A 72,089-nucleotide genomic window follows, 5' to 3' on the forward strand; every position below is an offset into this window, starting at 1 on the left:
TGGCATGTCGATCTATAACGATAAATTCGACGATCTTTTGAAAGTCTCCTGCCATGACGGCAAGCTCGATTGATCCAAGGGAGTAATTAATAAGCTCTTGTTTGAGGAGAGCCTTGGTGAAACCCATTCTTTTGAAGGCGTAATTGAAGAGGACGTCAATGGAGCTTCCGATGTCGGTCATTACTCGAGAGAGTTTGCATCCCCCGACGTCGAGTCGTATGATCAGGGCATCGTCGTGTGGTTTATCGAGATCGACAGTTTCATTTTCGTGAAAGGTTATTTCATGGTCGGGACCGGAGATGGGTTCTCGAATTACGATATTATTTTTGACTTTTCTCTAGTAAGCCTTGATTGAGTTGACTAAGTTGTAGAATTTTAATTCTACATAGATGAAGTTGATTCATTTTTTGGGCTGGTTGTGCCTCTTCATTTCTGGGTGGAAACTATTTCTTCACTGGTGTGTAGTGCTCTTGCCCCCAAGACAGGTCGTGGTTGTATGAGTTCAAGCTGTCGTTTGGTTGATTTTTTTTCTCTAAAATATCGGCTTCTCTAAGAGTCCTCTGACTCTTTAGGATTTTTCGTGTTCTTCTTCTTTGGTGGCCAGGTCGAAGCGCTCTGCTGCTGCTGAACTATTAGAATGGGAAATTGAGGCCGGTTATACGTTGATGTTCTGGTTTGGGTCCCCGACGTTTTGGAATGCTACTGTTATGATGACACAAGTTGTTTGGTCATTTTGAAGCTCGGTTGTGGGCTCGTTGTGGCTCCGCTCGTTATTGGTTTCTCTGTTGGATATGTTTCCCAAGAGGATCATGTCAGCTCTCTTTTGAGGCACTGGAGGAGGCGAGCTCGGTGATTCTTCTTCGGTTTCCCGACCTCTCTTGTTAGAGGCTGGCTTAGATTTCGTGTTGCCTTTTGGGGTTATTGGGGCTTCTTCCTTTTTGGAGTCTTCACCGTTTTCTTCTTCTTCGTTTTTTTGTCTAGGTACAACTCGACACTCTTCGGTGGAGTGCCCTTTTTGTTTATGGAAGGTGCATAATTTGCTAGGCTTGAAGGCGGACATCCAATTTTATGTCGAGTTGTTGATTGCGAAGGAATGTTGACCTTGGGTGGATGGTTCCTTGATGCTTGGCTGTCTTTTGTTAACGCTAACATTGTTTTTGTTAGCGTTATACTACTCTTTTACGGCTGCAACATCTTCTTTGTGTGATGCAAAGTATGAGGCTCGATGAATTGCATCTTCAAGCGAGGTGGGAGCCCAGACTGCCATCTCTTCTTTGAATTTGGATGAGAACCAAACAACGTTCTTTAATGCTGCAAGAGTGACTCTTTCGTTCAAATGTGAGATCATGGCTTTGATGTCTCTGAATTTGTTGATGTATGTCCTCAGAGGTTCAAATGGCACTTGTCTTAGATTCCACATATCGGTCTCGGTTGCACTTGTTTCTATTAAAGCTGAGTACTGTTTTCGGAAGGCCGACACGAGTTGGGTGAAGTTGTCAATAGAGTTCCCCTCGAGACCTGCAAATCATTATAGGGCAGGTCCGGAAGGTTTTTTGCGAAAAAGGCAATAACCGGCTTCTTTTTCGTCGTCGTTGACGTGTTCCCTGGATATGGCGAGCAGGAAAGCTCAAACGTGGGCTTCTGGGTTGGTGTTCCCAGAATATTCTGGGAACTTGATCTTTTCCACTCGTGTAGCATTATGCTAGCTATTCTGTTGGTAAAGAGAGTTCTCCGCGTCTCATCTATTACTCTATCGATATCAGGGGCCGAGCTCGTTGCTATATGCATGATGGTATGTATACTTCTGAGCTTGGCATTATTTATTTCTATATAATTCTAGAAGGCTTTGAAATCAACGAAGTTCCTCGAGTCTCCACTTTGTGATTTAAGTTGACGGAGTCATAAGGAATGTCTTCCTATGCTTGCGGTCCGTTATTTGTCATGTCGGTGGCTTGAGCGCGGTACACATTTTGGGCCGCTAGGGAGACATTTTTAGATTCCGAAGGTACGTGGGAGGCTCTCGAGATTGTGCCTGGCCTGGCCTCTCAGATGAGTTGTTCTGTGAAAGATTCTGGTGTTCTCCGCTTCTAGTTTGCATGTCCTCGAGGCCGCTGTAGCTTAAGATCCGATGGACCGTTCAGGATTACGTTGTCGGTCTCGAGCTTTGCCCTTCAAATCGAGCAGATTGGGAGTTGGGGAATTCCGGTGTTCCAAATGCTTCTTGAGTTTTTTTTTTAGAGATGGGAGTTCTGTTCGCCAGATCTGGTTGATTTCTTGATCTCTTGACAGCTTCGGCTCGATGTGCGGTGAGCTCCCTTTAAGCTTGCTCTAGTCGGATGGCCATGATTCGGTATGCGATCTTCTGGCTCTGGGATTTGTAAATGAACGTTGATACTATGCTTAGAGTTTGGCTATATCCTCTCGGGTCTGAGCCAAATGCAGAGGGGAGATTAGTCGTGTTGATTTTCGAGTGGCCATGTTGTCGGTGGTTTGTTTTTTGCCAGATCGGTTCCAGACCCGTGGGTTTTTTCGTTCTGACCGAGGGTCCCGTCTTACAAGCAGGCGAAGGTGTTCGTTGTGCTTGAGTCCCTTCGGTTTTCGCGGTCTGGTTAGTCTGTTCTGCCCCAGCTATTGATGTTTTGTTTCTCGTGTCAGATCTGGGGAGACGTCTGTTATTCTTGGATCGCTGGAACCGGACGGGAATTGAGTGGGATCCATGATCGTGCTTAGGAACCTTAGATCGAATGCTTAGCAAGGATGTTTTTCGTTTCCTTTCCCCACAGAAGGCCCTAAAATGTGGATCCCAAAACCTACACTAGATATTTGGCAATGATTGTTTGTAAAAGACTAAGGAAAAAAATAAGGTTGACAACGATATCCTTAGAACACAACGATGTTATCAGATTACGATTGACAAAAGTGGACTTTATTAATAGAGATTGACTGAGTACAAAGATTACAATGAGATGAGATTACAAATGACTAAGACTAAGAACTAAGATCGAAGTATTGAGGGAATCAAAGGTCAAGGTCGAGGTCGAGGTCGAGTGTGATTTGTAATGTCTAAGGTTAAAAATGTCCCTTCTCTTTCTCTCTTTCTCCTTTATGTAGCCCCGATCATCTAACTGTTTTCAAAGATCGTGAAAGATCTTTCTTGATTAAGTCCAACCGGTTCTTAATTTGAGATTGGGCCCGTTCTTCTACACTAGTGGGTCTGACATTTACTTCCACGGTTGTGTTTAGCTCGGTCTCTATCTTTATTGATTTGCTTCCGCAATCTTCTCTTTGTTAATTTCTCTGATATCTTTAGCTGCATTAGTCAGAATATTCCTCTGAGTCGATCTTTTCATTCTTGTGCGGGCTCCTGGTCTTGTTTCTATCTTGCAACCTCGCAACCGTCCTCTGATCGCTATACGTGAACTCGGTGTTGGTAATAGCGAGCTAAGCCTTTATCTTAACAGTTCATCTTGTCGAGATTTGGGCTGAACTCGGTGTAGGTAATAGTGAGCTAAGTCTTTATTATGTCATTTAGCATTTATTTTTGCAATAAGTTGTAGATTATTATGTTAACAATATGTATTAATTGTAAATTTGTTGTATCCACTGCGTTTGCTCTATGTATATTTGTATGTTTGTAAATAATTGCATTTAAATACTTAGTATATTTTCGAATAAAATATAATAAAAAATATACTATACTATATTTATTATACAAATAGTATAGAACAATTGATTATGGTTGTTGTTAATTGAGGTTGAAAAAAACTGGTGGAAGAGACGAAGAAACAATAGATGAGTAATAGTGGTGCAGAAAATGACGATAGGAATTATGAAACAACAGTAGTATTACTGGTAGGATAACAGCAAACACAATATGACAAATCTTTTCTATAGATCTAAAGTAGAATAGAATAAAAACCTTAACTTGTTCAACTTTTCAATAATGTTTAATAAACGACGACAATAGAAAAAAATGCATCAGACGAAAGTGATGGAGGAGGAAAAATGGATATGAAGCAATACACAGTGATGATGGATATTATAGTTTAAGTGATCGAGGAGGAAAAAAAGACAGAATAAAGAATGTAAAAGAGAACGATAAAAAAAGGTGGAAGGGAAGAAAACGAGCATGATGAAAAAAGAAGACTAGGATAAGACAGTGAAAAATGGGAGGAGCAAACCCCAAAAAGAAGAAGAGGAAAAGAAAAAAAGAGTAAAAATAGCAAAAAATAAGAATCGCATTACACTATACTATTTTAGTAAATAGAATAGTATTCAATAGTATTAGCAAAAAGTTTCTTTGAATATACGTTTAATTAGGTGTACTATTATACTTTAATATGATTATAGTATTATAACTTTCATCCGACATTGTTTAAAAAAATCTGTTTTAAAATTTTTAAGTTATGACATATGTAGAAATATATTTATATTTTATCAATATAATTATTTGGTCTAATTTTATTTTATCCGAAATATATATATCAAATAAAATTGGGAAGGAGAGAAAAGAAAGGAAAACAAGATAAAAAAAAACAATTGAAAAAATTAGATGAATGGTTGAGGTTGCTCAAGGGGTAAGAAAAATAATATTACATAAAATATACATAATCTCTGGCCTAATTATAGCTAATGGATATGCACTAAATTTTTTCCGTTATGTATATGTGCTCAAATTTTCTTTTTAAAGCATAATAAAAATTCAAAACCGAATTGATGGTTGGTTTCGTTCCTCTTAAAAAAAAAATTAGGCTTGTGTATAGACACCTTCCTTAAAGAAAACTCAATTTTGTTTTATTGGTTGTCTTATTCCGGTCTGGATACATAGACCATCTTAAGTTGAATAATATAATATCAGTTTGTTGTTAAAAAAAAAATCAATAGATATTAGAATTTTTGTTGCTTTTTTTTATATTAGAATATTTCTTTTAGTGCTATTGGATTTGAACTGAAACCTAAAATAATATCAAATTTGTAGATCTAAAAATATTTGAGCCAGACATCAAACTCGATCACTGAACTTTTACGACACCAAAAACCTCCTCCGATTAATAACCCCGTCAGTTTATCTTACAAATACATTAAAAAAAAAAAGGAACACGTCATTGGATTATTTATTTTTCTTGTTTTCTCGATTAAAGAAAAGAAAAAAAAAAAACTTTGACCTATTCTTATTCTTGACTTGTTCTCTTTCTTGCACAATACGTATACGAAAGATACGAACTAGACTTTTCAAAGATCAGTTGAAAGAGTTTGGGGTTCTGTTCGGACGCACACGGCATGACACTCATGCCACAGAAAAACATTACTTTCCAAATATTTTTTTTTCTCTTTTCAATAAATCAAGTAAATATGCAATAAATTTTTCTCCACAAACTTTGGGTCTCAGCCTCTCAGGTCTTTCGAAAAAAAAAGTCTTTACTAAATTTGAGATCGGTTTGTAGATCTTTCACATAATGTTTTTCTGAAATTAGAGGTACGCATTTAGGTGTCTGTTCAGATTCGGTTCGAAGTTTTTGATTTTTGGGGCTAAAAATTTAAACATCATTCGGATATTTGTAAATTTTGATTCAGGTTCGGTTGAGAACTTTGCGGATTCAGATATCTCTTTATATTACGTTAACAAATTAATTGTTTTACTATACCTTATAATCCTTAAAATTTAAAAATAAAAATAATATAAAATATAAAAATTTGAGTATTGTATGCTAAATATATAGATAATGTATGCTAAATAGGGAATAGTGTATTTCTAGTGTTTTCAGTATTTTTCTTACAAATAGAGAATACACTAAGAATAATGTATTTCTAGTGTTTGAGTAGTTTTTGGATAATTTCAGATATTTACCTTTAATTATTTGAATATTTAAATATTTTGGACAATTATGAGAATCGTGACTATTTTCATAATTTTGGATGTTAGATCTAAATATAATTAATAGATTTAATTTTATAATTTATTTTTATTTTCGCCTACCCGTAATATTCAGTTAGGCTCGGGTTTGGATCTATTTCTTAGATACCACAATTTTGAAGTCATTTGGATACCTACTAATTTCGGTTTGGTTTCGATATAATTTTTTTAGAATCAGGTTTGGTTTGGTTATTTATATTTTCTCGGCCCTATCATACCTGTAGGAAAATCACAATATTTTCTCTAAAATTTTTAATTAACCTTTACTTTTTCACGCTTAATTTTTCCTTACACCAAAAAGTTATTGATGTTTTTAACATAAACTTCTAAAACATTATATAGGCAAAACCATATACACAATGACCCAAAGAAATTTTGGTAACATATACACCTATATCAAAACGATAAGTATTTTGTATATATTATCTAATATTATGATTTATATCCTTAATAATCGTAAGAATCAATCCTTTTTCATGTTCATTTCCTCGTTTTTTATTATTATCTCATTTCGTTTGATCTATGCTTTTTATACCAATATAATTAAGTCAAACAATTAACATATGAATATTTAAGAGATTCCAGTTAATGGACATAAGTTTCTCATTCTGGTTACCCGGACCAACTCAAGCTTGAGTAATAGAATGGTCGTTTGACGTCAAAAAAAAAAGAGGTTCCTCAGACAATCTATATTTCTTCCTTAACAATAATGCCTAGTTGTATTTTATATTAAATTTATATAATAACAAATATCTATAAGGCAGATTTAGAGAATTACCTATAGATAAGACTTACATTAGAGACTTGTCCTCTGATTGATAGCTGAGATAGAAGTCACACAATAGAGTCCGAGAATGGACGAAAATGCCCTTCACCATCTGACACACCCATTACAGAGTATACTGACACCAGATTTTTTTTTTCCTTTTCTTTCCTTTACGCTCTCTCTTTTGATTCACACTCTTTTTACACTTTTTTTTTCCTATTTTCTTTTTTCTTTCTTCTTATACTCACTTTTCTCTTACTTCTCTTCGCTTTCCTTCAACACTATTTCTTCTGCATACACGAATCCTATACAGAAATTCATTATTATTATTTCTTTCGTATATCATTAGGTTCACAAATTCATAAACCATGTATCAACTCATTTCTCATCTAACAAACCAAGCATCATATCATGTACAAGCTAACAACCCATTAATCAAACAATTTTATCAGCTAACCCATAGGTTCTTGCGTGGGTATTCACCTACATCAAGTTAAATGTTTTATGCAATAAACAAATTAATACATAATAACAGTCTTTATAATTCAGTATTAGATATCAATCTAAAATATTAGTTATCATGTAACAGATAAGTTAGTTGTTAAAATTTTAGTTAACGAATAAAAACACATGTATCAGAAAATAATTGTTATTATAGATTGTTAACAATTGATGTATCATTTAAAAAATATAGTAGCTGTCAACATAGGTACTAGTTGTAACTTCTAATGTAACAAATATAATAAACATAGATTTAAGATCTTGTATCAGACAATAATCGTTATTAGTTGTTAATTCTAATATTATCTTTCATTAGAACATAAAGCATATTTGGATGTAGTGATTTGTTACAGGTTATCTAAGAATATCACATAAAAATTTAATATACAAGTCTAACAATTTTAATGACGATGATTTTACTATTATATATATATATAACTAGGGGTGTGCACGCGCTACGCGCGGAAGGTCGTGAATTTGTTTTATTCCTTATATGTTATATTTTTTATTTCATGCCACTGTTTTATTTTACTGATTTTGTAAAATTTGTTGAGGTTAATTGGTGCTTAGATAGTTATCTGATATATATAGATATGTTTTTATATGTATATTTGGTGGTTAAATAGTAATTAAATACATAAACACAATGTATTTGGATGAAGATGATGGAGGCCCATGGTTAGAGTAAGGGTTAGTTGAGTATTTGTGTTTTTACATTTTGGAACTAATTTTATGTTATGCATTGCAAACGTTTAATTTTTTTCTTGCCCTTATTAAAATTTGTGTATGTCAAAGAAAGTTTTATTATCAAGGAGGGTCTTTTCTTTGAAGTTGTCTATGTTTAAAAATATTGGGCTCATGTGACGATATCTAAAGTATATATATTTTCCATTCTTTGCTTGCATGAGTGTGTGTATTTAAAGACCTTCCTGTTTATGAAAGATTTTCTTGGAGCTTAGTTAGTGCTTACATAGTTATCTAAGATTTCTTCTTCCCCATTTAAGTGTTTTGGTATATTTGGAGCTTGTGAAAGTCAAATATATTAGAGAGACACCTGTATGTACGTAGCTTGTAACTCGACGGTCTGCTCCTATGGTAGTATTTATGTTCATTTGGCTTTTTTTTTTCTAGGGCAGTTGTTATAGATAGCTTTGATTTTTTTTTGTTTATGGTGAACATTAAAGTGTTTTATTTTTGGCCTTAACGTATCCGGACTCGAATCATTGATAACGGTTTTATAGTTAACGACGTATAATGACATTAGTCTGGCAGAAGAACAGTTAAGTGGAGGAATATTAACTGTGTCCATGGAGAATTATATGATCGATTGATTAAGTCTGCTTTCAGAGCTCTGTACCTAGGTGTTCTACAATTGCATGGTAGCTAGTTTGTGCTGATGTTTTTTTGGTTTTGGTTGATAATACGTAGAAGCTACTTATGCATTCCTTTCAAATTGCCAATTATCATTTTCAAATAATGTAAAATGTTCTGTTTTTATCAGCCATAGAATTTGAGTCATATGGTCAATGCTTTTAAGGTGTGGTTGTGGTTTTAAATATCTTATAAATATAGGTTAAACCCGACATTAGATATTTGCGTGGGATGACGTAACCTCAATTATATTGTTGCACTTAGGATATATAATCACATCGAGTTTAAAAAAACAAATTGCATAATATGTTTTAAGCAGGAATAATTATAGATTCCATGTGTATCATGTTTTCAATACGTTTGCATATTTGGTAATTATCCAATTCAGTGTAAGAACATTGTAAATTTTTTTGGGCAATTTAAATTGCCTCTTTTTTGGTTTTTTATTTATTATTTAAAAACATAAAACAGAAAGCTTTGAGTCTAAACTCATCATAACTGGAAAATATTAAAAACTAGTGGAATTGATCCCTTCTCCAAAAGGGAGACAATGACCCACTTATTAACTTAAATGGTTCTTAGTTACCCTCAGCCAAATGCCTCCACACATGCTTCCACAACTTTAGAGGGTTACCAATCTCGTAGTAGGTCAAGAGAAGCACGAACAGTCGACGTAATTGTTTTCCAGTTGCCCAATATGATGCCTCATCTACAGCTTCATCCCACTCTTTATCATCGTCTAGTAACCCTCTAGCGTAACATACATTCCGAAACTCTTCGAACATCACATCACCAACAGTATGGAGGGCATCAAAATTTGATGGACCTCGTATAAGATTAACCAAAATCCTCAAGTAATAGAGATCACCAGCAGATGGGTGGATGTAAGTTATACTTCCTATAGCAGTGACCTTTTGTCTTGGTGTCCAAATTATTTCATCACTGTGGTATGTAAACCTACTCGGAAATTCAAAAAAGGTTAGCTCTTGGGCCTCTTCATAAGTCTCATTTGCGACCATCCATGCTGTGAACATAGTCCTATCTATATATGGTCTTCTTACAGTCTCATGCTGTAAATTGGCTGATTTCTCATACAGTCTACAGGCAGACTTCCCACTTGTGGAGTCATTGTCGGGTTTGGAAAACAACCTATAAGTGGTATATTATCAGATAATGGATAAACTCATGTATAAACATCGTCTTTAAAAGAGTGAGAGATAAGATAAATACTCCTCAAATAGACGTTGGCTTGCTGCCACCTCATTGTCAAAATAAAAATGAGTCCCAAAGGTAGCATTGAGATAAAGTCGACCTGCATATCATATAAAGTTTTAGACATAGAAAGGTGAATATCTCTAACTATAATACGAAACTACAAACCTCCTACAAACTTAGGGTTGATGTTGGTAGCTACCATCACTTTAGGTTGGACAACACCATGTTCCAGCCTCTTGTGGAGTAGTTCAGCTACACTGTAAAAAACACTAACGCACACAGTTGCGTCGCTGCCAAGGAAAAAAAATGGTTTACTATCAACTCCTCTTACAAATGTACATATCTTTAAAAACAAAAATTGGGCAGAGAAATTACTTATCTACTCTGATATTCACCATCACTCGTTGAGTTGTCTGAGTGTGATCATTGTATGTGGTCCTGATATCGGAAACCTCACCAATGATGTCTGTAACAAAGAGGATAATACCGTATAAGATGTATGAATACATACGTTAACTTATAACGGATGGAGTACAGATGAATACATACCTGGAAGCTCAACATTAGTATTAGCTAACGACATGAGTTGCTCAACAGATCGGAACCTGAACATCTCAGTAGGGATATGATTAGCAACTGCAGGCACCTCAACCATCTTTGTAAACTCGTTTAGCCAGATAGCCACAACAGAATCACAAAGCTTGAAATTATTGTTGCTTCTACTCACATCGAACCCACTAAGGTCATACATAGCTCCTTCACGAAGAAGTTCTCGGAATGTGTTCAGCCGATGGACGGGTACAGATGCTTGGATGAGAGAAGACTGCAAAATAAGGATAAATGTAATCAGAAGCTAGAATCCAAGGTCATAAGTGGTTAAAAAAATACCTGATCATCCAAGAGAAGCATATCGACACCCATTAGTTCGCCGTCCTTCTTAGCATTCCTAGCTTCCCAAAATCGGAGCAGGCGTGTAACAACGATCCGTGCACAACGTCCTGGCCTCAACTCGGAAAGGGAGAACTGGGGAGCAGCCATTGTTCTCCCCGGTATGTGTTTGAGTTCTGAGTCTTAAAAATCAATGATTCTATGATAACCATGAAGCAAGGAACGCCTATTTATAGGATTCAAATCCTGAGGAATCCATAGAGATCGAAGGTTATGGTGAAATAAGAAGTAGTTGGGGGAAGAAATTACTGAGATTAATGCTGAGTTTATGGCTTGAACATAGATTGTGATTCCGTTACTCAGTTTTTTGATACGGCGATGAAGATGATAGCTTAGGGTTTACATTCCTGCGGCGTGGAAGAAGGAAAGGAGGGTGGTTGCAATAGGCCAAAATTAAAGTAAACCCAACAAAAGTAAGCAAAACCCAAGCATAAATCAACCAAGCCCAATTGTCAAAGCCCATATCAATCCATAAACGACATTTTAAAAACGGGTGAGACGGTGCTGACGTGGCGATTCCTCATTCCTCTGCGGTGCTGACGTGACAGCGTGTGAAGAGAATCCTTTCTCCTTTATATATATAGATTTAGTTGATATCAAACTCAAATAACTTAAAAAAACCTCAAATAACTAAGTTGGTTCATTTGTCTAATGTTACGATCTTTGAAAATAATTAATCTTAAAACACTAAATTGATGCAAACACACTCTTAGGTAAATAAAATAATTAATAAGTAAAGTTCATATCACTCCTCGGACAAGGAATTTTGCTGCATGAAACTGTAAAGCAGCAGTAGGATTCAGGGAATCTGACACAGGCATTGGCATGTTGGCTTGCATGAGATAGAGGTAAAATCGACATAAGAATATTACTGTCAACTCAGGTGCATGGACCTAATTAAGGCATCCGTTTTGGGCATAGAAGCCAATTTTCTCTTATAACTCTTTATAGAAAGGTGGTGAATCGTGTATTTTTAAAGTGAAACGGTGGTTTATCAACACATTTCAAATTTATAGAAAAATATATGTGCAGTTTAATTGTTAAAACATGCAATCAAATAAAACGATTTCACATACTACAATAAATGGTTACCAAATGTGAAATATAAAATTTTATATTCGTTGTAGCTCAACCGGAGTTCAGCTGTCCAACTGCTACATATATAATCTTATGAGAAATGTTCTACATAGCCATTGAAATAGAATAGTACTAGATTTTGACCTACACGGCTGTCCAGATATTTTTTCATTTTATAAATGTATTTGATATTATTACAAATGTTTTAAATATATAATTTCTGTTTTCTGTGTTATTTATTGTGTAACTCTATAATATTATTGTTTAAATTTCTTATTCGACATTATTATTATATAATAATTTTTTAATACATTTATTTTGTTATTATTTTTATTACTTACGAATATATTTTCGAGTTAGGTACAATAAAATAACAATCTAAAATAATCAAATAGAGAACCTCCTCCAATATGTTTTTTCTTTAATTATTCATTTGTCATATAATACATTTAAAAAAAAATTATTTATATCATAGAAAATATATATGTTGTGCATGTTAACATGTTGTGTTTAAAAAATAAACTTTAAAATATGACATTTTAGCATTTTGCGGAATTTATAAGTAAAAACACTGTATTGTTTAAATAATATAATCATGTTATTTTAGTATATTTTACACATAATAGCATATATTGTATTATTTTAATAAATTTTATCAATATATGATAACTACCTGGGAGTTGGAACTGTCAGAGTTATGCCCGATTGTTATGATATTAAGTTTTCATTTTGTTTATTAAGATTTCCAAATTTAGATTATTTTAATTTTTATAACATATATAGTTTGTTTTTTTGTGGTGCATTTCAAAACGTTATTCTTTATCATCTATGATTTTATCTTTTGTAAAATATAAAATATTATTATTTTGAGTTTGAATATTGATTTTCAAAATTGTATATTTTGTCAAGAAGACTTTGGAAAATTACACAACTATTTTTGAGTTTGGAAATTTCAAATTTTTTTTTGTTACTACATTAATACATTATTTTATAAAAAATAGTTGAACTTTTGGTAATGTTTTCTAGATTTTTCTCAACAGATTTTGTTATAATTAAAAAAAACTATAATTAAAATTTGATTTGTCACTAATATTTTAAATAAATTATTGAAATTTCATAGCTTTCTAATAGCATGTTTTTAAATAGTATATGTACTAAAGGTTATTATATACCATTATATTTTTCTATATAAACATTTTTAAACAATATATTGTTGAGAGTTTCAAAATAAATAAAAAAGATAACATATAGTTGTAAATATATAAGGTTAACTTATGCTAGTAAATTTATTTTTTCATAAAATATTATATATTTTATTAATTTTAACCCATTTTAATGATGAGTGATAATTTATTTAAATGAAATTTGTTTAAAAATATATTTTAATTTACCTATTTAATATATTTTTATCATATTTAATCCATAAATCACTTCTATTTTTAGATAATACAGAATATGATTTAAAACTTTATAAAAAAGTAATATATAACTTTTATTTTATTGTTTTAGACATAAATTTTAATTAACATTTATTTATAATAATTTTATATTACAAATTACTAAATTAATTAATGTGTTATTTTATAAAAATATTTAAATTTTTAGTAAGATTTTGTTTGATTCAAATTTTTAGTTGGTTTATTATTAATGTAAATAATCTAATATGTCATATTAACTAATTCTTTAAATGGTCCGTCTAAATTAATAGACTAGATTTGGTCAAAAGTATTGTGTTTAATGGAATCGTGTGGATGAATGTATCACGCGCAGAGAAGCGTTTATGTGAAATTATCACATGTTATATGCAAATTATTATATGAGTATTTTGGTGAATATTTTCTTCCACTATATATGTATATGTATCTCACTAATTTACCCAACAAAAAAATACATGCATACATATGCCAAATTTTTTGTTTTGTTTAATTTTTAATTTCCATACTTCAAAGTTTTTGTCTTCAATTTTACTAGATTAAGGGTATGACTGGTTTTCCCGCTACCACCCGCAAACGCAGCTTTTGCGGTTGGTAGCGGTTGTTGGCGTTTTGTAACAATCGCTCGAACCGCTCCAAACCGCTCCAAATCGCTCTAAACTTCATAAATTCAAAAGCTGGTTCCAGCTAGCGTTTGCGGTTGCGGGCGGTTGCGGGAGGATACATTTTTTTTTTTTCTAAAACAATTTAAATACAAAAATAAAAATATTCAATAAAAATTTTAAATTAGAATTATAAAAATACTAAAATATATCTATTATATTTTAATTAATATTATAAAACTTTAAAATGAAAATATTTTCTATAATTTTTAAAAAATTTAAACTATAACTTTCTAAATATAAATTTTATATTTATTATAATATTATTATTTTTAATATTTTATAATGATATAAAATGTAAATATTGTTAATTTATTATTTAACCGCTGTTGCGTTTGGTAGTTAACCAGTCATAAGTATCCCGCAAACGCACCAATTTCTAACCGTAGAACCAGTCGTATAAATCTCTTAAAACCGCTAGAAACTGCAACCACCCGCATCCGCAAACTCCCGCAGCCGCAACCGCAACCGCTGCGGTTGAACAGTCAGGCCTTAAAACAAGTATCTGAGCCGTTCGCGGGAAAATGTTAAATAACTTATATGTTAGATTTACAAATTGAATGAAATGTATTTTTTATTTTGTCAACCTAAAATCACCGCACAAGTTACATAATGCATGAAATAGTTATATTTACATTGAAAAACAAATATTAAGTAGAAAAGGTGAAATGGTTTTTAATATTGCTTGGAAATTGTTTTGGTTGCTTACCTTTTCCCCACTCCATTCACCAAAACCTTAGAACACAAGTAACTAAATTTTCAGGTGTAGAAGACCAATATTCATTTAACTTCACTGCTTGATTTCTATATCTGACACATATTGTTCCCAAAGGCATAGATCCTACTATGATCTTATCGTTAAACTAAACAGCACAAATTCAAATTTTTGGTGGAGCTCAAAGTAAAACAGCAGAAGCTTACACTCTATTACATGGGATGAGATTCCCTCCCCCCCCCCACCCCAATGATACGGAGGACTTGGTTTTTGAAATTTACATGACTTTGGTATAATGCTTCTTGCAAAATGATTGTGGATACTAATTCAGTTTCCGTTGTCGTTATTGGCCCGTGTTCTTGAGTCTCCCTTGGAAGATTGGAGAATGTACTCACCATCATTTGGATAAAACCTTTGGATCCGGTCGTGATACGAGGGTTCGGAGTGAGCCTCAGGTCCATATTCAGTTGCTGGACCACCTAAAGCTGCCGACCACATTGTTTACAGATTGCCCCAAGTCCTTGTTAATTCTTTTGTTAGAAATGATACCAAGGAGTGTGATCTTTTTCTTTAGAGAATTTATCCACCCTGAGTATATATCTTTGATACTTGGGTTGAAATATTCTTGCTTGGTATCATTGGATGGATATGTTTGGAACTACACAAAATTGGGAGTATATTCAGTTAAATCTGGATACGAGGTACTTAGATCGACGAAATTGCAACTCATACAAGACCATGTTTTGGAACCAGTTATCACATGCCTACAGAGCCATGTGTGAGAAATAAAAGCTCAAAGCAAGATGAAACACTTTCTTTGCCAGTCTCTCTGGATGCAAGGAGACTGCACAAAGGCTCACTGGTACACATTTGGTTACCAATAAGAGCTGTTAGATGTGGTGGCCCGATGGAATCGATTAACCATAAATGCCCCCAACTTTGTAGGTTTTGGCTTATCGGACTATTCGTCCCTTCCGGATTACTTCTCGAGTACATCTGTATACCAAAACATGAATTTTCTGTTTTGGAAGAAAAAAAAAGAAGGCTTCACTCAAATCACAATTGGAGACCTTCCCATTAGAGATAGAAAATGGACTTTGATACCACAGACCTGTCCCTAAAAGGCTTGTTGCAGGGAGGTATTAAGCCGGTCATTTCCAGACCCAAAAAATAGCGGGCAAGCAGAAAGGCTTGTGTGGTATTGGGCTTCCATGACTTCTTCGGTAAAATATAAGCCACATCGAGCTTGTCAAATATGATCATTATCATTTTGAGTGAAACAGAATCCCCATGACCCTCGATGCAGCTTCCTCATCTGAACTGATGTCTGTTTCGTTATTTTGATATGGCCCTGCAGTTACCTTGTTCCACAATGCATGTCCAGACTCTGAAAACAGCCGATTTTTTGCTCGGCAAGTTTGAAGGATCTTGCTTCTTTCTCCATTAATAAGAAAACAAAAGTATGAAGTGCATCCTCCAATATTAATTTTATTTGCGTTCCTAAAATTTAACTTAGCTCTTGAGCAGACACCCTATCCAAGTCAAGTCAAATTGCTGAGTTGTGGGCACATGAACACATGCAAATTAGGTTGAGCTTGAGCTTGAGGAAGTGTTGATGGTGTGGCTAAGGTAACAGAAACAAAAGCTTGAGCCTAGAGAGCTTGCAGAATCAAATTAAGAGTTCTTCTTATCGTAGCCATCTTTTCCTTGAAGTTAGCCTTCAATGCAATGAGATCGGCTTTTTAAATAAGTTTAATATCTTACAAAATCCCATACTGGAAAACTGCAATTTTTTATATAGAAATCTTTTGTTTTTGTTTTATATATTATTAAACTAATTTTCAAAACATAAGAGATATTAAACTTACACATAAACAATCTACATTATAATAGGGCAGTTGCATCACTCCTGATGCGACACGTCAGCGATATGTGGGTCCCACTTTTAAAAACAGATTGGTTCTTTGAGTTTCATGAATCAGTTTTTCTTCTTTAGTCTCTACATCTCCCAATCTTTAATAAATTCATCATCGGTTCTTTTATTTTGCCTGATAAATCATGATTGTGTGGTTTTAATTTTCTTTGGTCATCCTTAGCTTGCACCCTTTGATCTAACCAAGAAGAAGAAGAAGACATTTGTCGTTCAGGATGCCACGAGGACTCAGCTGATTCACACGGGAGACATACTATCTGTTGCCTGATTGTTCAAGAAGAGTTTATGTGCTGTGAAACATATTTGTTTCTTTTCATCAGTTACTTTGTTTAATCTTTTTTCCTGCAAATATGATGGCTTTGACAGTTCATTCACGGGAGCCAAGAAGTAAAAGAAGAAGAAGCCAGTGAGTGTGACATTTTCTGTCTTCCTGAGTTTTTTTTTCCATTCATTAAACTTGGATTTTGAAGATTATGTGCCTCACATTCTTTTTATTTTGATGGTTGTTAGGTTGAATGAAGATCATTGAATAAAGAAAATGTCGATGCTCCTGAAGATTTGGAGGGTACTTTATATTTTTTTCTCTGATAATTCTAACGACATAAATTTGAACCTTACAGAAGGTATATTGCAGAACATCCTAATGATGAGGAAGAGGTGGAGGGAATTGATCTGCACCAGCAACGTTACCCGTGGGAGGGAAGTGACATAGATTACTTATACGACGAGGTAAGCATATCATTAGATGGTTTGCGGTCCATCTTTGAGAGCCGTCGATTGTAAGTGTCTATCGTTTTGAAGTTGTATGACACTAAGATGTAAAGAATTACTAATCACGATTACCTTACTAACAGAGTTCTTTTGCACAGCTATTGTCAATGGAATTAACACTGGAAATTGATGGTGCTATATTTCATGTTCCAAATTCTAACGCAAGCTCCAATGTTGATTCTCAGTTTTAACATGCGAAAATCACAATGCAGTGGGTGTTGTAAGATAATTCAGTAGGCACAAATGTTCAGTTGAATGTTCAGTTGAAAAAAATTCTAAACTGTATTTATGGATCAAACTTATCATCCGTAACATAATAATATGTTTTTTCTGTGCTAGGAACCGTTTGTAAATATATGTCTCGGATGTATATGACTGCTTAGTTTGTTGCTTTTGACAGTGAAATCACTAAGCTTGCAATGTGTCAGGACAGCAAAAGCATCTCAGCTGATGGTTAGCTTTACAATTTCGTTGGTTTCTTTTTCCTATTATGTTGGATGGATTATTTTAGCTAACAAATATCGCAACAGAGCGCTGTCAATAACTCTAATAGATTTATATATACATGTAGAATTGGAAGTTTGGTGAAAACAGGAACAAGTACTTATGTCACGCTATTGGACAGTTATACGCCATTTCAAGAGAATTGATTTCTTATATTTTCCATAATCAGTAAAATTTTAACTGTTTTGTCTACTTTGCATTCATACCTCATTCTCCATCTAACTTCTCGGTGCTACTATATAATGATCAAATCATTTTTTGCACAAATAGACAAGTTGGGATGAAAAGAATACGAAGCAGATGATGAAAAATGATTAGAGCAAATTAGTGGCAACACAGAGCTAAGCGAGATAAAAATATCAATCAATAAAGAATGAAAGAAGAATGAGCACGGTTAAGTTATTACACAAGCCAAATCTAAGACAAATCAAACGACAGAACGTGAAAACAAATGTAAACAAGACAAGAGGAGATGGTGAAGATAAAATGCATTGAATAACTGAATGCTAGATTAGTAAACAAGAGACAAAAATAGATTAGAATGCAAAAATCCCGTGCTTTGGCGCGGATAACGATTCCTTGTAGTCATAAAAAGAAAGATTCGTTTTGACCCAAAAAAGCTTTGTATGTCGACAGAAAAATTATTAGAAATTTATATCCCGACAATGAACATAACTTCTCAATAAGAATATGTATATGTCAAACAATGAAAAAGAAACTATACGAGTGTTTTTAAGGAATTTGAACAGCAAGACATAAAAGTAGTTTTTAATGAAGAAATAAATAGGCCCACAAACAAGAACTGACCCAAGAAAAAAGAAACGAAGAAAATGGTGTGGCAACACGAGACAGAAGCCATCTAGAAAAAGTATGTGGTTACTCTCATGTGAGCAGATTTTTTGTTTGCTGTTAAATGGGATCACAAAGTTACAATATACGACTCAAAGATACACATTTGTGATCCCATTTAAGGAGGCAAGGAGGTATGCCTTAGTACCAATGTTGGATACAATCATCAAAAAAATTTCGGACTGGTTTAATGAACATCGGAAGGACGCTGTGTCTGGATCGATGGATACCAAACTGGTTCCTCTTGTCGAGATTCACTTTCTTAACCTATGGGGCAAAGCTGAGAAAACACCAGTGCGTGAGCTAAATAGTTATGAGCCTGAGTACGAAGTAACTGACACTGATGATGGGAAGAATTATGCTGTGAACAAGACCATTTATTCTGTGCCGAACAAGTCTGATTGGAATGTACCAGATCACATCAAAGAGCTTCAGATCATACCTCCGGATCGCCTCAAAAGAAAGGGAAGGAAAAAGGATAAGAGGATTCCATTTGTTGGAGAACGGCGTAAAAGAACACAAAACATACGGAGACCAAGACAAAATTTTGGTTTCAATTGGCTGTTGTTTGGAGACCATCATTTCGAGTATGTTTCAATTTTATCGGTTTTGTATTTTGTAAAACATTGGAATACTACGTCTTTCTAGTATAACTATGTATTGGTATTTTTTGCTGACAAGTATGTTTGAAAGTAAATTAGTATTCAATTTTTGATAGAACACATATTCCTAATTTTTGATAGAAGACATATTCCTACTGAAAATACATTAGTGAAAATAACATATATTTAAAATAAGATGTAGTAAAAAGCTCATAGTTTCACATTTTCTCTTGTACATTTCATTGTCTTTCCAAGAACACTTTCTTAGTAAGATCAACTTATAAAAGAGTATTCTACAAAAATCGTGATTTCAAACATATTATTTCACTAATCACAAATGCTTACATGGTAATGCAAAAAACTGAAAAGTAAAACTTTGATCAGAAATTAAAAATATACGTAAAACTAAAAAAAATAGAAATCTCAAAATATAAAACTATGAAGAACATTGGTAAAACTAGAAACTTCTGTATAACTAAAAGCAAATATTTTTATGGGGAAAATAAAAATTATTTTCGCACTTATACGTAAAAACCCCAAAAATTCAACTTTTTGGGTCAAAAAGTTGATTCTCTAGCTCAGTTGTCCAGTCGTATCTCTCATTTTCCCAAGAACTCTCTCTCTACTCTATCTTCTATTTATCTTCTTTTCCTTTCACTCTCACCCATTCATTCACATATCTCTTTCTCTTTCCTCTTTCTCTCTTTCACTCTTTTCGGCGCTCTTTCCCTTCCCCGAACAGAGACATTCCCTTTGCATCATGACTCATCCGCATGAGGAGATGATGGCGATGGAGGAGTTGAAGAACCACTACGACATGCTAGGGTTCATTGCCGATGCCCATGGGTTTTCGGTGTTGAGGATGAGTAAAACTGTGTAACACTGGGTTTTCCGTGTAGGACGATGGGACGCACTTTCGTCAGCCATGGGTTTTCGGTGTTGAGGAAGAAGTTCGGAGCTTAAGGAGGGAGGTGGATGATATGGCTGCAGAGATTTCAAAGCTTAAGAGGCTAATTACCCGTCCATGAGATTCTCGATTCTCAGTTCTTGGTTTTATATGAGTTTGTGTTACAAACTTTGTCTTTGTTATCTTGATTTCAGAAAATACAAGTCTTTGTTTGTTAAGATTTGTATGGGTTTATGTGTTAAAACTTATGTTATCTTATCGATCACTTATGATATGTGTTATGTTGAACTTATGTTATATTAAAGCTTTCTTTGTTAAGATTGTGCTTGGATTCTTTTATCTTGTAGTTCTTGCACCTACTTTTGACTTAGTTCACAAAACAAAATAACATAATAGATTAATCATAACCAAGTTCTAAATACACAAATAACAAAAAACAAAACACCACCAAACATAGAGATTGTTTGCTTCCGAAAACACAAAAACACCATCCAAGACACTTAATCTGTCTACTTCAGAAAAGAAAACACACCTAGATGCACAAAAAAAAAGAAACTAGTTCTTCACTTCTTTCTCTGTTTCCGTTTCTCTACGTCCTTCACAAAAGCCTCAAGCGGGAGCAATATCTCATCCAATTGGCCAACCTTCTTGTCAACTCTCTTGATCAGTCTCAGCATCGTTTTCAGCATCTTCATACCCTCCCCCTGTTCAATCGACTGCACAGCTAAATGTACTCCATCCCCTGCTGCATCTTCTATCTCTTCTGCCTGTTTTTCTCGTGCGGCCACACCTTCATCAAACATGTCTTTAAAAAAGATTGACAATCCTTCATCCAGACGCTTTTCCCAACTGTCCACAGCTATATCAGGCTTATCAACATCGTTTTCATCTTCCAAATTGTCATCCAAGAGAGTTCTTTCTTGTGGAGTTTTGGTGGGAATGATGCTGTCAATACCCTGTCACAAAACAAAATAACTCAGTTCTACCTTAGTTTTACATAACTACCTTAGTTCTACCCTTGTTCTACCTTAGTTTTACATAACTACCTTAGTTCTACCATTGTTCTACCTTAGTTCTCGGTTACACTTTAACACCAAATAATTCAAAAACAAAAGGAAACTTACGGTTTCTTCACCCAGTGCCTTATTTATCTCAGAAACTGATACTCCTTTCATTCCATTTCGTTTGAATGATGTCTGGCACATCCTCGGACAATAGACATCAGCTCCTTCAACAGGTACTCTAAACTCCTTTCCCAGCTTAGGAATTGTCTCGAATGCAAGAAGCTGCAAAACACCACATTATGTAATATCTTTAGCGGTCAACAATAGTGATCATGTCATTTACGAAATTTTATATACCTCTAGTGGAACACCGAAACCTGGAAGAGGCCACAATATATTCTCTTTCACCGACCCTCCAAAATGATCCATTGTATGAGAGATCTCCTTTAACATGTAACCAAATGAGTATCTCGCCCATGGAAAGGTCCGCCAGAAGTCAAGATCATCCACTTCTCTTTGGAAAAGTTCCAAGACATCATTAGCTCCGTTTCCAACCTTCGTTTGTGCACAAATAACACTTCCTAAGAAGAATTGAACCGCCATATTCAGTCTGTCTCTATGGGGTCCAATGTTCACCAGATTTGCTTTCACATCCTCCAACCTTCTAAATTCTCCTTCCTTGAAATGTCGATCCACAAACTTTGTCCCGCCACACTCCTTGTAACCGAGAGGATAGTTGTGACAATTTAACCCTGATATCAAAGCGTGTTCCCTCAGACCGTACCGGATGGGAATGCCATTGACAATGAACCGCACTTCTCTTCTCTTATTGCTACAAGTAGTCCGCAGCAACAACATCCACATTTCCTGAACCCTGTGGTTCTCTCTTTTCATGTGGAAAATGTGTCTGAATTGAGGATGCTCCGCAAACCAGCTCCACTCCGCGTTAGACAGCTTCGGTTTCAGCTTGCTTAACGTCGTAATTGCATCCACTATCAAACACCTTGTTCCTAGATTTATCTTTTTCTTGTACTCTGATGGCTTAAAGAACATTCCCATTGGTTTGATTGCCTCCGTTCCATCAGATTCCTGCAAGTAATTAAGTTTTAATCATGTTATAGCACTAGTTCTAATCAAGTTCTAATGAAATGTACAAAGTGTTACTGATTATTCCAAAGTGTTACCTCTTCCGCTGGCCTTCCGCCCTCTTCGTTCGCAGTCTCTTGTCTTACTTCTCCCACACCACCGTCACCTTGACCAGCAGAGTCATCACCAGATTCCTCTACATTGTTTGCTAATCCCTTCTCTCCCACTTCTTCCTCTCATTCTTCTCCTTCGACGTCTTCATCAGAGACATCTGACTTTTCTTCTCCTTCGACGTCTTCATCAGAGGCAGCTGACTTCTCTTCTCCTTCGTCAACTTTGTTGTCTTCGTCAGAGGCAGCCGACTTCTCTCCTCCCACGTTCGCTTCATCATCCTCCAATTCTCCACTCCGACTCACCGGAGCAGCAGGACGAGCCTCATGAAGATCAGATTTGCCCAATTCAGAGCCATCTCTTGCATCAACAGTTGCCACAACATCCATGAGAACATTTATCGGTGCCGATACATCGCTCGTCTTCTCCACAGCCGTCGTCTCCTCAAGAGCCCTCGTTTCTGACTTCTCTGTCGTCTTTTTCTCCATCGCTCCGGTCTTTGCTTTCTTTGCGGATTTTTCTTTCTTCTCTGATCCCAGTGGATTCTCCTTCTTCCTCTTGCCCCGCCTCGTTTCCACCATTCTGTTTCTCCAAGAGTCCGTTTTCTTTTGTCGTTGATTAGCTGAGAGAGAATTGAGAGGAGAGTTGAAAGAAAGAGTAATCGATTTGGGATTTCTTTGGGGACAAGGGTTGGGTTTTGTTTGAGTTAAACAAATAGGTTTGATTTTGAGGGAGTGGTTTAACTGGTTTACTGGTTAGACGGTTTGATGATTTCGGTTTACATGATTTCCAATCAAATGCAGGTCGGGTCGGGTCAGGTCGGGTGGATAAAATCCAGGTACAAATTGTAATTTTTATAACTTCTAAAGGGTTTCATGTCTTTATCTTATTAAAAAAATTAAAAATAATTTGTTTTTCTTTCTGTTTTATATATGGTCCTTTAGAGATTGGCTTTTGACATTTGGGGGCAATAGAGGAGATGGCTCAGTAGATAAAGAGAACCGGTACATGTTGAATGTTATAGTTTAAGGTTACATAATATATGATAGTGAAATAACAAAAATAAAATAAAAGTTGTTAATGCTATATAAATAAATAAATAAAAAGACTGAGGAAGGTTAATTCACATTGAAAACTGTTTAAAAGATCAAATTTTGGTCATCTAATTTTATAAGAAAGAGAAGAAAAATTGTTTTGTAGAATAAACGCTTAGTCTAGCTGGTTTTTCCGTTACTGTCTGCAGTTTTTGCGGTTGTTGGCATTTTGCAACAAAAAAAAAACTTTATAAATCACTTCAAAGTACTCCGAACCTTTTAAAATTAAAAATTGTTTCCCACTAACATTTGCGGTTGCAGGTGGACCAATAAATATAAAATTTTTTCTAACAATATTTTAAAATTTTAAACTAAAATTTTAAAATTGAAATATTGTAAATTAAAAAAAACATATGTACACTTTATATTTTAATTTAAATTCAAAAACAGTATCATGATTTATTTTATAAATACTTTAAACTAAGAATATTTGCTATAATTTTGAAACCTAAATATATATATATATATATATACATATGTAAAGATTACATGTATAAATAAAACAAAAATATTCTCTTAAAAGGTTTAATATAAATCTTGAAAACAAATTTTATTGAAATTATAACTTTCATCTAAATTAAATAAATAAACATAATAATATTGATTATATTATATTAATAAATATTGTATTTTATCACAATAGTATGTTTTGATATTTTATAATGTTATAATATGAATATATTATTTAAACGCTACAATATCTCATAATCAACATGTTACAAATATTCCGCTACGCACCAACTTTTAGTTGTTGTACCAGTTGTACAAATTGTTAATAACGCTAGAAACCGTAACAATCAACATCTGCAAAATCACTCAACCGCATCTGCAATCGCTGCGTTTCAAGACCTTTAATTTTTTGATGTTTCAATTAATTTTGCAATGTAAACATGATATTTATTAATTGTAATTTTTTAAACAGAGGCATTTTACTTTAAACCGCTTTTGTTAGTCATGCATACTGGCATGGCTCTGTCTACATGGATGGAGACCGGAGCTAGAACCATCTTGCTAGAATGTAGAATGTAGAATGGATGGACGGGTAGATGGCTATCAAAAGGAGGAAAATGAGTTTTAATCAAATCTATCTTGCTAGCTCTTCTCACATATGTTATATGAGAATTTCGCAAGTGCCATTGCACAATTTTGGTGGAGCTCCAATCCTCCAAAGAGGGAAATTCACTGGGAAAAATGGAAAGAGCTTTTTTTACAAAGAAAAGAGGGCGGGATTGGCTTTCGTCTGATTCATGAGTTCAACTTGGAGTTACTAGCAAAAAAACTATGGCGATTAGTTCAGTACCTTGATTCGTTAATGGTTCAAGTTTTGAGAGAAATATACAATAAAATGTGTTCGCCTTTGCGAATAAGTTCTGTAAACAGTGTATCATCCTATGTGTTGACTAGTATTTCAGCGGCACGAAAATTATTGCTATTGGGAATTAGACAGAAAATTCATTACCGTTATGAGGTAAAGGTGTGGGAGGACCCTTGGATCCCTACTACTCCAGCTAGGCCGACTCGGCCATCTGCCCATGTATTGCACCCAAATATGAGAGTCTGTGATCTTATTAATGGATCTTCAAGGGAATGTGATGTTGGATTTCTAGAGAATTATGTTGCCCCTAATGATATATCTCTAATAAGAAGTTTGGCAATAAGCTCAACTCATTGTTGTGATAAATTATGCTGGAATTACACTAAAAACGGACAGTTCACGATTAAATCTGGATGCTGGGTAGCTCCAAATTTAATGAGGAATGAAGAAGAGATGGAGGTCATGGAGCCCGGTATAACCAAACTTCAAGTCTTTGCTTCGAAAGTAAAAGCACCTCAGAAGATATGTCATCTTATGTGGCAACTGATAACATGACATGTAGTTGTAAAGAGAAATCTGACGCGCTGTAATATGAGATGCAATAATTATAGCCCACGATGTGGGGAATAGAAATAAACTGTTACTCATGTCATATTTGAATGTCCTTCGGCCTTGTGATATATGGTATTTGTGGCACTATTGTACATATGTTTTCTAACTTGTTTTCAATATTTTATCGAGTTAGTCCAGTCATTTGAGTCATTTCAGGTCTGGAGTAGGTTAAAGAGTTGAAGGAACAAGCATGAAGAAAGGAGCATGAATTGGAGCCTTTCCCCGCGGAACAGTCATGCAGAGCAGTCTGACGGTTGATCCCACTAGGAGCAGCCAGGCGATTGTTCCAGACATTTATGGAAGTTTCCATATCTTTCAAAGATTTGCCGTAATCACTTACTCCCTCCTCTAAAGTCAATGGCGCCTCCATATAAAAAGCCATCCCTATCTTTATTTTCTTTTTACGCTAGTTTTGCAAGAAGACTAAGACTCATTATTTGGATTTTGTTATTGTAAGGGAGACGGCTCTTCTTCTCGCCAAGAAGATCATCCTGAACCCTATTGATTTCTCTTTGGAATTATATGCAGTATCATTAGTTATTATGTCTTGTTCATCTTGTTTAATGGCTGAGTAGTCGGCTAGCTTGTCTAGGGTTCTAGGGTGTTGATCGTAAAAGCTAAACATAAATAAGCGACCATATTGTGTCTTTTTCATCTATGCTCTTAATGCTAGCTTTAACATGATCACTTACTGCTAGACCTTAGGTTTAATCTGCACATTAACCGTGTAGTCGATAGCTTGATATTGAGTGAATGAGCCGAGCATCCTTAGTCAGCGAAAGTAGATATTAGGGTGCTCGGTGAACCTATCGGACTTGATCTCTATTGCTTGTAGTCCATCCTTGATCCAAACGAGAGTTTAGGTGTCAAGGTTGAACCGCAAAGGGAGCACTACCACGACAGTGGGCTGCTCTACTTGAGTGAGTTGTGTTATAGATTGTGCTGCATTGCGCTTGAATAAATGTTTGGTTTAGCATCAACACTCGATGAGAAACCTAGACTGGCTTCTCTTTAATTTTAATTTACTCTTTGCAATCATTTACTTTACTTACATGTCACTACTTAAATCAAAACTCCACTATTAGTTTTAGCTAAGTTGAAAACTCATAAGAATAAAGTGTAGACTTGTCTCTGGATTGAATCTCAAATACCACAATTACCACTGTTAACTTGACAGTGAGAAATGTTCAGTTTTATTGTATCAATTTTTGGCGCCGTTGCGACGGGACAAGATATTTACCTTTATTTTTTAGTTCTATATTTAGTCTAAGACATCTAACTTGCTTTCCTCTCTTTGTTCTAGCCAATGATCAAGGTGCATGACCAGTAGACATACTCGGAGCAACGCACAAGGACCATTATTCACGCTAAGCAACGAAGAACTCCCAAGATTAGAAAGACAGAACCATCAACAACTGCGGCCTACTAACACCACAATGGGTGATAATGGAGGCCAGGATGATCTCACTTCTGCAATGGTGCTCATGCAACAACAGATGCAGCAGATGCAACAAACCATTAATACACAAGAAGCTGCTCGCCAAGCAGCGGCTGAACTTGCTGCACAACAAGCTGAGAAACAAGGCGCTCCCATCGGAGAGCGGAACCTCCCGTGGAACTTCCCCACCACTCGCTCCGCTATCAACCCCCCCCTCATTGCACTCGACAAGATTATGGAATCAAGCCTGCTTTGATCGGCCTGGTGCAGAAAAAGATTTTCAACGGCCTCGTAGCTGAAATTCTGTTGGACCACATTGAGAACTTTGAGAGAGACTGCAACTTCTCTCGCGCCAATGGAGTGCCACCGGACTACATCAAATGCACCTTTTTCTCATTCTCTCTTGATGGGAAAGCAGCTCGCTGGCTAGTCTCTCTTCCAACTGGTACCCTCACCACAGGGGAAAAGGTCCGAGCAGCGTTCTTAAGTCACTTCTACACGAAGTCCAAAACTGCGGCTCTAAGGCATAAGATCTCCAATTTTAAGCAAAAGACTGATGAGCCTTTCTATGATGTTTGGGAGCGTTACAAGGAGTACCGAAGGGAATGCCCTCACCATGGTTTGAGGACGACTACATACTGGAAGTGTTCTATGACGGAGTGAGCTATGAGTTTCGTAATGCTCTAGATTCCTCGAGTAATGGAAATTTCATGACTCAAACAACACCAGGTGCATTCGCATTGATCGAGAATATGGCGTCAAGCTCACTCAACAAGAACAAAGAGAACGATCGATCCAAGAGCGTAAACAGCATAGACGATCTAGCAAAGGTTGACCAGCTGATAAACGGCAATCAGAGCCAAGTGTTCGTCATGGAGGAAGCCGCAAGCCGCATCAGAGAACAATGCTTCTGATGTCCCACCTGAAGCGGACAACACCATGGACGATCAGCAAGAAGTAAGCTACGTCAATGGATAAGGATGGCAGTACAAGAATTACCACCCGAACCCTAACGTGAGGAACAACGCTCACCTCTGTGCGTACCCTAAGCTAGATAAACCGGTTGACAACGCGCAGAACAGTCAAGGACAAAACACGGTGTTGGAAAAAAATACCCAGGTATTGAATTTTTCCAGACCCCAGGCTGGACACCGGCCTCTGGGTCCCCGCTAGGAGGCACCCCTGTTCCCCGCTACGAAGTATTCCGGGTCCGGTCCCAGAGACCGCCCCCTTCCCCTAGGAAAAGGAGAACTTCCGATAATGAGAACCTTCCATATTTCCTAATATGGAAGAGTTTAACCTACTCCAACCGACTAAGGCCCGCCTTGAGAAGCCTATATAAAGGGAACCTAAACCCTAAAGCAAGGGATCGACACTTCAAGACTTAGAGATTAGAGTTAGACGGCTAGAACTAGGGTTTATCCACCAATCATTGTAGTTCTGGCTTCTTTACTCAATAAAACATCTCTTTAAGTCTATTTCTCTAAAAATATATATGAAATCTATACAAAGATCAGTCTTGTCCATCGTTCCATGGTACTCACAAAGATCCTACACAAAAATCCCCTAACAATTTGGCACTAGAAGGAGGGGAGTAATCTAAACTACGTGATAATGGCGGTGGACGAGCAGAATGAGCTACCCGAAGCTACCCAAAGAGAAGCCGAACTCCAAAGGCAAATCGATGGTCTGTAAAGTCAAGTAACCGAGTTGCATAAGACTCGGGAGGAGGCTAATATCGAACTCTCCTCGGGATTCCAGAGCCTGAAGGAGAAGCTCAATGAACACTCCAAGCAACAGGAGCAGAGCGCCGAGAAGATCATCCAGCTCGAATCGGAGAATCTTAACCTCCGAGAAGATAATCAAGCCCTCAACACGGCGAGTAACAAGAAGCGTCGATCCCGGGCTCAGGTCCGCCCCATGCCGACTCTGGAGACACCCAACTCTGGAACAGGTGTGAATCTTCCACCTACGGCGTCGGGAGGAGACACATCAACGCGCGAAAAGGCTAAAGATGCTCAAACCTACGATGTGGAAGAAAGCAAATCTGAGCCGGAACCCGATAACGAAGCACCTAAGGGAGCAACGAAAGCGGAGTCTCCTATGGTCGCTTACCTGGAGCAGATGTTCTCTAAGAGACTCGATGCCATGCAGTCCATGGTAGAGAGGCTCCCAGGAGTAGCTCCCCCCCATCCGGAAGAGCAACCCTGACTCTTATGCCGATAATCCTTTCACAGATGAGATCACCTTGATCGAGATGCCCAGGAAGTTCTCCTTCCCCAGCATAAAGGCAAATGACGGCACCAGTGATCCAGACGACCACGTCGCCCAATACAGACATAGGATGCTCACCGTAGCACTCCTAAAGGAGCTGCGTGAAGCTACCATGTGCAAAGGGTTCGGCTCGACCCTGAACGGATCCGCTCGACCCTGAACGGATCCGCTCTGCAATTGTACATCAACCTACCCTCAAGGTCCATAGCCTCCTTCACGATTCTCAGCGAAGTTCGTGGAACAATTCGCTAGAAGCAAGGACCTGGAGAAAACCTTTGATGGCCTCTACGAAATCCTCCAGCATCGGGTGGAACCCCTACGAGGCTACATAGCCCGCTTCAAACAAGAGAAGCTGGTTATTCCCGAATGCAGCATCCCCACTGCTATCTCTAACTTCAAAAGAGGCCTACTCCCCGACGGGGACCTCTATAAGGAGTTAACCAAATACCAGCGCAAAACCATGGAAGGCGTCCTATCTCGAGCCTGGACACAGGTAAAATGGGAGGAAGATGTCGCCAGCCGCGCTAAGGCGCAACAAAAGCAAGATCCCAAGACGATCAGATCAGACCGAACCGAGCAAGACGAGAAACCCTCTCAAAGACCAGCCAGGGACTCTGGAAATCAAAACTGGGGCAGATACCAGAACCGGCCGATCGAGAAGGCAGAAGGGATGGCAGTGTCCATGTGGCCATACATCTCTCTCCTCTCCGTCTCAAGGCCGGAGCTGGTCAATGTTCTGAGGCATATGGGCCAACAGGTCAAGTGGCCTCAGAAGATGAAAGCACCCAACTCTTTCCGGAACCCTGGTTTCTAGTGCGACTTCCACCGAGACCACAGTCACAAAATGGAGGACTGCGTTGCACTGAAGATCGAGGTCAACGAGTTGCTTAAGAAAGGACACCTCAGGGAGTTCCTTTCCGAGAAGGCCAAGAGCTATCTAAGCAAGCAGACAACGGGAAAGCCCACTAAAGCTGCTCCCGTCTCGCCACCTCGACAGGACTGAGTGATTCATGTCATATCGGGCGGTTCGGAGATCAGCGGCATAAGCCACGCAGCTGCGAAGAAAAGCACCTGGAACGCCAAGCACGGCCTAGAGGTAGCCAAGCCAAAACACCTGCTTCTAGGTATGGACGAAATAAGTTTTACGGCCAAGGAGAAGGAGAAAGTTCTCACCCCACATCAGGACGCCCTGGTCATATCGCTCACTGTAGAGAACTGCCTGGTGAAAAGGATACTGTAGATAATGGGAGCTCCGGAAACATCATCTTCCAGGCCGCATACAAGGATTTGAGGCTGAAGGAAAGCGCTATAACTCGGAGGATAACCCCACTTATAGGGTTCAGCGGAGAAGTCAAACAAACCGCCGGAGAGGTGACCCTCCCTGTATACGCTGAAGGGATCAACATGTCAACCAAGTTCCTTGTTGTTGACTGCGACTCGTCCTACAATATGATCCTAGGACGTCCCTGGATTCACGGCATGGGGGCCGTCCCTTCGACTCTTCACCAGATGGTGAAATTCCCTACACCCTGGGGCATAAAGGCGATCAGAGGGGATCATGAGTATTCCCGCTTCTGCTACCAGACTACTCTGAAGGGAAAGACCAAGGTCTTACAGCAATTACAGAGTAAGCCTCCAGCTCATCACACCGAGGAACCTGAGGTAGAGGAAATGGACGACGTGCCATTAATCGAATAAGATCAAACCCGATATCTTAAGATCGGCTCCAAGCTGACCGAAGGATTGAGGAGGAGATTAATAGACTTCCTCAGGTCTAACTCCAACTGCTTTGCTTGGTCCCACACAGATATGCATGGGATCGACCTGGAGATCATCATGCACAAGCTGCAGGTGGATCCCCTACATCAACCCGTCAGACAAAAGAGAAGGAAGTTTTCCCCCGAAAGGGACGCGATCATCAACGATGAAATCAGAAGCCTGCTCGGCACCGGGTTAATTCGTGAGGTGCAATATCCGCAATGGCTAGGCAACGTCGACTTAGTCAAGAAAAAGAACTAGAAGTGGAGAGTTTGCATAGACTTCACGGACCTCAACAAGTCTTGTCCAAAGGACCATTTTCCCTTACCTCATATCGACAAGGTGGTCGATGCCACCGCGGGGCATTAGCTGATTAGCTTCAAGGACGCGTTCTCCGGCTACAATCAAATACTTATGCATCCGGAAGACCAGGAGAAAACATCCTTCATGACGTCCAGAGGGATCTACTGCTACAAGGTTATGCCCTTCGGCCCTAAAGAACGCAGGATAAATCTACCAGCGACTGGTGAACATGATGTTTGAGGACCAGATAGGGCAAACCATGGAGGTCTACATCAATGACATGCTGGTCAAGTCCCTAGAGGCTGAGGACCACATATCTCATCTGCAGCAAGCCTTCTCGACCCTCCAGAAGTATAACATGAAGCTCAACCCAGCTAAATGCTCATTCGGGGTCAGTTCCGGCAAGTTCCTTGGGTACATTGAAACCCACTGGGGCATCAAAGCCAACCGAAGCAAATCAGGGCCATTCATTCAATCCATTCCCCGAAGAACGTCAAAGAAGTCCAAAAGCTGACAGGAAGAATGGCGGCCTTGAGCAGATTCATCTCCAGACTCTCCGACAAATCTCATACCTTCTTCGGAACCCTCAAAAATCCAAAAGACTTCCAGTGGACGGAAGAGTGCGAATCCGCTCTCCATGAGCTAAAGACGTAACTCACCACTCCTCCTCTCCTATACAAGCCACTACTCGGTGAGGTCATTCTGCTATATCTAGCAGTCTCAGAACACGCCGCAAGCGCCGTTCTAATACGCGAGGAGTGAAGCAAGAAGCTACCAATCTACTACGTAAGTGAGGCTCTCCTGGATGCGGAAACCCGCTATAGCCCTCTAGAGAAGCTGGCCGTAGCCCTGATAGTCGCCGCTCGTAAGCTACGACCCTACTTCCAGGCTCACCCAATCGTGGTCGTCACCTCTTTCCCTATAAAGTTGGTTCTCCACAAACCAGAAGTCTCCGGACGCCTAGTTAAATAGGCTGTGGAACTAGGGTAGTACGACGTAATCTTTCGACCTGCCACAGCCATAAAGTCACAGGTCCTAGCAGACTTCGTGGCTGAATTCTCCCTACCTTACTCCCAACTTTGGAGCAAGAAGTACGCCTCCAAAGCGAAACCAAGGAATGGATCCTACACGTTGATTGATCCAGCAACGTCAGAGGAGTCGGAGTGGGAATAGTGCTTACCTCGCCGACAGGGAACACGGCCTCAAGGGCCGTGAGATGCAACCTCAAAGCAACGAACAACGAAATCGAGTACGAGGCCCTAATCGCAGGACTAACTCTCGCCCATCAAATGGGGGCAGAAAACATTCAGGTCTTCAGTGACTCCCAGCTAATAATCAACCAGGTGCAAGGAGAGTACCAAGCAAATGACGACAGCATGATCCAGTATTTGGCGGTCGCCCAGCGACTGATCTAGAAGTTCAAGAGTTGCAAGCTCACCCAAATCCCCCGGGAACAAAACTCGCAAGCCGATGCCCTGGCTAATATGGGGTCCGCCCTCGAAACAAACAGCCAGATAAGCATACCCTTGCTTGTACTTCAATGGCCAGCCACCCTAGAGGAGCCTCGTCATAGGAGGTCTCCGCTGTCGAAGAAGGTGAAACCTGGATGACCCCCTTAGTCCGGTACCTGGAGGCCAACATTCTCCCAGAAGACCGCAACGAGGCCAAAAAAATTAAGAAGCTCAACATTCTCCCGGAATAGCGCAAGGTACTGTATCTCCCAGGAGAAGCTATACCAGAGATCTTTCTCAGGCCCGTACCTCAAGAAACCGCTAGAATCCTTGTTGAACTACATGAACGAGATTTTGGATCCCACTCTAGCGGCAGGAGCCTGGTGCTCAGAGCCAGAAGGGCAGGTGTGGGAACCAAAATTCTCACAGTCGATTTCCGTTTAAATAAGGAAAGTTCAGAAAACCCTAATTTTCCAGAGGTCCCGGATATCTGCTAAACCACACGCCAAGCAATCAGAACACGAAATAAAGACGAAAAAATAAGAAATCGAAAAGAGAGCAAAATAGATCTTATTCTGAATCCGAGTTTGAGCGTTACGAGAGCTGTCGGCGAGATTCCTAGTCCTAATACCCTAAGACTGCAAGGCCTAATTGAGTCGCAGGTCGAATAACAAAAATGGAAAGTTGCCTAAAATTGCTCTAAGTGCTAAGTTTGCTCTGAAAAGTTCTCCCCCTTGTGCCTCTCGTCTAGGACTCCTTATATACTCTTCCAAAGTCGGTTTTAGCTTTTCCCTTCCTGCCCTTAAGCCGTCTAAAGTGAAAAATAGAGATATTCCATTTTTTTCCGATCTTCATGTTTATCCGCGGAAACTTAACATTTTATTTGATTTTATAAAATAAAAACATAAACCGCCATAGTATCTACGAGTTCATTCTTAAAGAATCGTAAGTGGGCTTCTAGTCGCGTTTTAGACATCGTTGGGCTGTCTTTCGACATGAAACATGTTCTCGCCATTTTTATCGTAAAGTTTCTACGCTAACTTTGATCGGAATGATGTGAGAAAGGATATGGATGCGGTACATGGGAGCTAGCATTGATGAACAAACGAGAATGCACGGATTTGGTCGTATCCGTTGATCGACGTCCGAGACAGTTCAGTCGCTAGGTAGCAACCTGGTCCGCGCTGGATCGGTCGCTACGTAGCGGCCGAATGAAAGGCTTGGTCAGTCGCTATGTAGCGACCGAATGAAAGGCTTGGTAATTCGCTATGTAGCGACCGAACGAAAGGCGACTCGTTCGCGGGTCGGACGCTACGTAGCCACCGACCGAGTGGCTTGGTTGGTCGCTACGTAGAGACCGGCTTGTTCACGGATCGGTCGCTACGTGGCGAACTTGTTTGGATCCTTTACTGACATTTTATTTTATGAACGTATTCTTGGACGATGGGTGGTTAATTTCTATGAATCAACCGAGATTATTGCAAGATTTCACCGCAAAGTTCTTCGTAAATATTTCTTTACAAATATTACTTTTCGTAAAAACGTTCATGCTGATTTTCGACGACATTCAAGTGTTAATTCCGTCATGACCGTTTTTGACCCCAACAGTTAGCCCCCAGCCCATTAGAACTTTGGATCGTAGATGTGAGGTTCTAGCGAGCGATAAGACAAGTTAGGCAAGTTAGGCGGAATTAATGGTTGAAAACGTCAGTTGAAAGTTGTACGTTCACTCTAAAATGAGTGCAATTTGGTAATTTTGGGGCTGCTCCCTATGAAAGCTGCCTACGTACCCTTGTCAAAAGGGATCAAGCCATTCGTAGTTCGTCTTGGAGTTAAGATTCTTATGACATGTTTTCCAGTGAGACCTTTTACGGTCCGGTTATGTTGATGGCATTTTGTAGTGGACCTTTGCCGGCCTAAAGATTAGCCTTGAAGGTTGTTTGATTAGGCCGAGTGTGGCCGTATTTACGTTTTCAGGACTGAGCCATCTGGCTTCGAATCCCTGCCGCTTTGCGGACTTTAAATGAATTGAAGACTATTTTTTTCGAAGAGCAAGTTTATATTCGTGCGAATGTAGAGAGGAGAAAACGAGTTGTCATCTCGTATCAAACTATTTTGTTGCATCGTCGTATTCGCTGCTAATTCTAGATGGCATTGTTCGAAGAATTTGATTTTGTAAAAAATTTCGAGAGAGTTAGTATATTGATGAAGGGACATGATTTAAGATTTTGTTATCACTTTTGGATATCATGCCTTGAGATGTTAGAGACCATTGTGCTGGGTTTAGGGCAAGACCTAAGTTTACTCCTGGTTTTAGAGGGTGCGATGACTAATTCGACTTACGTATCTCGTTTCAGTTTCGTCCTGATTCAATAGCGATTTAAATTCCGAGATAGGTTCTCGGCTTATACGACTTGTATGGTTGGAACCGAGCATCTCTCCAAGGACAATTTTTAAGCCTCCTGGAAGTGCTGACCAAAAATTTTGGGTTTCTTTTATAGCGTTATTATCCTTGTGTCGGATATACGAGAGATATCTCTACGAGATGGCTAAGTCTATTTAGGACGTTAAGAGTTTGTTGTGATCAGCAACAAACTTAATGGTAAAAATTACCGTTTTGAGTCTTCGCGAAGGATATGTTTTGAGAAGATGTTAGTCCGTATGACTGTCTGGTCTTCCAAGAAGGTGCTTTTATCGAGGAAGAAAATTTCGTCGAAGAACAAATCTTCGGGCGTCTGCGACGTCTCGCGATGCTGAAGATTTGTTATTCTTTCGTATGCCGCGTTTCGGGCTTGAAATGTTCGCGGGCTTGAAGGTGTTCCGGTGTTGCAAGGGTTTTGTCTTAACCCTGCGTTCGAGAAACGTCTTGGTTTATCTACAGATGTTCGCGGCCAAAATTGTTGTTCCATTTTTTATGTTAAGTAGTTTGATTTATGATTGAGTGATTAGGATCAAGGGGTCGCGTAGATTTTTCTCTGGGAAGAAGCGTTTTTCTTCACTGTGCTTTTGTGAAAATTCGGCCCTCCTAGATTTTATTTCGTGCATTTTTAAAGATGATTTGTATAGCTGCAGGAGCTTTGTTACGAGTTTTTCCTAACGTGCTGCGTTTTACAGGTAAAACGTTGCAGGCTTAAAGTGAACTGTGAAACTTGGTCGATTATCGACAAGTTTAATTTTTCCGTTAACTGTTTGGTTGTTAGGACTCAACTTTGTTATGGAAAAATTTATCGTATAATTTCCGCTCTGGGTTATACGACAAATAGTCTGTGTAATCGTCACTTGGTGTTTTATGACAATTCGTGGATTGTTCTTTAGCCGTTTAAGTGATTGAAGCGGTGGTCGCTTAATTATTATGGCTTGGATGAAGACTTTGTTCAGCTGTATAGCCAAGGACGTTGTTGGTAAAGGACCATACCATGGAACTTTTGTCTTACGATTATCCTCAAAGAGGATGCTGAATTCTGGTTCAAGTTTTACAGGGAGGCGTAGTTGGCCGAGGGCCAAAAAACGTTCATGCTGATTTTCGACGACATTCAAGCGTTAATTCCGTGGTGGCCGTTTTTGACCCCAACAGCAGGCTACTATTGGCCCACGATGGCCGCCGACGCCAACATACAAGCCAAACACTGCGACCAGTGTTAGAGGCACTCTCCAGTTTCCAAGCTCCATTTGGAGAACCTTAAATCCATAAGCTCACTGTGGCCCTTTAGAAAGTGGGGAATGGGGAAATTCCCTATGGCGCCGGGGCGAAAGGTCTTCCTTCTGGTAGTCACTGACAACTTCTCCAAGTGGGTCGAAGCAGAAGCACTCAGCCGGATAACAAACCTCCAGATCCGCAAATTCCTATGCACCTATGTAATCACTCGCTTCGGGGTCCCCCACGAAATCATCACGGACAATGGACCCCAGTTCACGAGCCACAACTTCAAGGAGTTCTGCAAGGACTGGGGAATAAAGCTAACCTTCAGCAAACATTGTTGGGGTCAAAAACGGTTATCTCGAAATAAACGTCCAAAAATTTCGTTTCTGTACTACAGCTTTCTTGACACACTCTCGACAAAAGTTCCTGAACAAAAGACTCGAGAGAAATGGATCACGGAACCAAACACGCAGTCCAACTCGTTCGTTCGGACCTTTTGAGGTGCATAACTGCACAGATGCGTCAGATGTTTATCTATGGATGAAGAGCTTCCCAAGGTTTGATTGAGCGCATCTATTGACACAAGATAGACCTTTGAGTTAGGTTTCTAATGCCACCGGTCTGAGGTTAATCAACATCATATAGCATAAGTTATACATGTTTTATTGAAGGGTGGACAGAGCACACCGTCCAGCGCGGCGGATGGCTGAGCTGGATCGTCCAAAACGACCAGCTCGGCCATCCGCCTAGCTGGATCGACCACGCGACCAGCTCGGCGGATCGCTGAGCTGGATCGACCACGTGACCAGCTCGGCCATCCGCCGAGCTGAACTAGTCCAGCTCGGCCATCCGCCGAGCTGAACTAGTCCAGCTCGGCCATCCGCCGAGCTTGACCTGTCCGGTTCGGCGGAAGGCCGAGCTGGATCGAACACGCGACCAGTTCAGCGGATGGCCGAGCTGGGATGATTGTGCTGTCTTCATCCGATCCTTGCAGCTCCCCCCCCCCTTCGGGATTAGAACGAACCTGCTCTTGTTTCATCTCAATCAGAGTCATCGTTGGAACTTTACCATTTAAAAACCGCAAGAACTCGTTCTTTCGAATAACATTCGGATTGATCGTATAAAACGGCAACGGTTAGCAAACCATCTCGAATTGCCTATACGAGGAATTTGAATGTTCTTTGGAATTGACGTCGTTTCGAAAGCGCTCTTTTTATAAAATCGTAAAAACTCTTATTTCGGAAAACGGCCCAAAAGGTCCCAGAACGCGGCTAAGAAACCACTTACGATTTTATACCAAATCAAGCCCAATCGATATGACGGTTTATCTTTTGTTATGCATGAGAAGATAAATGTCAATTTCGGAGGATAAATGTGAAGTTTCCAAAGATAAACACGAAGATTGAAGGAAAATGGAATATTTCCACGAAGCGATAAACTCGACCAAGGGCAGAAAAGAAAAGAAAAAACCGCCTCTTGGAGGAGTATATAAGGACGTCGAGGTTGAAGAGGCAAGGGGACAATTCTTTTAGACTTAGAACTCTCTACACTTAGAAACTTTTAGGCATTATTCTCGACATGCTCTGTTTCTTTGATTGGCCCCCGATTACTAGACGAACTCGCCCAGGCAGTTTGATCTCTTGTTCTACTCTTTCAATCGAACTACGTTCGGCTTGATCCTCGAAAGGGGTACGTAGGCAGCCTTGCGTAAGGTTCAATCCGAAATCAAATCAAAACCTTTTTTCATATCTTTTTCGTTTGTTGTTATCGAGCTGCGAGTCAACTAGGTTTAAGGTTTTTGGTCGTTAGAACTAGGGACCTCGCTGACAGCTCTTGCGGCCGAAGCTTTTGTAATCTTTTGCAATGATAGCAACACTCTTACGCGGATTCGAAATAAGATCAACTCTTTCTAAACTCGCTTTATTGTCTTTTCATATTTTCCGTATTTATTTGGTTACTTGTCATTGGCTCTCGCAGAGAATCCGGGACCTCTGGGAAAGATAGGGTTTCTTGACTTTCCTAAACTAAACAAAAATCGACGGTGTGAACTTTGGTTCCCATAGGGCCGTCCGCTGATCCTTCTCTCCTGACACCTTGATAGACCATGGATTTGACCCACTTTCATCCTTGGTTTATAGGTGTTTTATTAACTAATTATTATATTAATGAGTCTATTTATTATGTTTATAAGATCAGAATTGATTTGGAAATAAGTGATGATTTTGGAGCATTTTGGAGATGTTTGGAGCAAGCACCCGAGATGACCATCGAGCTCGACCATCGGCCGATACTAAGGGAGAAATATCGATCGATGTTCACATCAGAACATCGATCGACAGTGAAGCGCACAGAAAGCCCGTTTGGTCACAGCCGACTTGAAGCCCAAGTCTTTACCAGTTTACAAGATTACCCCTTGCGAGGTTTAACCTAATTATATAAGCTTTGCCACCATGTTAGAGGCAAAGTGTGATTTTCTTGTGTTTTCTTGTTTTACTATTTTCAGCAAAGGTTTTCTAGAATTTTGATAGATTGGAGAGAAAATCCAAAGTTATATTTATGATTGGAACTCCATTGATATATATTTACTATTCTAATAAAGTTTTCTTACCTATTTGCTGTTATGAATTACTCAGCCATGTCACAGTAGTTTCTTTGTTAAAGCATCTCCAATGGTGCATCAAAATGAGGGAAAACATCAAAAAATGAGGGAAATCCATCTCCAATGGTACTTCATTTTGAGGGAAAAAATGAGGATGTGAACAGTATTCCCTCAAATTTGAGGGAACACTATTCACAACCTCATTTTGATGTCAAGTTTTTTTTATTTACATAATGGTCCTGTACTTTTAATAATCTTTATTTTATGCATAAAAAAAACATTAACACTAAACATAACTTTTATAACTTTATATCCAATATATATATACTGATTAAACTTTTTAAAATATAATTACCCATAATTAGTTATTAAAATATAATTTATAATTTTATAAATTATAACATATAAACTTGACATATAAGTTTATCTTTTTTTTGGTTATATCCGCATGAACGGAGTGGCATTTTGTAGATAAGTATAAAATTTTACACAACATGATAATTGAAGATGAGCGTGATCTCGATGCACCAATTGTAGTTGGAAGAGAAGTTTCACCTCCGGAAGTTGAAATAGCTGAGGACGAAACCACCCAATTCCAAAAGCTTTTCAGTCGGTTTAGACAAATCAAGGATAAAGAAGCTCATTTATCTCTTCGAAATGCTTTGATTGATCATTTTTGGGAAAATGTAGTAATAGTATTGTTTAAGTAAAATTATACTATTACTTTGTATGATATTATGTACCTTTATTAATGTAATAAATATTTGCTTGGTTAAATTATAGAATTTAAAAATAAGTGAGTATAATCTAAAATCTTATGAAATAAAAGGTGTTATTTGCAATAAAGAAAAGTTGAAGAATGAATGTAATCCCACTATATAAAAGAAGCTAAATTTGAGCTTCCTAAAGCTATCCACGTGTGCACAAATATTCAGGACCAACCAAAGTGCCAGGTCATCTTTGTGGGCTTGCAATTTTAAAAAAAATTGTCACCTACGTGGCCCGTATGACCCATCTCTCCCGAGCCTCTCTTCATACCGTATTGGTCGCAGCCCATTACCCATCTCTTGATACGGTTCGGGTTACATCGCTGTCCTCTCTGAAATATCAAAATCACTAACCCTAATCACCGTTCTCGATCTCTTTGTCGATTCTCTTCCTCCCCCAAACTCATCCCGATCTCTTTGTCGATTCTCTTTCTCTCCCCAAATTTTGATTTTCTTTAGCGACCAAGGTACTTCAATGTGCTCTCATAAAGCCTTCAATGTTTTCTTCAACCATGCTGTTGCCTGTTGGTGATGTTTTCAATTTAATATGTGGAGAGGATGAGATCGACTTGGGGAGAGAAGGTTATTGTTTGGAATTGAAACCCGAAAATGGATTTCACAATCGTAAGCTCTCACTTCTTTGGGCTCACTTCGTCTTCTTAAAGAGGCTTTATCGGCTGCGTTGAGGCTGTATCGTCCGGTGCCAGAGTTCTTCAACCCCGGCTTGAAGGGCGACAAGATACGACATGGGACTTTTGTTCCGCAGTGATGTTTTTGATTTACTTGGCTGGGAGGATGAGAACGACTCTGGGAGATTTTGTTTCGAGTTCAAACCGGAAAGATTGACTTTGAAATCGTACGCTCTTAGTATACATAATTATGGGCCAATACACACAGATTACGATACAAACACAAACACGAAGCTCAGCATTAGAGTTTCAGCCCCGGAGATTCAACAGCAACTAAAGTAAGATTCCAAATTCGTCCACTGTTCAGCCTCCAGTCAGTTTCTTTCACTTTTTTAATCTTTGCCTAATGTTCATTACTGTGATAAAAAATAACTCGCTTGCCTATGTCTTCTTTTTCAGGTTGTTACTTGGCTTTCTATTTCCTGAAGCACAGAACGTAGTATATAAAAGGAAACAGGAATACACTTTGCAAATATTCTCTGTGTCTTTGGATTAATCTATAATCTTGTGATGTAGATAGATACAAAAGCTTCTTACGGATCTCCATGGAGAATTCATGAAGGTAACCTGAAACAACTCTCTATCTCTTGCAAGTGGATGCCAGACTAATGTCATAGTTTGGTAAAATTCCAGATTAAGTTTTGGTGAATGACGTTGTGTTTTGTACAGAAGATAAGAACTCATGTTCGTTATGGGAAGCAGTTATCACAATACAACCTTGCTTATCGAATTTTCATCAAGTAATATTACATGATTTATAATTAGTTGTGTATTTTATGACTTTTTATAAGTGTGGTTGACGATAAAAATGACAAGCTATCACAAAAGATGCCTCAAGTTCTGGTATTTTAGATATGAGACTCTCTGGACCTTTAATATGTGATAATGTATCGAAGTTTTAAGTCTTCTTCCGACAATACTCTAATTCGATTTTGTCGTGTATCGATACATTTCCTGAAGGGCTTACTCGGAAGCTTCCAGTTACCAACAAGTATGTGAAGCCAATATGTATAGGATTTGGAGAGGCGGAGGACCACGACCTTGAAAATCTGAAGAAACAGCTCGAAGATGATGATCTCATCAGAGGTACAATAACTGCGGAACATCAAGGCAGTGAAGGTACAATTTTACCTGTGCATGTCAAAACCGAACTCTGTAGCCATCTCCCTACACCTGTTTATTCATAACTGTCATTTGATTAACAAACAGAGTCTGGTGTTAATTAGCTGATACAAAAGACAACCGCGCATACAGCTGAGAGGGTCACGTGGTCTAAGTCTTGAATTAACGTTTGAGTTGTTCCGTTCAGTGACAAAGGCTTCTGTCCATTCCAAGTCAAGCAGGTACACATATGAATCCGGCTCCTGTGTTTAGAATCAAGAAACAAAGTTCCTTCGCGTCAAAGGCTTGTGTGCGAGTCTCTTCAGTGCTCTCTTTGGCTTTCTTATGTTCGATTCACACAAGTATTGGTCTTCCACAACAAAGACTCATCCACATTATTACATGTTCTGCTATAAACCTTTTCTTTTACCTCTAGGCTCATTGTCAATACCAAAATACAGCTGCGTTTTGACCTTGATTAGGTGTGATTGTGACTCTCTTTCACTTCCTCGATGCACATGGCTACACTTTTCTTTGCGGTGGTTGAGATGTCGATAGACATAATCACTCTTGGGAAAATCAAGGGACTGCTCAGCATGGGTCGCCTCTTCTGCTTGAAATATTGGAGACCAATGAGTTAGAGTTTAGAGACATCAATTGGCAGATTCATACAATATAAGCTTAGAGTTTTGTTTCTTCTTTGTTTTTCCGGTTGATTGGTTTTAAGAAATGGAATCCTTTCTCTCAAAAGATTATAAGCATATTGTAGTGTCAGATGGCTTGATGATTCTTCGATTTTGAAACCAGAAATCTATATTCCTGCCAAAATGCTTCTTTGTTATTGTTACATAGTGGAGTGTTTAAAACATTACTAAACCAGTTCAGTCAAATTTTAATAGAACGAAGCAAAACGATTAGAACCAGTTGTATTTTTATATCTTTGTAAAACTCAGCTTCTCAGGATCAATCTTATCACTACGAATCATCATCACGAGGCTACTATATTCTATAGAAGAAGATGAAGTCGGATTTGGAAAGCGTTTGGTAATTTTTAGAAGTTTGAGAAAAAGGTAATAGAAGTTGTATTAAATAGTGGATATAGTGGACGTTTGAATTAAGTTTGTACACTTCTCGGATTGATACATTTATTCACGTTTTGAAATTGAACACGTCTATTCATTAAACACGTTCCCAAAGTCTTAGAAACAAATACATTATCAATTCAAATCCCATTAGAATAAGTTATTGTTCATACGTTCTAAATATTTAATAATAAATTAAACAACAAATTTTTTATATCTACAAAATTTTCATCATAACATAAGTATTTTTATCACGTAAAATAAATTGAAATGCATTTGAAATATTTAGTAAGAATTAAGTATCCAGTTTTTTAATATGACAAAAAAAATATCTTTTATCACATAAAAACTTGAAAACATCCATGTATAAAATTATATACAATCTGTGTAGACATTTATCTCTTTTGAAAAAAATATTAAAAAATATATGATGTAAAATATTTTTTAATGATAACACAATACAAACTATATATAATGATAATTATCAAATCAATAAAATTCGTTTCTAATTTATGGTTAAGTATATATTAACAAATTTAATTATTTATTAAAGTTAATAAAGACTTTGTAACACAATATAATTTAGTTTTGGACAATGATAATTATCAAATTAATATTTTAAAAATTTTATGGTTAATTATATATTAACAAATCTAATTATTCATTAAGAATAATAAATATTTTAGCCGCTCTACATTTTAAAGTGAAAGTTTAGAAGATGAAAAAACTCACTTCACAAATAATATTATAAATTATTTAAAATAAACATAAATAAATGATTAAATATAAGTTTGATTATAACAAACAATCCGCGCAGGGCGCGGATAAAAAATCTAGTAATAATAATTGAGGGAGAAAATGAGGGAAACCATAGGAACAAATCACAACCTCATTTTGAGGGAAAAAATGAGGGAAACCATTGGAGATGATCTTAGATTTTAGGGTTTAAATAGGTTATGAGGGATTAGCCCCAACTATAGATTGCTCAGTTGTGATAATAATCATTAGGATTGTCATTAATCCCTGATTCTAGATTAACTACCTAGAACTTGCCTTAGGAATGTTAGATATAAGCGATAGCTTCAATCTCATCCTGAAACCACTCTAATTAAGCTATGATTTTTGCTATAGTAAGGAGAGAGCTGATCTAGCAAGCTTAGTGAGCACATTCAACCCGCGCATTAACGCTTGGCCAATAGCGTCGATCGATATTCAAATATAATAATCGATCGACGTTGCGAATAGTGTATCGATCGATGATTCTCGATCGATATTCATATAGAATCATCGATCGACACTGGTCAATAGAAGAACCTAGAAAGCGATAGCCTAGTGGTTCGTTTATAAGTGTTGAGCTCTACATTATCATGCATGCAACTCATTAGGCATCTGTAGGATTATAATTCCAAATTTCCTGAATAAAAACCCTAAGTCTAGCTATTTCCTTTAAGCATCAAAACCTCAACCAATCAATCGAGCAATTACTTGCTCAACAAACTGCAAGTTTACATTTAAATCATTAAACCATCTTATTTAACAAATCCAATTAGATTTATTAGGTTCCCTAGCTTCTTGTGGATTTGATCCCTAAGTACTACAATTGAACTTCTTATTTGAGAAAGTAAATTCACTCTTTAGGGTAATTTGAGTGATATCACACCCGGCTCTTCAGGTCCCCAATCTCATCTCGAAGAACCAGCGAGTTTTCACCGGAGAGTCGCTCCCCGAGGTGGTACAGCTGAGATAAGGTCTGCACGAAACACGGATCTCGATCAAACTACCGAACTAAAAGGGAAAGCGGGCCTGCAGTATAACTTACCCGGAGAAGCCCTCCTTGAAGAACTTGGACCACCTCCGTTGAATTTTGCTATTGTAAGGGAGACGACTCATCTTCTCACCAAGAAGATCATCATGAACCCTATTGGTTTCTCTTTGGAATTATATGCAGTATCATTCAGTTATTATGTCTTGTTCATCTTGTTTAGTGGCTGAGTAGTCGGCTAGCTTGTCTAGGGTTCTAGGGTGTTGATCATAAAAGCTAAACATAAATAAGCGATCATATTGTGTCTTTTTTCATCTTTGTTTTAATGCTAGCTTTAACCTGATCACTTACTACTAGACCTTAGGTTTAATCTGCTCATTAACCGTGTAGTCAATAGCTTGATATTTGAGTGAATGAGCCGAGCATCCCTAGTCAGCGAAAGTAGATATTAGGGTGCTCGGTGAACCTATCGGACTTGATCTCTATTACTTGTAGTCGATCCTTGATCCAAACGAGAGTTTAGGTGTCAAGGTCGAACCATAAAGGGAGCAGTACCATGACAGTGGGCTGCTCTACTTGAGTGATCCGTGTTCTAGATTGTGCTGCATTGCGCTTAAATAAATGTTTGGTTTAGCATCAACACCCGATGAGAAACCCTAGACTGGCTTCTCGTTAATTTGAATTTACTCTTTGCAATCATTTACTTTACTTGCACGTCACTACTTAAATCAAAACCCCACTATTAGTTTTAGCTAAGTTGAAAACTCATAAGAATAAAGTGAAGACTGGTCCTCTGGATTGAATCTCAAACACTACAATTACCACTGTTAACTTGACAGTAGGAAAGGTTCAGTTTTATTCTATCACCTTGCAAGTATGATCGCAATCAACAACACCATCTAGTCCTGAGATCTTCCCACTACCAAGTATTTATGCCAACATGGATTACCTCTTCTGAAGGAAGAATAGCATTGTTAAGCCAAAACTAGACAAGGATTCTTACCCATGGATAATCTCGTACATCTGAAAGGCGCGCAATGATAAACTCTTTAAGAGAATACACATGGATCCTTTGGAGCTAGTCAGATATGCGGAAAGTGAATGTCATTCTTGGTTTAATGCAAATGAGATTGTACCTCCCATTCTACAGGAGCATAGTAGTGAGGAACCCCAAGTCATAAGCTTTGATAATATATGTATGGTGGATGGTTCATGGACTTCCACAGCACAATTCAGTGGTTGTGAATGGTTTTGGAAGGATAGTAGGGGAAAGATTCAACTTATGGGAACGCGAAACTTGAGAAGGCGAGAGACTGCTTTACAATTGGAAGCACTGTGATGGGCAATGGAGAGCATGCTTCAACATTCGTCATGTCAGAGCTTTAAGATAGATTGCAAGGATCAGATCGCGATGATAAATGAGCCTCAATCTTGGCCAAATTTTGTAATTGAGTTGGAGGCGATAAAGACACTGAATGTATGCTTTCTGCACTTCAAGATATCTCATATTTCAAGGGAAAAATAGAATTTCAGACTTTAGCTAAGATTGTGAGATCTTTTCAAAAGAGCTTTGTTACATTAGTTGTTATATTCCGGTCTGGCTACCCCGGATACCTCGAGTTTGAGTAATAGAATAGTCATTCGTTGTCAAAAAAATGTTTTATTTTAAACTCGTAAAGAATAAATAAATTCTTAAGAAAATCTATTAGGAGAAAAAAAACAAAGAACTTGTTCTAAGAATAGGGTCATGTCCAATAAAACATTTGAAACAGACCCCCATTTTTATAGGTCCCCACAAAGTAAAAGTTTAAATACTTTATACAAATTAGTATTTTTATTGATTCTATAGTTTTCATGTTAGTTTTATTGATTTAGTAAATTAAACTAAATTTAATGAGTTGAAAAACATAAATAGTGGCCAAATAAAAATTTACAGTAAAATCAGTTTAAGTAATAACTTATTTTACACTTATATTTTCTCTTTTTTTTCTCGTTCTATGTGTTTGTAATAAATAGGCTTATATTTTCTATTTTTTTTTCAAGCTCCAAAATTTTAAGACGGGGCATGTCGAAGAGAAATACTTTACTTGAGAACTTGTTCTATGCTTCTATTCAGGGGTGGGCATTGAGAAGATATCCACAATTTTAAGGATATCACTGATCCGCTCCGCTCCGTACAGATAATCCATTTTCGATTCGATCTAGAAAAATATGTATTTTTACAGAATATCCGATTCGATCCATAAAAAATAAATTAGTAAAAAAAAATCTGATATAATATTTCAGTACAATTTCGTTTTAAAATACATACATTTTAAAAAAAATTAATAACTAAATAATTAATTTAGGGAATAGAAATATTATAAAACTCATATAGAGATATAAATTATATATATATATATATATATTATATTATTTTATAAGAATGTGTATATAGGTATATAATGGATCTGATCAGATATGTATTTTTAAAAATATTAGTATTCGTGATTTGTGCCGTTTTAGACACATATTGAATTTTAGTATTTGATATAATTTGTTCAATTACGGACATTCGAATTTTTCAAATTGAATCGTAACGACTAATGGAACGGATAAAAGTTTATGGATATTTTGCTCATCCATGCTTCGGTTAGAACGCTGGATCCAAAGAGGAAACAAGAACTTGTTCTAGGAGAAGAGTTTAAATTTAAACTCGTAAAGAATAAATAAAGAAAAACAAACCGACAGAAACCCGGAACAAGTCAGAAGAAAATCCTAAAGAAAAAGGTTGACAGATGTGAACATTTACATACTTTCACTAAATTGTGGGTCTTTCAGTCTATTTTAATGTTAAATGTTGGGTTCATAATATATAGGCTCGGAATTGTGACTGATTTGTTATTTTCTAGTCTCATGGGGTTTTGATTCATTATTTCTTCTTTTGTCCCGACGACGCGGTAGACATGGAGAGAGAAAAGGAAATAATAGAAGTGATGTGGGTCCGAACAGTGACCGCAGTTTGATAATAAAAGCCGTGCGGAACTAAAGTGCGGTACGGTCCAACTGCGGTTCATGCGGTTTGTAGGATAAGTGCAGTTTTTATATAAAAAAAAAGTAGTGCGGTTTTGGTAAAAAAGTAGTGTGGTTTTATTAAAAAAAAGGATAAAATAAATATATTAATATTAAAACAAATAGAAATTATTATTTTTGTTTCATGATAATGTCATAGTAATTTTTAGTTTTGTCATTTAAATATTAAAATTTATTTGAAATAAAAAAATTCAAGTCGTAAACATCTGTCACCTTCCATCTACAATTTTGTGACGAAAAGTAACAAATAAAGATTCAATTTAATTATGAGTTCAGTTTGGGTTCAGTTTAGTTTATTTGGATTTAAAAAGTCTTTTTAACCAAAATCAGTCCAACTAATTTGGTTTTAGTTCGCTTTGGTTTGTGTTCGTTTTTTAACTGGGGCTTATAGCTCTGATGGTAAAGAATTCACGGCTGTGAGTTCTTCCACCTGACTTCGAATCTCGGCCACTGGAGAATTCACATGTAGAACCCCAGCGCCCGAGACCGGAGATTGTTCACGATGACCCACATGGTGACCAGCGCATGCTAGGTCCTTGGTCATTTCGGTCTCTAGTCTGGACCACCTCGGTAGAGTTAGGACACTCGGTTATGAAAAAAATAGTTGGTGAATTTTATCACTAAAAATATTTTTTAAGAAGTTGGTTTAAGTTTGTTAAAAGAAAAAAATTTTGGTTTAAGATGTTTCAGAAAAAAAAAAGGAAAAAAAATAGTTTCAGAAAAAAAATAACGAGTGACTTTTCATTAGAAGTTTAACTAAAATGATTTGTATAGTCGTATAGAGTTATTCATTAGATAGATGATGTTGTTAAATTATTTAAAAACATTAAGTTGAGTGCGGAATTTGAAATCCGCTAGGTAAATGGTGCTTGAACAAATATATGCGTTTTTTTTACCAAAAGCATAGCTTTGAAAAACGCAAATACTCTTTTCATGGTTTTCTAGAAAACCGCAAATAACAAAGGCAAATTTATGATTGGTGACTAAAAACGTATTAGAAAAAAACGCTTTAGAAATACGCTTTTCTTTATGTAGCTGATTGGTAACATAAACATGGCCAACCATAAAGTTACTAAAAACCGTCCCGCTTTAAAGAAAACGCAGTCACCATTCATTACCTAAAAGACGAGACGCTGAGTAGCCATAGTGGAACGTGCACTTATCATCGATTCTCTTCTCTCTTTTTCTTATACTATTAAACTTTTTTTCACCGTTGTTATTATTAAACGAGAACAAAGTCGACAAATGATACGACTCAAATTATCTTAAAGAGTGAATTACTCTTTCAAATAAGAGGTTCAATTGTATTACTTAGGGATCAAATCCACAAGGAGCTAGACAAACCTATTAGATCTAGTAATTTATTAATTCTAAGTGTTTGTTGTTTTATGGTTTAAATGTAAATAGCAATACTAATTAAACAAGTCTATTGCCTGACTAACAAGATGATTTGGAGTGTAACTTATTGGAAAGGTATTAGATGCAGGGTTTCTATTCATGTATTGGAGATTATAATCGTATAGATGCCTATCAGTTGCATGCATGATATATTAGAGCTCAACCCCTTGAACACAGTGATCAGCGATGACAATGTTTCACTGGTTAACTAACTAGATCTTGGATCTCAACTGTCGTTTGTTGATACAAAGAAAGTGTCGATCGATGGTCCTATAGGGATATCGATCGATACACCTTTCACAAATATCGATCGATTGTCAGAAGACAATATCGATTGATGCTTCTAGTTAAGCCTTAGGCGTAAGTTGATAATGCTCACTAGCTTTCTAGTTCAGCGGTAGCCTTTTTCCAGTTGTCTAGTATGACATATTAGTTTCAGGACTGGATGGTCAAGGATGCTTGACTCATGCAGATTCCTAGATTCAATATTCTAGTTAGCTAATCTAGAACAAGCATTAAGAACAATCAATCAATGAATACCACAACTTAGCAATCTATAGTTGGGGCTAATCCCTCTAACCTATTTGAGCTCTGAATCTAACAGGTAAACTACTCAGACAGAGCTAAGCAATTCATAACACAAAATATAAATAAAAACTGCATAGAATAGAATAGATGAATCAATGGAGTTCCAATCACAAATCTCTCTATGATCTTCTCTCCTAAAACTCTCTGCTGAAAATAAGAATACAAAGGTGGTCAAAAGCACTCTTGCCTCCTAACACTTAGGCAAGTATATAACTATTAGGTTAAAAACTCGTCAGGGGTAATCTTGTAATTTGGTGAAGTCTTGGGTTTAAAGTCGGCTGAAACCTAGTCGTGCTTCCGTGTCTCGACATCGATCGATGGTACATTATGTACATCGATTGATAATAATCTTCAATCGTCGATGCTTCTCTTCTGTATCGATCGACGTCACTGGATGTGCATCGATCGATTGTTTCTTCTTCGTATCGATCTCTTATGGTCAGCTCGGATGAAATCTCCTTTAAGCTCCTAAATGCTCCATAATCATCACTTTACTCCAAGATACTTCTGAACCTGAAAACATACCTAATAGGATAGAATATATAGTATATAGATAGTAAAAAACTTATATACCATGGATAAAAATGGGTCAAATTCATGGTATATCAACAAACATGTCCAACAAAAAACCAAACAAACAAAACAGCTAAGTGCACAACACAAGGCCCAGATAGCATAAGAGCCCAAGAAGCCCAACTATTAGATACAGCTTGCGGCCGTAAGCACAACAAGTAGAAACCGTTGAGGAAAGATGGTTAGTCATCCACCACGTGTTCGGTCGACAAACAATTCATGATCCACGTGTCAAGATACCAATCACCGTCTTCCTCCGGAGCCAGCAACGAGGCGCGACGGAGCTCCACCAACAGGAGAGACAAGCCGGTGAAAAGCCGCTCAAACAGAGAAACTCTCACCAATATCAAAGTCGCTACGCCTAGACTGACGGATCAAACGTTTCGGAGAGAAGAAATCAACCGTCTTCGATCGAGCCAATCAACATTGATTTTCTTGAATTAACGATCAGACATCCTTGTTGATACTAATAAGCTTGAGGATGAAACAACCCAGCCGAAGGGAAGGAAAGAGACATCGGAAGATTACCTCAAGATTCGGATGAGCGAAGGAAACACATGAAACGCCGATCAAACACAAACCCGGAAAAAGGACTCCGGAAGAGAGCCGGCGAAGGAAATACTATAGAAGCTATCACTCCCCGGAGGCAAAAGCTGGCAAAGCCGGTGATAGCGAACAACCGCTTCCCAGAGTCAGAGCCCGATGTTCGGGACTTTGTACCGGATTAAACTCCGGCGAACTAACACAAAGATCGCTCTCTCTGAAAAGGAAACTAAAGAAAAGGAAGAGAAAGCATCAAAACCAAAGACATCTCCTTCCTCTGGAAGATTTTTCCGGAGATAAGAGGAAGAGAGAATCGCTACTCTCTCTAAAAATAGAGAGAGAGCTCTGTCTGAGATTTTGAGTATTATTAAAAATATTTTCTTATACTATTAAACAGTTTTGAAGTAGAAAGAAATACAAAATTAACTAAAAAAATAGGTTAAAAGGTAAAGTACATTTTTGCTTTCTCAAGTGTAGTCCACCATTGCCAAAATTATGGTCCACTATATTTAAAACCAAATCATATCATACATATATTTTAATATCTATATGTATGTATTTGTAACTAAATGTCTAGTATATAATTCAAATAGTGGAGTCGACTCTCTTTTGTGTCAGATATTTATTTATTTTGAACTAGTATATTCCGTGCATATGCACGGACATCATTTTATGATATATTTTTTAAAGTATAATAATATGTGTATGAAATTTATAATGAAAAAGGTTAATATTACTTTATTTCTTAGAATTATCATCACTACGACACCTAATTAACGCGTCACGACAAAGTGATTTGAATCATCGTGAATTGAATCATCGTGAATATGTTATTAGGATGTTTTGTTTAAGTTTTACCTTCTTTTTTTTTTGACAATATCTAATGGAAAAAAGTTTTAAGTCGGCTAAAAAAAATTCATGAAAAAAAAGAAATTTAACATGATGCAAATGCTAATTTGAGCACTAAAGAGCTTGGCTTTTTTTAGTTTAACTTACTTGGATTTTAAAACCTTTATTTGTTGCCCAATACGCTCCAGTCCATCGCATATTTGTATTCTTCATTTTCTCAATACACTATATGAATCAAATAACTTTAGTTAACAAAATAATATATTTCTCCATTTTTGTTTTAAAAACATTTTTAAGTTTTAAGCTTTGATTTTTTATTCTTTCATTGAAAATTTAAGTTTTGAAAACACTCAAAGTTATTTTTTTTTTTGAACTAAACACTCAAGGTTACTTCTAACCTGAAATATGAAAAAAAAAAAGATATTCTCGATTGATAATAGAAGGAAACTGAATCTAAATTAAGAGTAATCATAAACCATGTATGAATTATTATTTTGCATCAGTCAAAAACCTCAGTCCTAAAAACAAAAAAAATAGGAAGTGATGAATAAAAAATTATTTTGCTATCATCTGTTTTACCTTTGGTGGTTTTCCATGTGTCATTCTTTCTCTCTTTATATGTTTTATTTCTTCTGTCTTATTCTGTAGTTATAATTTTTTATCATTTTAATTTTTAAATATGAATTCCTGATAAAACGATCATGAAGAAGAAGAAGAAGAGAGAGTAGAAGAGAAAGAGATTGAATAAAGAACAAATTAATAGATGGGAATTTATATAGAAAATAAAACAGTTTTAAATCATGATCTTTACTTTTGATCGTAGTGTTGAGGATTTTTTAAACGTGGTGTTGAGAAAAATTAGGAATTTGGTTATTAGGAATTAGAAAAATTGGAATCAATATATTTTTTTGTTTATTTATTTATTTATTTTTGTTTTAAACATATTTCATGTGTCAAGATTTTATTGGTGATGTGATTTGTGTTTTAGTATATATGAGATACAGTCACTACTGTTCACGGTTTTAAAGACTATTTTAGGTGTGCAAAAAAAAATTAATATTGCAATGGGTCAATTATCTCGTGTGGCCACATGATATAGAGTATGATTGGTAAATGTGAGAGGAATTGAGAGTAAATTAAAATAGATGAAATGAGTGGAAAACTTTTAGAGTAAATAAAAGAAAAAATATATGAAACAGTAAAAGTAGCGCAACCGTTTCTCTTTCCATAAATCATAAGGTACAAAAGTGAATTGTTTTACTCCATTTAAATAGTATTTAGAATAACAAGATAAAAAAACGTTTTGCCTGTGATTGGAACAACAAAAGCTGAACTGAGAGTAAATGTCAAATCCAGAGTAAAATTTTACTCTAATGAGTACATACAGTCATACCCACAGTGTAATAGGATACTTTCGGATTGGATTTTGGATCTAGAAGTAGCAGCGTAAAACCTGCCTACCTCTAACCCACCATCACATAGTTTTATTACTATTTTTTTTGTCAGCACATAGTTTTATTACTATATCAGTAAAATTTTATTACTATATGGATTCATAGTAATGATACAAAAGTGAGTAGTAAGTTTTTTTTTTTTGTGAATATATTGGAATCATTGTAATCTTGCATGTAGAAATAATAAGTCATTCATTTATGTATATAATATACGTACTTTTAACTTTTCATATTTTCTTATGTTTTTTTTAAATCAAAACCAAATTCCTAATTTTTCTCCGTTTAAAAAGATCCTCGTCACTATGATCAAAGTAAAGATCATGATTTAAAACTGTTTTATTTTCTATATAAATTCTCATCTATTAATTTGTTTTTTGTTCAATCTCTTTCTCTTCTACTCTCTCTTCTTCTTCTTCTTCTTCGTGATCTTTTTATAAGGCATTCATATTTAAAAATTAAAATGATAAAAATTTATAACTACAGACTAAGACAGAAGAAGAAAACATATAAACAGAGAAAGAATGACGCATGGAAAACCAGCCAAGGTAAAAGAGATGATAGCAAAATAATTTTTTATTCATCACTTCCTATTTTTTCGTTTTTGGGACTGAGGTTTTTGACTCATGCAAAATAATAATTCATACATGGATTATGATTACTCTTAATTTAGATTCAGTTTCCTTCTATTATCAATCGAGAATATCTTTTTTTTTTCATATTTCAGGTTAGAAGTAACCTTGAGTGTTTAGTTAAAAAAAAAGTAACTTTGCGTATTTTCAAAACTTAAATTTTCAATGAAAGAATAAAAAATCAAAGTTTAAAATGTTTTTAAAACAAAAATGGAGAAATATATTATTTTGTTAACTAAATTTATTTGATTCTTATAGTGTATTGAGAAAATGAAGAATACAAATATGCGATGAACTGGAGCGTATTGGGCAACAAATAAAGGTTTTAAAATCCAAGTAAGTTAAACTAAAAAAAGCTAAGCTCTTTAGTGCTCAAATTATCATTTGCATCGTGTTAAATTTCTTTTTTTTCATAAATTTTTTTTAGCCGACTTAAAACTTTTTTCCATTAGATATTGTCAAAAAAACAGAAGGTAAAACTTAAATAAAATATCCCAATACCATATTGACGATAATTCAAATCACTTTGCTGTAACGCGTTAATTAGGTGTCGTAGTGATGATAATTCTAAGAAAAAAAAATATTAACCTTTTTCATTATAAATTCCATACACATATTATTATACTTTAAAAAATATATAATAAAATGATGTATGTGCGTATGCACGGGAGATATACTAGTTTAAAATAAATATCCGACGCAAAAGAGCGTCGACTCCACTGTTTGAATTATATACTAGACATTTAGTTACAAATATAGATATGATATATGATTTTGTTTTAAATATGAAGGAGTGTAATAAGCAATCCAAACATGTATAACTAATTTATAATCTTTCATGCCATACTAAGTCATGATATAATATTTATTCATATTTTACATTAATAACCATTGTTTTTATATATCGTCTACAATTCTCTAATTACGTTTATTTGTTCAATTTTTTATATGATATCAAATATTCATCGAAAATAGATGGTTTAAGATGCCAAAAAAAATATTTACTTGGTGAATATAATACATCAAATATTACAAATACATTATTTAGTTAAATAAATAACCAAAAACCGAAAATTCAAATCCGCGCTGGTGCGCAGATCAGGGTCTAGTCTAAACTATTAAAACAGAAATACGTTTTATACTTAACCCAGATTTTTCCTAAATATTTACAATCTTTTGTCACTGGCCAAAACACAGTAGTTTTATTAATTCGCTAAACCATACGCTAGACCATCCTGTTAAAATTAACAATACCACAAAACCAACTCCACCTAAAATTACTTGTTTCCATAATCAACTAACCGAAGCTTATAACCAAGAAGCCTTGGCTTATGTTGGACTGCATAACCAATATATAATGTTCGTTTAATCAAATTAAAATTTTTATTGTATGCAAACTTAACCACATCATTTCAATCCAAATTATATCATGATTAGAAATCGTTATCAACAACATGTTTCTCATATAAGTTTTGTTTATTCAGTTCCTTGTATGAATAGCCGTATGGTTTATCAAATATGTATAAAATAATTTATTCAGTTCTATATACTTAATTCAATTAGTTAATAACCTAAGATAATATAGTGCATATCATTATATATTCATGGTGAAAATATTTAAACTAATCAATACTAATAATTTTTTTTCCTTAACTCAATAACATTCCAAAAAATATTCCTATTTCTACGCAAAATAAATAACAAAAACGATATCAATCAACTAACACCAGTTTTATTATTAAGCTTACAAAACTTGCAAATCAAGTATTGGTAATCTTAAAAACGAATATACCATATATAATTATGATTTCATAGTTTCCTTAACTCAATAAAATTCCAAAAAATACTCCTATTGCTATGCAATATAAAAATAAACGTTATCAATCAACTGACACAGTCTTATTATTATTTTTACAAAACTTGCAAATCACGTATGGGTAGGATAATCTGTAAAATCGCATATTCTTTAAAAATAATGTATATTAAATTATTGAAAACATATATTCTCTTTTGAATTCGTTCAAATCATAAGTAACCAAATCTTTTGTTATAATTTCTCTCATTTACCATACCCTTTCCGATCCCAACTATGTATATATATATCTCATCTCTATTGAGTAAAAGGCAAATCATTCTACGCAGAAAAACCAAAATCCATGTTTAAAATTACAGCTTTTACTCCTCTCACATAACTCAGACCTTTTAAAAATTCATGGCGGGTTCAAAGTTAAATGACATTCATGGAAGCAACACACGTCGTTTGGAGGAGATACCTTCGAGATTGTTTTAGCCGACCAAATGGTATCTTATGTTTCTAAACGTTTGTTACATTCTGAGCATTTTCTTCACCTAATATTTTCTTGCTATTGTCTAACATGATCCGTGTTTTGAATGTAGGGTAACATAATCCATTCTACTTGCAAAATAACTCACATGTACCGAGCTCAACGTGCCGCAATGTTTAGAACGATCTTGATCTCGCCTAACTAACGATTTCAATTTTTACCAAATTTAAAAAAACAAACAACCTTAACGTATCTCTCTATATGAAGGTCCTACTAATTTTTTTTGCACAGACAGAAGTCAGATTTTCTTTGAGAATGTAAAACAATTAGTTTAGTATTGTGTACTAACTATCTTATTGTTCAGATACGATCAACTGCAGTAATCCATAGATAAGCATGATCTCATTCCATTAGACACAATTGATGTTTGCTTTTGATGTCGGTTTCTTCTTTACATTCTTTTTTGTCTAAGAAAAAAAAAATCTGAAATTCAGACCATGTCCTGGAAATAGATATCGGTAAACTAAACTGAGTCAAAATCAGTCAGCATAACTTTATTTACGTAGTACTATTGGACCAAGTTTTAAAATATATTATAATATAACTAATTTTCAAAGCAATAACTAAACTTATTTATGTAGTACTATAATTTTATCACATTTAATCATATATAAACTACCTAATTTTACAACAAATTTATACATAAATCTAAACAATCAAAACATATAACAATCTTAATAATGTTTTTTCAAATCATATATAAATTGTCTTGAAAATAAAATTTGAACTTTATATACAAATTTAAAGTTCATGTAACCATTGTTAGATTTAATAAACTAAAAGGTATACTTAAAACTATAATATGCTTCATTTTAGTGTTAATTTATCAAAATAAAATAAAATGAGCAAGAAACACACGCTGTTGTAAAAAAAACAATCTCATTAAGATGACAAGAAAACAATCTCAATAAGAAATAGGTTTATTAGCTAAACCATGAACAAACAAGTTGAGGACATTAGAAATGTAACAAACATATAAATATGGGCATTCTAAAAACCTTCAAAAAAAATATAAAATTGAACAACCACCAGCGCGGACGCGCGGATCCAATCCTAGTATATTGATTAGTTTAAGAAGATGCTTTAGTTATTCTTAGGATTAGAATATCTCCAATTATTTGGTCTTCCGAATTTGTTTTATAACTTTACTAGTTTAACACCAGCGGGACAAATATTTTATACACACTATTTTTAGTATTATTATTTGTTTAACATTTTTACATATTATGAAACAAATTGATAAATATATGTTGAATATTGAAAAACTATTAACTCTTACGTGTATAATTAAATTGACATTACGTAAATTAAATAAATCATTTTTGTTTGTTTACAATCATTTTTTTTGGTAAATATATTTAAACAATTACTTTCTCTATTTTGTATTGTATGTAATTAAATTTAAATAATATTACATATATATAGTATATTTCTAATATGACTATCTATGAAATGAAACTTTCTAATCATATGATTTTATGTTCATTTGTATTTTTAACAAAATTTTAAACCATTAATAACAAAAAAATTAATGTGGACTTTTAATATTTTTAATACTTTATAATCTTTTTTTGAAAATTCGATGCAAATTTTGAAATTTAAATATTAAGTTCTTAATTTCAAAAATTTTAAATTATTGATCACAAAATTTTCAAAGTGAGAATTTTAACAGTTTTCGTAATTTAAAGTCATTTTAAAAATTAAAAATATAACATATACGAAAAAATCTAAATTTTTATTATGTGGTTGATATGATTTTTTAATTTATTTAATAATATAAAATTAAACAAAAATGATTGAGAATATGTAAATTATTATCAAATCTTTATTATTAAAATTATTAATTTTCAAATATATGTTTTATTCACTTTTGGCAATTCCTTAGCTTTTATTTAATGAAAAATCAAAAAAATATTAATTGTAGATTGTTAATTAATTTATGGTCTGTGACAAAAAAAATTATGGTAAATTTAATGAGAAGTATATAATATATGTTTAGTGGACCAACGTATTTCTCTAGAAACATTAAGAATCATTATAATGATGACACATGCAATAGCTAAAATATTGTAATACTTATAAGGTCCAACTGGACCCAGTCCTACGAACAAGAAACAGAAGGCTCAACAAACGGACAACACTATACAAAACCACTTTGAGCCGTAAGCCCAAAATGAAAATCCGTTGATGAAGAAACTGACAGCTGCCCACCGCGTGAACGGACGTCATGCATCCTGAAACACGTGTCAAGGCAAGAGTCAGCCATCTTCCATCGGCGGCGACAGATCTCCGCGTCAGCGGCGCTGGAGCCGGTAATGAATGACACTCAACAGAGCCATCTTCACGATTGATTGAGTCGCTCACCGGACCCACATTTTTAACAGATTCAATCATCCCTCAACCACTGATTTTCTTGCATGCAAATCAGACATATTTAATTTTAAGATCTAAGTAAGCCCGAAGATGAAGCGGCTCGTGACGAGGAAGGAATAGACAGAGGAGTCCAAGGAAGGAGAGTCGATTGCGAAGGAGGAGAAAAGAAACGTCGATCAACAAAATCGGGATAACCTCGGTGAAAAGCCGTCGTCAACACCGAAGAAGCGTGATGCAGAATCAAAAGCCTCCGAAGCGGAGCTGTGGAAGCCACCGAAACCCAGAGTCATGAGCCCGAAACTCGGGAGTCAAGCCATAAAAGACTGGAAAAGACGGGCGATAAAAAACGCAAGTGCTTCTTCATCTCCCCTGTGAAAGATGAAGTGATGGAACAGAGGTGAGAGAGAAAGCGATTTCTAGACACTTCTTCTTTCTCTATATTGGAGTTTTCTTCACACATATATAAGAAACCAAATAAAACAGCAAAAATCGGTGTATTCTTTTACCATGCTACCCTCACATTTTGCATAGCACTTATAGTAAAGTTAAAGTAATAAAAAAATATACTATCTAACTGCTTTCTAATGTTATTTATGCGATGTTGTTTTCTAATTTCTTTTTCAAAAACTGAAAAAGGTAATATCCTGGATTTAGAATGCTTATAGTGACTTCATGATCAGTATAATTTGGCCAATAAAGCTATGTTTTGAAATAATACACTTACATATAGAGAGAACCTGTGGTTGTGTAACCTTTTCTGGTGGCATCTCCATTTATTATTTTCCACCACTCTTGTCTAGGCCTGGGACGGATTGGGTATCCGGACAATTTTAAGATATCCGGATCCGGATCTTTATCCGGCGGACCCATAATTTTACTATCCTTATCCGGATCCGGGGTTCGCGGATATCCGGGTGTCGGATATCCTTCTAAAAATTATAATATCCGGCGGATATCCGGATCCGGATTTGGATCCTTAAAATAAATAAAAAATAATATTAACATATATAAAATATTAACAATAATTTAAAAATTAAAAAATATATAATGTTTTTAATTATTTCTATGTATAATATTACAAAATTTACATAAAATTTATATACACTATTATAAAAATGAAAATATATTAAATAAAATTAGTTTTTATATATAGATATTACTATTTTTGAAATAGTTATTAATAAAATTTACGGATCCGGATATCCGGACTAAAAAATCAAGATATCCGGATCCGGATTCGGCTTTGACGGATCCAACATTTTACTATCCGGATCCGGATTTGGAATCTCCGGATATCCGGATTTTCGGATCGGATCCGGATCGGATCACGGATCGAATCCGGATCTCGGATAAAAGTTCCAGGCCTACAGTCTTGTCCATTAAAAATTATAACTATTTATATTTAGTCCTTATTTATACATATATTAAGTATATGTATATATTGTATACATGTGTAGGAGGATCTTCTTGCCAGTGGTGCTTTAGGGAATTTAAGACAATGCTAGCAAGTCTCAGACACATTAACGTTCGTTAGTGGGGTTCACTGTCCCCATAACTTTTCTAGAAATTTATTTGATTATACTTTTCATTATTTCTCTTGTTTGTGCTTTAGGATCAACAACCTAACAAGCTTGTTGAGGAGTGGGTGCTGATAGGACCAGTTTGATTATTTCAACAATTCCGGATTTGGTTCCATCACTATCTGTCTTTTGAATCTTTTCTCGTAACATTCATATATATATATATATGAGAATATTGTATAATCCAAAAACATTCAATAGTGTAAAAAAGGACAGGGGAAATGGTACCTAAACATATACATGTGTTTAAGGGGGGTGAAAGTGTCCCGTGAATAGATTTATGAAATTTTTGCATAACCAGGAAAAGAAAAACATTAAACATTGAAAAGGACAATGAACTTGGTGATGAGCAGCAACTCATCCACGATGTGAAAGGAACCTGAAAATATAAAATTACTGAAATTACAATTCATAATTGATAATACAGTAAAAATCGTTAATGACGATTTATTAACTTGAGAGCGCATTTCTGCATATACAAAGGATGAGCTTGGCGACGGCCATAGTACTCTTATCTTGTTCTTGTCTAAACTGTGTTGGTTCATCACCTATTATCAGTATTTAAATGACTTTTCAGTATTTAAATGACTTTACGAATTGAATAGCATGTTTAAAGTAAACAAAGAAAAATAAATATATTTTTTAGCTTATGGGTTGGATAGTAACATGCAGAACAATTCTTGAAAACTTGAAGTGCATTCTTAGTAGTAACAAAAAAAAATATAGATATATATAGATATTTTGTTATTATTAATTGTTGTTTGGTCTAAAGCGGTTTGTAAATTCTTAGTTACTGCATTTTTCACCAATCAAATGAAATTGATTTTCAACTTGTTTACTCTAAAAAATAATAAATGTAGAGTAATATTTTCTTTACCTTAAACAAAATAAAATTTGTATTCTCATTTTCATTTTTTTATTTCTTCCCTTTTTACCTTTGTTTTCCACCATTTTATTCTGGTAAATACCAACGAAAGCCTACATACCACAATGAGAAGAAAGTGATTTCCTAATTCCAGTGGTGATGCCATTAGTTCGGCGATTGACAGAAGAATTAAACTACGCTCCCAATCTTTATTATTGGTATTAGAATCTTACTTGAATTTAACATTTTGAGTAGATTTTGTGTTGTTTATAGAAAATTCAATAAATTTCTCTAGAAACATAATATTTATATATTTTGATGTAGGAAATAGAGAGATATAGTCTTTTCGATTTATTAAAGCAGAAGTTCTTCATCTCGAAGGTGAGAAATGACAAACCTTTTAATGGAAAAGTCATATCCCCGACTGATATTCCCAATATGCATTTCTTGAAGCAAAATATTGGAGAAAAGCTAACGAAAAGAGGAAGAGATAGAAGATCATGAGGAACTTCCTATTACAGAGGATGAGATAGGTCCCAATTGGATACTTCGAATCCCTACATGTCAAATCGATGTGTCATGGATCGATAATAGCAGCGTTAATGGCCTAGAGCGGAGTTTAAAGAATCAAATTGATATTGAATCTTTCAAACTACAGACGTTTTTTTCCGACGAAACGATACCGACGGAGGGGTTCGTCAGAAATTCGTCGGAATCGGTCTATTCCGACGAATTTCTGACGATTTCGGCCATCAGAATTCTCCTGTTTTCTTGTAGTGCTCAGCCTTACATGCTGAGATGGAATGATTTCTTTGGGCAGTTTCATGAATGAGAGATAAGAGGATACCATTGATCTTTTTCGAGACGGACTGCTCGGATCTAGTAGAAATGACCACGAATCCGATGGACTGATAAACATTTGCATAGAAAATTTATGTGTTCTGGAGATTGCATGAAAACTTTGAAGAAGTGAGACTGATCCATATTCATCGGACCATAAATGGTCGGACGGACTCACTAGCAAAAGAGACAGGACTAGAAGCAACATTTTTTCTACATAGATCATACACGGACAGACAGAAGTGCTCGTAGGAGAACCGGCTCGACTGACCAACATTTGATCTAGTTAAATGAATTGTTAAAAAAGGACTAATGGCATGAATTGTTATAACGAGTTTTGATTTTCTTTTTATTTATTGCGTTAATCTATAATGTCCATGCCTAGTTTATGGCACTCATACCCACTTTTTATTTTCGTCATATTCTCCCACAACGTCATTAGTTCATTACAATGCTTCAACTTCTCTTCTCCCCATCACTTGCCATTTCATTACGTTTGAATGAAAATACAGATTTATTCAGAACGAAGAAAACTAAAGTAGAGTCATTATTTTATTTTTTTGGATCTGAAATCGAGCATGAACCAATATTTGGAGATGTTAATTTCTTGTACAACCAACTGTGTCATTTATACATATGACCAACTATGCGTTAGGGTTTCAGATTTCTTACGCTATAATATGTTTTCGATAATCAGCTATATAGCTATAAATATAATTATCCACAGATCCATATTCTAAAAATTAAAATTAATTTTATTATGTGGACATAGTGTCTAAATTTGGACATGATCTGTATTAGTCTTATATTTAAATTATATAATAACAGTTTTGACATTCATACATATATATATATATATATATATATATAATAGTTTATTAGTACTCCCTAAACTCTAAGAAATAAACCTTAACCCTAAACGAAATGGAAGTCTGAAAAAATATTAAAGCCTAATATATTTAGTCTTAAAACCCAAAAATTTGGTTTGTTTCTACGCAGAGCCGAGTTTATGTATTATCAAAACGGCATTCGTCTTAGGCTCCCAAGAAAAAAAAAATATATCTATATATTTTAGAGCCCTAAAACACAACAAATAATTTATAGCATAGTGGTTACAGTGTTATTCTAGTCAGGTTAACGGACCTTAGTCGGCTTTCATCTTTGCTATCATTGAATTTTGCTATTTTGATATATTAAAAACACAACTTTTTTTATGATTTTGATTTGTTTTTAAATTCATAAGAAAATTTGTATAAGAAGAAAAATAACATTTATATAAGAGATTTTATCTGTAGTATTATTACAGCGTATGCTTTATAAAACTTTAAACTGTTATTGTATTAAAATTTGTAAACAAAATTATTTTAAAAAATTTGCTTTAGGCCTCCTAAAGTGCTCGCACCACACTGTTTCTACAGCTCGTAATTTTCGGAACCTATATATTTTCTTTTACACACCAACGGGTCATTTTCAAAATTTATAAATATTATTTTTATATATACAATTATCTCTTCTTGGTGAGCTATATCCACATACGTATTCGTCTATAGACATAACATATTTTTTTGCTAACGAGTCTATAGACATAACATATATAGAGAGAGATAAAGCTTTTGATGCGTAGATTCGGCTCTGTACGTCTAACAATGACTAAAAGACATTAAATACACAAAGTCCTTTTCTTCGTGTTCCACATATTTATTCACCACATATTCATCCAACAGAATTGCTCAGACTAGGCCTGGGACGGATCGGATATCCGAGCAATTTTAAGGTATCCGGATCCGGATCCTTATCCGGCAGATCCATAATTTTACTATCCTTATCCGGATCCGGGGTTCTCGGATATCCGGGTGTCGGATATCCTCCTAAAAATTGTAATATCCGGCGGATATCCGGATCCGGATTTGGATCCTTAAAATAAATAAAAAATAATATTAATATATATATATATAAAATATTAACAATAATTTAATATATATATATATAACGTCTTTAATTATTTCTATGTACAATATTACAAAATTTACATAAAATTTATATATATTATTATAAAAATAAAAATATATTAAATAAAATTAATTTTTATATATAGATATTACTATTTTTGAAATATTTATTAATAAAACTTACGGATCCGGATATCCGGACTTAAAAATTAAAATATCCGGATCCGGATCCGGCTTTGACGGATCCAACATTTTACTATCCGGATCCGGATTCGGCCCCTCTGGATATCCGGATTTTCGGATCGGATCCGGATCGAATCTCGGATCGAATCCGGATCTCGGATAAAAGTCCCAGGCCTAGCTCAGACCAACACAAATAGACCAACTTAAATATTCACCACAAACCTAAAAGTATACCTTACTCTCGATCAAATGTAAAACCAACCTAAAGGGGTGGTAAAAATACTATTTAACTCTTATGACCAAATAAAAAAACAGAAATGTAATTTACAGTTATGTTCTTAGTAAGTCTACATATAGTAGAAAGAAGTCTACATATATGTAGACCTCCTAAAAAATCTATTGTGTAGATTACTCTGTAGTCTACATCTAATAACTTAATCTTACAAATGTATAAAAATAATTATTGTGATATTGTTAATTAATTATCAATATAATGATCAATATGAAGTAAATAAATTAAAATTTTATAAAATTGAACAATTTTAAAGAATATATTCTAATTTGGTAACCATGTGTTAGACAATATGGTTTAGAAACGAAAAGTTATAACATGTTATCTATTCTAGTGGTAGATTTCTTAGGGTTAGATTTAGATTTAGATTTTTGTTTTTGTTTTATTGAATTAAATTTGTATATTAATGTTTAGTAGTTTATATTTTGTATAATTTGATATTTGATACAGTAATTAAGACTTTTTATTATAAAGTAAAATATTTAGGGTTTGAGATTTGTGGTGTAGGGTTTCCTAGACCTACAATAAAGTCTATTTAGCTGGAGACGTCATTTTCAGTGTACATTTTTCAATTTCTTTTTACAGAAATCATTATATTTAAACTAATTAGTTGAGTTCCTTAAGAGTAAAAAAAATCATATACTATAACTATTAAAAAATAAAGAAATAAATTTAGTAAATCATATATTAAAATTATTAAAATAATAAAGAATAAACAACAATAATGAAATTATTATAGTAGACTTCCAAAACGGTCTACTATGTTACAGTAAAATCTACTCCAAAATTTTAATTTTAGTAGACTTAAAAAAAAATCTAGAATGTCGTAAATTTTAACCTAGTTACATTTTTGTCTCCCTATATAAATAAAATTTATACAGCGTCTCTCTAAAGTGGCTGCACAAGTTTTTTAAACTTTATCAATTCTCTCTAAAACTCTCCCCATTCTCTCTAAAACTCTCTCATTTCTCTTCTCTCTCTCTAAAATTTTCTCAAGTCTTTCTCACAATATTATTTTGTCATTTTAGGTATTATGATTCATGATTTTCATCTTCACCTTTAAAAAATGTAAGTTTAGATCTATAGATTTTAAATGTGTATTTTATGTTATTTATTTCTCACAATATTATCTTTTTTTGTAGGTATTATCACTCATGGATTTCATCTTCTCTTCTAAAAATGTAAGTTTTAGATTAATAGATTTTAAATATGTATTTATATGTTTATGTTCAAATACATTTATAGATCAAACTCTGTGCATTAATTTGCTACTATTTTATCTTATAAATTCTATTTTGTAAAGTATTTTCAGATTTAAAATTATTTTCACATTTCAAAAAGTATATATTTTTTCAGATCTGAAAATTATCAGACAATGTAGAGACTTATTTAGCTAGTTGACTTCATATGAAGTTTACTAAACCACAAAGTTTAAGCAGACTTCATTGGAAGTCTATAAAAATATGACTTTAATTTTTTTTCTATGTTTTTTAATAATTTTATCTTATTTTGTAGGTATTTTCTTCCATAGTAGTTCTCTTCTTCTCCCAAAATGTAAGGTTTATATCTATAGATTTTAAATATGTGTTCTAGTATTTATATTTAAATAAAGTTACATATTCAAATTCTATGTCTTTAATTTATTACTATTTTGTCTATTAAATTATATATTTAAATTTTTTTTTAGATTTAAACTTATTTCATATTTTCAATGTATAAATTTTTCAGATCTAATTTTTTTTTTTGATAGAGTAGACTTCAAATGAAATCTACTTAAAAGTTAGGGCTGGTAGACTTCACTCGAAGTCTACTAGCCTTGACTTTTAAGCATAATTTATTAGAAGTTTACTCAAATATGATTTTAATTTTTATATATGTTCATAATTTTATCTTATTTTGTAAGTATTCTCTTCCAAAGTTTTCAAATCATCTTCCCAAAAATGTAAATTTTACATATATTCATTATAAGATATTTTTTTGTTTATGATGAACTAAATTTATAGATTCATACTTTATGTTTTTGCTTTGTTACAAGGTTGACAAAAAAACTATTTTGAAATATTTTCCATAACAAAGTATTTTCAAATTTTCTAAATGTACACTTTTAGATATGAAAATTTCCGTCAGTGTAGACTTCAACCAAAGTTTACTAAACAATAACTTTACGTCTACACTTCAAAATGGTTAGTTTTTTACATGTAGACTTCCATTTCAGTCTACACTTCAAAATGATTAGTTTTTTCAATTGACCAAAATTCACCTATGATTTGACTTTCGGAAGAAGACTTCATATGCAGTCTACATTTTTGAATTTTTTTGAAAGAGGTTAGTTTTGCAATTGACCAAGTTTGACTTTCTACGAGTAAATATAAACGAACATCTACATATTTTTAGACTTTGTTTGAAGTCTACTCTCAAATTCGACATTAGTTTTGCATTTGACCAAAATAAAATAGTAGAGTTCACATGTAGTCTACCTTTTTTTTCTAAGATAAGAAGACTGCATATAAAGTCTACAATTTAATAAAATTTTAATTAATTTTGAAAAATTTTAGTCAAACACAAAAATAACCTATTCAACGAAGTCAAAGTTTTGGTCAAATGGAAATCTGACATTTTGCAAACTTCTCAGGAAGTCGACACTTCGTAGACTTCCGTTGAAGTCTACAATAAAAAGTCAAAAGTTCGGTCAAATGCAAAACTAACCTCTTTTACTTAGACTGCTGGGGAAAGCTGCAGTACCAGAAAAAATTTGTTTGGTCAAATACAAAATTGACATGTGCGTTGACAAGTAGACTACATCGTACATCTGCATATATGCGTAGACATACAAAACAGTCTACTATCTCGACACAGATCTGAAAAATGATGAAAACCATGTAAATAGTTATCTTTTTTTTGGTGTAAAGCTCGTTTCCAACCTTCTCAACCGTTCAAACTCCAAATATGAACAAAAAGAACCGTCTTTAACGATTCAGAACCGCCTTTAACGATTCACTAATGAAGAAACTCGAAAAAATGAAATTTTTGTTTATGAAATTGAAAGCTATGAGAGTCTTTTTAGATGAAAATGTAGAGGAAATGAGAGGAAATGAAGATTTGTTGGTTTATAATGAAAAAAGTGGTTGAAAATTGAATTCTACAGCTTTAAGAGCTCAAAAATGGTGGTTCATGATGGTTGAAAAAATTGATGATAATTGCATTACTGTAAATAAGAAGAAATAGTGTGGGTGTATTTGGTTTTTTGTGAATTTCAAAATTAATAAAAAATAAATAATAATGGCAATCTTGTAAATATTTCAAAAACATAGAGATAATATATAAAATTCATTGATAAATAGTAATGACAAAAACGATGTTGGTTTTGGGTTTGACTTGAAAAGATGAGTTAACTCCCTATTTATCCCAACATTTATTTTAAATTATTTATTCTCCGTACTGTGTCAAAACACAACGATTACACTTTTTTTGACATCTGAAGTTTTATAGACATGGTAGCAAGTATAACAGAAGAGGGTTACAAGAACCAAAAGCCTCAAACAAGTGAGGAATCAAAAAGAGCTAAACAAGCTCTATACAACAATCATACGATAGCCATATCATTATCCAAAGTATTCCTAAGCCAAAAAGGAGCACCAGAACCACATACGAATGTATCCAGGCGACCAAAAGAAGCACTTTGACCAATGAGATAGGCACTAAGATTTGTCGCAGTTGTTTCAACATGTAGTTTCCATTTTCGAATTTTCGACAAGGTCAGGTTGATTTCTGAAGCTTGGAAAGCAAAGGAGGGCCAAGCTTTTAGACGAATGACAGCCCCAATCAATTCATAAGCTTCAGTATTAAAGATTACCTGAGAGATTTTTAATTCTGACAGGCTGTTAATAGCCCAAAGAAGACATTGAAGTTTTGCTTCTGTTAGACTATCTATATCAGAAATAGCATGTCGGCTATGCAAAAGGACTTTTCCTCGATGATTCCTTAGTAACCAAGCAACTCCAACCAATATAGTTTTTTTGTCCCAAGAGTAAGCAAGATTACATTTGATCCAAGAGATTGAAGGAGGAATCCAACTTCTACTAGAACTTTTGGTAATACTTGGTAGAGACTCTGTTATGCTTCAACTTTTTGAGCTACAAACCAAGTATCCACCTCTTGTCTTATCCTTTTGAAGAGTATCTATAGGACAGAAGCCTTTGCCTTCAAAAGTGAAAGCGTTCCTGCTTTTCCAGAGATGCCAAAGCATCCAAGGAAACATCCTAGCTATTTCAAATGGCATAGAGGATGATTTACTTACTTTGACAAGGTGATGGAAATTTGAGTAAAGAGAGTCTGTGGAGAAATCTGAGTATGGCTTTAGAAAGAGAGATAACGCCCAGACTTGCCAAGCCACAGTACATGACAAAAAGAGATCATTTATAGATTCACCTTCCAGTCCACATACTTGACATCTAGAATCAACCTTCATTCCTCTCGATAGAATCATATCAGCGACTGGAATAGCTTCTGAAAGGACTTTCCAAAGAAAAGTTTTTATCTTCGGGGAAATATTTAAGGACCAGACCTGAACTTTAAGCTCATTGATAGATGTTAACGCTGATGCTTCTATCAACAGCTGACTGTTAGTAATCTGATTTTGCAACCAGTAACCTGATTTGACGGAATATTCACCGCTTCTATTGTGACCCCAAACCCAAAAGTCATCTTTAGATATCATCGTTTTGATTTTAAAATGCATTTAACGTCTTCAGGGTAAAAGAGATCCTCAAGCTTATATTTTATTTTATCTCTTCTTTCATAATCAATAAGATCACTCACTCTGAGATCAATGTCAATGATTGGGTTTTTAATCAACGGTCTACGCATTTGTCCATCTCTAATCCAAGGATCTGTCCAAACATGAAAAGAAAGACCATTTCAAACCAATTTATAAAGACCTTTAGTCAAGAGATCCCTACCATGAAGTATGCTTCTCAAGGCATAAGAGGGTCGTGAAGAAAGAAAGGCAGACAGGAAATCCGAATTTGCAGAATATTTGCTTTTCATAAATTGAGAGAATAGACTGTCAGGGTTTTTGAGTATAATCCAAGCTTGTTTAGCAATAAAAGCTTGATTGAACACCTCAATATCCCTAAAACCCATGCCACCCTCCTGTTTAGATAAACACATTCTCTCCCAACTAACCTAGTACACAACGATTACGCTTTGATTTTTGTTTCTAAGTTAAAAAATAGGAAACAGAAAAAGAAAAGTGGCGAGATAGCAAATCTTTTTCTCACTAAAATAGTAAATGAAACAGAGAGGTTTTTGAAGGTTCACACCATAACGTGGCATCGCCGTTTATTTTTCCCATCATGGCCCTACAAGCGTGGCCACATGTAACCACATAGTACGCACACACTCCGGGCATCTCCAATGGAACACAAAAAAATTCTCTATATTTCACTCTAAAATAAAGTAACTCTATTATAGATTTGGATTTGCTCCAATGGTTTACTCTATAATAGAGCTACTCTATAATCGAGTGAAATATAAAGTAATGTTATTTTTTACTCTATATTTGGAGTAAGAAAACAACATTACTCTATATTAGGGGGTGTCCGCACTTCACGCGGAATATTGTTTTATTATTGTTAAGAATATGAATTTTTGGATAATGTAATTATGTGGTCAATTTTATTTGTTAAGAACATTATTTGGTGTTTTTATTGTGTTATGTAGTAGTAGTAGTGATATGTTAATGTATTTTATCTTTATTTTTTCAATAATGTGTTTTGTGCGTATAGTACTTGTTAGTAGTGAAGTGAGTTTCTAATATAAAAATATATTGAATTTCAATAACTTTGCATTTATGTAGTTGTTGATTCTAAGATAAATTGTCTTTTATTTTTTTCATATTTTGAACATTATAACTTTTAAGATTTTTTTGCCATCTTCTCATATTTTGTCATTGAGTCATCAACATCTATATATTTTGTTTACCTTTCTGGTATGTTGCGGTTCTCACCATCACCGAAAAAGACTCACCTCCTGCTCTTGTTCTTTATTGCCTTATTCACCTTGAGATTTCTGGTATTTTTTGTAGATCGGGTTCAGGTGTTCCCAGTTGTGCAGTTGTTTCTTGCGTCATTTTAGGCTGTTCCATTCAATATTGGATGCTCCTCTTCTTCCTTAGATTTCAGCTGATGTTAGAAACTATATCTCCTTGGGTTGGATCAGAATTTAGTCGTCTTTTGATGTTGTCTTTCTCGTTGTTGGCTTACCGTCAATAGTCCCTACTCGTCTTGGTTTTTCAGATCTAGTTTCTGGTGATTTGACTTCTATGTTTTTTTCATAGTTCGAGGACGGCACCGGTGTATTGCTGATTTTGTTGGTGCTTGATAAAGCTTCTTTGTGTTCTGAGATTACTTTATTTCAGATTTTATCTTTATATCCTTCTTTATTTCTATTTGTTCTAGCCAAAACACTCTAAGGTCCGGTAATGTAAGTTAGTTATCGGTCTTGATCTCTTTTCCGCTCCAGATCTTTATTGAGTTAGTATTACTATGGCATTTTGTTTTTCTCAATGATTGTTGAGATTTTAGGTTTAAATTTGGTTATTTTGTGATTTTAATAGTTTAATAAAAATATAGTTTGTAAATGAAATAATAGAAAATAGTAAAAATAAAAAAATAGTGAAAGTTTATGATACTTTCAGCTGTGAATAAATTAAACATTTAAAATATATTTATATTATTTTACTTATTTATTGAATTTTAATGACCAATAAAATTGATTCTTAAATTACGATGAAGGTTAGTGTGAGAATAATTAGATAGTGCACAATTAGAAAATGATGGACTAGATAATTATAATGTAAAAGAAGAAGAAACTAAAATACAAAAAAAATATGAGGACAGATGTCGAAAAACCCCCAGCCACTTGTCAAGAGAAGGGAAAATCCAACTTTATATATATAGATTTCACTCTATAAGAGCATTTCCAAACTCACTCTATTTTCTACACCAAACTCTATTATAGAGTAAAATCTTCTCCAACTCCACTCTATATCTCACTCTAAAACATTATAACTCTATTTCTTACTCTATATTTGGAATAACTCTATTTCTTACTCTATTAGACCATCTCCAATGAGACACAAAAAATTTATCTATATTTCACTCTAAAATAGAGTAACTCTATTATAGAGTTGAATTTGCTTCAATGGTTCACTCTATAATAGAGTTACTCTATAAGAGTGAAATATAGAGTAATGTTGTTTTTCAGTCCAAATATAGAGTAAAAAATAACATTACTCTATATTTCACTATATTATAGAGTAACTCTATTATAGAGTGAACTATTGGAGCAAATCCAACTCTATAATAGAGTTACTCTATTTTAGTGTGAAATATAGAGAAAGTTTTTGTGTGCCATTGGAGATGCCCTTATAGAGTGAAATTGTTAATTTATACTCTCGTCCTTTCGTTTTTAAACTTTTCATTTTGTAACTATTTATGTAATTTAATTATGCAAACATCACATAAGTTTCTTCAAGACAATATATAAATGTTTGAAACTTATTATTATTAGCCAAAGAAAACAAGCATGAAAATTAAAAATAATTTTATGAAATTCGCCAAAGAAAACAAATACTAAAATTAGAAATAAGCAACATAACATAAAATTAAAATCATAGATAATTGTTATTTAATAATCTGGTAAGTTGCCTCCAGATCCACCAAAATTATTAAAGTATTGTCCAAATGAGGTAGATGAAGAAGTATCTTTTTGTTCATGTTGTTGGCCACGTCTTTTTTGTAAAATTCGTGTTCATTCCTCTTGAAAATATGCACAAAATTCTGCATCTTGCACTGAATTCAAGTCACAAAATAAATATTTGTTTTCTTTCTCCAGCTCATTCAAAGCATAATTCTTCTTTTGAATCTCCAAGTGATATTCTCGTTGTGCTCTTGTTTTCTTTAGTTGTTCTAAAAATTCAGAATTTCCTTCTTTTAAGGTATTGATAACCGATGTTGTTTGATCACCAAGTTATAGATTGTTCAACAATTACTTTTTGGAGACACTGGTGTACAATGATGTTATGTTTCGTAGGAGATATCATATGTCGCGTCCTCTATTCCTTCGTATAATCGAAGACGTTGAAATTTATGACAACTACTTCACACAAAAAATGGCTGCAGCGGGTATGGTTGGATTATCGTCTTTGGAAAAAGTAACGGCCGCATTTCGTATGTTAGCATATGGTCTTCCTGCTCATTTGGTAGATTTAGAACAATCAAAGATAAAGAAACTCATTTTG

At 35.2% G+C, this 72,089-nt stretch overlaps 2 protein-coding genes, 2 long non-coding RNA genes and 1 other non-coding gene across 6 annotated transcripts; 3 read left to right on the forward strand and 2 right to left on the reverse strand.

The window, feature by feature from the left end:
• Positions 1-20,731: 20,731 nt before the first annotated feature.
• On the reverse strand, positions 20,732-22,442 carry LOC125582418 (uncharacterized protein At3g43530-like). Its single transcript, XM_048749110.1, has 4 exons — positions 22,425-22,442; positions 21,530-22,261; positions 21,293-21,454; positions 20,732-21,124 (listed from the first exon to the last, which is right to left on the reverse strand). The coding sequence occupies exons 1-4, from the start codon at positions 22,440-22,442 to the stop codon at positions 20,732-20,734; spliced, it is 1,305 nt and encodes a 434-aa protein (XP_048605067.1).
• Positions 22,443-27,344: 4,902 nt separating this feature from the next.
• Positions 27,345-27,451, reverse strand: LOC125582687. Its single transcript, XR_007320143.1, has one exon. It is a non-coding gene; the product is annotated as a small nucleolar RNA R71 (small nucleolar RNA).
• Positions 27,452-29,946: 2,495 nt separating this feature from the next.
• Positions 29,947-30,800, forward strand: LOC106378368. Its single transcript, XM_013818509.2, has 2 exons — positions 29,947-30,081; positions 30,141-30,800. Exons 1-2 carry the CDS (start codon positions 29,947-29,949, stop codon positions 30,798-30,800), a joined length of 795 nt encoding a protein of 264 aa, XP_013673963.2.
• An 8,919-nt stretch (positions 30,801-39,719) lies between these two features.
• On the forward strand, positions 39,720-41,918 carry LOC125581815. Of its 2 annotated transcripts, XR_007319544.1 has the most exons (4): positions 39,720-40,587; positions 40,709-40,871; positions 41,270-41,428; positions 41,653-41,918. It is a non-coding gene; the product is annotated as an uncharacterized LOC125581815 (long non-coding RNA). The 2 variants fall into 2 exon arrangements; XR_007319543.1 differs by having other exon boundaries at positions 40,709-41,428.
• A 9,369-nt stretch (positions 41,919-51,287) lies between these two features.
• LOC125581816 lies at positions 51,288-56,055 on the forward strand. Its single transcript, XR_007319545.1, has 4 exons — positions 51,288-53,276; positions 53,619-53,696; positions 55,533-55,661; positions 55,758-56,055. It is a non-coding gene; the product is annotated as an uncharacterized LOC125581816 (long non-coding RNA).
• The last annotated feature ends 16,034 nt before the right edge of the window (positions 56,056-72,089 follow it).

This window comes from Brassica napus, chromosome C2 (assembly GCF_020379485.1).
Source record: "Brassica napus cultivar Da-Ae chromosome C2, Da-Ae, whole genome shotgun sequence".
Taxonomy (NCBI): Eukaryota; Viridiplantae; Streptophyta; class Magnoliopsida; order Brassicales; family Brassicaceae; genus Brassica; species Brassica napus.

Bases quoted from the DNA above. Each gene is read 5' to 3' on its own strand.
- LOC125582418 (XM_048749110.1), bottom strand. The intron at 21,455-21,529 runs GTATATAAAATT...GGTGTTTTGCAG, and splicing joins GTTTCGGTGTTCCACTAGAG to CTTCTTGCATTCGAGACAAT. The intron at 21,125-21,292 runs GTAAGTTTCCTT...GTTTTGTGACAG, and splicing joins AGGCACTGGGTGAAGAAACC to GGTATTGACAGCATCATTCC.
- LOC106378368 (XM_013818509.2), top strand. From the start codon at position 29,947: ATGGAGGACTGCGTTGCACTGAAGATCGAGGTCAACGAGTTGCTTAAG. The intron at 30,082-30,140 runs GTCTCGCCACCT...TTCGGAGATCAG, and splicing joins AGCCCACTAAAGCTGCTCCC to CGGCATAAGCCACGCAGCTG.